At 29.5% G+C, this 68,713-nt stretch overlaps 2 protein-coding genes and 1 long non-coding RNA gene across 3 annotated transcripts; 1 reads left to right on the top strand and 2 right to left on the bottom strand.

Annotated features, from left to right (window-relative positions):
* Nucleotides 1-9,459: 9,459 nt before the first annotated feature.
* LOC119671744 lies at nucleotides 9,460-10,796 on the bottom strand. The gene is made up of 3 exons (XM_038082503.1): nucleotides 10,163-10,796; nucleotides 9,972-10,094; nucleotides 9,460-9,695 (listed from the first exon to the last, which is right to left on the bottom strand). Exons 1-3 carry the CDS (start codon nucleotides 10,714-10,716, stop codon nucleotides 9,563-9,565), a joined length of 810 nt encoding a protein of 269 aa, XP_037938431.1. The 5' UTR covers nucleotides 10,717-10,796; the 3' UTR covers nucleotides 9,460-9,562.
* A 2,897-nt stretch (nucleotides 10,797-13,693) lies between these two features.
* On the bottom strand, nucleotides 13,694-14,841 carry LOC119671151. Its single transcript, XR_005251769.1, has 3 exons — nucleotides 14,630-14,841; nucleotides 14,467-14,537; nucleotides 13,694-14,357 (listed from the first exon to the last, which is right to left on the bottom strand). It is a non-coding gene; the product is annotated as an uncharacterized LOC119671151 (long non-coding RNA).
* A 19,780-nt stretch (nucleotides 14,842-34,621) lies between these two features.
* On the top strand, nucleotides 34,622-36,236 carry LOC119673154 (general transcription factor IIE subunit 1-like). Its single transcript, XM_038084390.1, is given in 2 exon segments — nucleotides 34,622-35,586; nucleotides 35,641-36,236. Coding segments are annotated over 2 exon segments (1,224 nt in total). The 5' UTR covers nucleotides 34,622-34,933; the 3' UTR covers nucleotides 36,212-36,236.
* The last annotated feature ends 32,477 nt before the right edge of the window (nucleotides 36,237-68,713 follow it).

The raw sequence follows: 68,713 nt of genomic DNA, 5'->3' as shown, positions 1-68,713 counted from the left end.
TATATATATATAAATATATCCCATAATAAAGATGTAATATTTGAAGAATAATTATTTAAGAATTTGGACATAATTACCCTCAACATATTGTTGTAACACGAGTATAACATACCCAATGAATACATTTTCCTATTTTTTAACTAATTTACACGCCTAAGTTCTTTGTATTTTTTAAATAGCATTGAATACCAAATCTTATTGATATTCATGTAGATTTATTTTCGTTCAAATAAGCACCCCATTATGTCAAGCTTATCTATAAAGTTTTTATCACTTGAAAAAGAAACTTTTTGAAAAACAGAATAACAATTTGTCACACTTAAGATGTATCAATCACAGCTCCTCTCTTTTCGTTGACTTATGTTCAGCTTGTGATGCCTTAAATTTAAAAAAAATAATAATTCTTGATTATTTCTGTTGTTTAACAATTTTACTTTAAAATATATAGCGTAATTTCAATAGTTTATTAGTAAAAATTTCTGACAAAATAACTTAAATTCATGACAATATTTTTGAAATCGTGGTAAAAGTATTTAACGTTTTTGTTTTGTAGAAGTATCAATTTTGAAACACCAAAACCCGAAACTAAGCTATATTTTAATTATTATTATATGTTAAGTAGTAGATGAAGTAATCATTGGTAAATGTATATTTGGTACAAATAGTTTGAGTTAGAATTTATTTTATCATTAGTAATGGTATGGGCAGCTGTGACAGCCAATGGACACTCTCTAATCGTTTTCATCGAGACGGGTGTCAAAATTAATGCGACTTATTATCGGGAAAATGCTTTGAAAGTCCATGAGACCTTCAACGTTCTAACAGGACTCGGCATCGTATCATAAAGCTCGTGTGAACCAAAAATGGTTAAAAAATCATGTTCTAAACTTCGTGTCGTCCACACCATGAGTTTCGAATTCACCAGATGCAAATCTGATGGACTATTCTATCTGGTATATTGTAGTTTATTGTCTGTTTCGTTTTTTGTTTTGTTATTTAGACTTCTAACAGCTTCCAGACACAAACAGTGAAACGCATTTATTTAGAAATGTTTGCAAATATTTCGTTCTTTATTTGAGAACTTTATCAGTGCTATATAATAATATAAATTAATTTAAATACAAAATAACACATCGAAATATAAATACCTAATTCTTTAAAATGCATTAATTTGTTGTTCTTTCTGGACCATTTTGGAGAGCAAGGTGAGAACTAAAATATATGTCGGTATGGATGCGCTGAAGAATCCGGTGTTATTCAGGAATACCGGAAAAGACCTTAGTCAAGGCAAAAGGTGCCCACATATAGTTAGAGTAAATGTATTTTAAAATTTAGATTAATTTTTGTAATTTGAATCAATAAAAACTAATTTCACATAAAAAAATATGGTCGCGTGAATAGGTAACAATTCAATCGCCAAACCATGTATATTAAGCTATTAAGATAGACTATTCATAAGTTTCCTTCCTTTTGAAATTTAGATACACCATATTCATAATTTTGAGATAAGTTTTTGTTAAGAATAATTTTTATTTGTTACTAAATTAAACTTCTGATTTAAAACGTAATTTATTTAATGTTTTTACTAATTTTTTTGCAAATTTTCTTGTAAATAAAATAACAATATTAATGAAATGAAATATTAGTTTTTTAATAAGAGGCTAATCTACGACCGAACTTAAAATCTTCGTTTTTGCCAAGGAAGTGAAGTTACTGATTAAAATAAAAGTAAACATCTTTACATTTCTGCAAAGTGAAAAAATATTTACTTAATAAGTTTTATAGCATTTAACTATTTTTATACTGATTAGAGAACTTTATTTTAACAAGGAATTGCAATATCTTAAATTTATAAATTTAGCAAAGCTATTTAGAAAAATAGTGTAGACTGTAGATAAATTAATTGTTGGTGTGTAAGAATAGAACTGAGTAAAAAATTGATAAAGTGAAAATATTTTCTCATGCCTTCGTCCTAAATGAACCCCTTCATCCATGTATTTCTATGCCTATGTATTTACCTATATATATTTTCTAAACAGCTTGTTACTACTTTTTAAATCAATCATGATGGAAAGCATTACTTAATAATTTGGTGATCTCGCTTATATTCAATTTAAAAGCTTGAAGTTTGAATATAAAATTAATAATTGCAATTAAAATCAAAAACGTGAATGGTATTAATGAATTTATAACCGCCGTCATGCAAGTTTCTATTCATGCATAAATATGTATATCCAAGCAAAATAAAATACGCGCAAATGCATTGAATGAAGAATTTTAAAACATGCTGGAAATCATTATTGGATTCAATATTTAAAATGAATATAGAAACTAAAGAAGCTAATAAAAGTGATTCAAAAGTTAATAAATTAATAAACCGTTTCAAACTTCAAATGTTCTATAGACCTGATGAGCATATGAGTATACCTAATAAATGTTACTAATGGATAGAGAATGAGTTTTATAAAGAACAATTAAAATAAATTTATAAGCATTTTAGCTGTCATGTTTGTAATTTTAGCTGTCCTTTGTTGTTGCTTTCAATGCTAAATAACAATTTTTTATAGCTAAAATTACAAACAAAATTCTCGTGTTCTAGTATAAATTGATTGTTTTTCTTACACTGATGTGAAATATACCATATATAGTCCAATAAAGAGGGATAGTGTTAAGGTATTTAAGAAACAGCCATTGTCGACATTATACTCAAATGTTAATATATAAAGTCCCAGGATTTTTGGCAAAAGAAAGTCATATGACTTTAAATACTATAAAATTAAAAAATAAAAAATTAAAAACTATAAAATTAAAAAATATATTTATATTTGTGTATAAAGCCTTCAATAAATGTGCATTTAATTTTTTTTAAATTTTGTATGTATTTAAGAAAAAATAAAAATCCAAATTTATTGTAAAAAAGATATTTCTTTCTTAATATAAGTATAATAAAGCATTTTAAAGAGAAGTTTAAAAAAAATTTGCAAAATTGCAAAAATTGAAGGCGTTGCCGGGCACGTTCGTGCCATGTTTTAACAAATCCTTTTCATGTTTGCTGTTTTCACACTTTACCTGCATTTTTTTTATTGCAACTCCTTTCTTGTGTTGCCAATATTGTTACATGTTTATTAATAGGTTGGCAGGATATAAATACGACGCAACGTGTTCAACGTAACTGTTGCAGGAATATGTAGATGGATGCAAAAATATCGGTATTATTTCGGGATTTTTATTATTTTTGGTTTCTGGATTGAATTATAATTTTAAATAATTAATACTTTAAGTTCAGTTGAGTTTTTGGGAACTAAAAACCAACAAGAAATAAAAAAATATAAAACGACTTTACATGAAAGCCTTTACATTTTTTAAATTTTATTTATATTTCTAAATTAAGATTTTGAACATTTTGATTTGATTTGTTTCGAAATATATAATCCGGCCTTTTCTTTCCAAATAGATACAAAGCAAAAAAGTATGTAGTTGATAATTCATTAATTATTCATATAAATCATATAATTATATATACCTATAAACACATACTAAAAGGTGTATATAAATTAAGAGATATTTTATGATGCTATATAATATATAGGTATTAATATATTTTTAATTAAATAATTTGTAGGAGTTTACTATCGTAAGCCATATTTTTTTTACTATCACAAATCATATTTTGTTTATTATGCTTTTGTTTACTGCTTACTTACTTTGTTGGCCATTTCAGACGTGATTCGTCCTTGGCCGCAATGAGTAGCTTCCGTCAGTCAAGCCGATTAGTTGCTCACTGTTGCCAGTTGTACCGAGCGCCACTAAATCGTGGTTCACCTGGCCCTTCCATCGAAGATGCGGACGCCTTCTACCGCGTTTTCCACCTGCGGGTACCGAATCAAACACTTTTCTAACTGGAGCACTTACTTCCATACGCACAACATGACGAAGCCAGCGAAGGCGTTGGATTTTTATGCGCTTAACTATGTCAATGTCGCGGTATAACTCATGCAGTTCCATCTAATTCGATATTCATTACCAACGCCTAAGAGACCAAAGATCTTCCGTAGAATTTTTCTCTCGAATGCACCTAACGCCTTCTCAGCACTGTTGGTAATTATGCAAGCTTCTGTACCATACAGCAGATTAGACATGATAAGAGAATTGTAGAGCGTGATTTTCGTTTGTCGAGAGAGAGCTTTATTTCTCAATTGCTTACTTAGCCCGAAGTAATTTTTCTATAGAGCCAGTTTCATTAAAACTCTTACATTAACCTTTCTTATACCACATCTAATACTAGTATATAGTCATTATGTTCACTCATATTTCTCCTCGAAATGTTCTGATTGTTTTGAATTCAGAGTTTTGAGTTTAGGTATATAAATTATACAAAAATATAGTTAAATAGTTATTAAATTTCTGTTTCTGAATTAAGTGGAATTAAATGATAAATCTCAATTTTACTTTAATTTAATTTTACTTTAATTTTACTTTAGTTTAACAAATATATTGATTTAAATATTGTAATTTTCAAAATTAGCATTTACCCGTAATGAAGATTAAAAATTAAAATTTTTTTTTGTAATTTCATGTAAAATCATATCAAAGACCAGCAGTAAACAAATCGATCAAATAATTGGACTTGCAAATTAGGCTTATGGTGGTTTTAGTTTTGATTTTAAATTATTTGTGAAACAGATTGCAAAAATTGTGCTTTGCTTTATTTAACATATTCGCGGTTGATTAGCTGATTCAAAATAATTGCCTCAAACTTGGATGGTGTGATATGAATTTGAACTGAGGTACTGCAATCTATTCAAGTAAGTATTTATAAAATAAAGGCTAAAAACACAATAAATCTGTTCACACGAATTTATAACCGCATCCCCATCAAGGATTACAGCGTAAACCATTGACGTGAAAAAAGTCGAAGGATTTTAAAGGATTTTAAACTATCCACAAAATGTGCAATTACATAATTTAACAGAATAATTATTTGAAATAATAAAAAGTATATAATTAATATGCAAATTAAAGACAAATATTCGAATAGAAAATTTTTAATTTAATTAAAGTTTTTTTTTTATACATATGTAATACACTTTATTTGCATTTATTTATCTAAAGGATAAATAATAAAGTCAACTAAATAAATATATATTAAATATTTATATAAATAAATTGTTGAATTCAAATTAAATGAAATAGTTACAGTTTGCTAATATAGTATATTAGTTCAGCAATTATAAAACTTTCAATAAGACTTTCAACTTTCAATAAGACTTTCAATAAATTACGGTTGTCATATACGTGCATCTCAATATAATGGTGAAGTTATGAAACGTATGTTATATTTTTATTATATTTTTGTTTTGTTGCATTTTGAGTAGGTCCCATTAAGCACAAAATAATTACACAAGAATTTCTTCCAATCATGTTATATTTATCGTAGATTGATTTAGGTTATGATCTGCAACACCTACTTGGCTTTTTTTGTATGGCCGACATCAGCTCAGAGTATTCTTAAGAACACTTAGATAAAAAATCAATCGAGTTTTATAAGTTTCAGCTGTTAAATTAGAATAAGTGCTGACACTTATTTCCATTAATAACTTAACATTATCAAGACAATAAAAATCTGTATGTATAAATGTCTAATTAGGCCAGTCCAGACGTAGTGCTGCGAAGTATGTACACTCTAAGCAAACGAAACATGCCAACTACTATCCCATGAACGAAAAGTACTGAGAAAGATTTTGGGCACAATACGTCTAAATTATAGCACATATCGTATTTGCTACAACCACGAATTAGAGAACTCAATGTAACAAGCATTTGTAGGAAACCTAATTGGATCCCGAAGAAGAGCCAGACCTTGAAAAGAGATGGCTAGATAATGCTGAAAAGGATTTAATGATGTGTGTGAGATGGCAAAAATTGGTTGAGGAAGTACTGAACCACCTAGGACTAATATGCTAAGAAAGAAGAAGAACTTAACGTCCTACTAACGGTTTCATAAATGCTTACATATTCTAAATTCATTAAATTCATTATTCATTAAATTTATTACAATCAAGACTTAAATAATAATGATACTAATTTTCTAAAAACTAAACTTTTGAGTACGTGTCTGCCTATTAACAATTATTCAAATATGGTTGCAACTGTAATTAGCGGATTTGTCGCAATTACGTCAATCAAAAACCGTTCCGACATTATTCATCATGGAACGCAGTTGGCGGTTTCTGCTAAACAATTTGTGACTCATAATTCATTTGGTCCACAAAATTTCAAAAAACAAATTTGTAAATTTTAACAATTCGACAAATGTACTTAAATTTGATATTAGATAGTATAACCGAGTGTTCACATGGCAAATTTAATTTTGCTGAATCGTAATAAATCATTTACTGAATGTGCGGATACATGACAAATGTCAAATTTAAAGTTTTTGGTTTTAAATATGCAATCTATTTCAAATTTTCAAATGAGAATGTTTGGAAATAATTTTTTAAATTACATCCTTTTTTTTGAGATATTTGTGTATGTAAAATATGTTCTTTTAGACAATCATTATAAAAAAAATGCTAAGATTCTAGCAGAAACGTAATTTCAACCTGGAGTTTTGTAAAATCGATAAATTTAATGCGATTCTTTTCTCTGCATTAGTGAAGAAATTATATTCTTATTTTTTTTATTAAGGTTTTATGCGAGATAAAATATATGATAAGAAATAACTATTCTTTTTAATAGCTTTTTCGATGTTCTTTATTTTTTTTATTTGCATACTAGAGTATTTTTTTTTTTTGGCCAAATGTGTACCGTTTTGTCACCATTGAGGTTGGAATTGTTAACATTAGTGATTTTAGAACTGAAAGTATCGTTCAGATAAAGCTACATGTCTTAAGTTTAGTTGATGATGGAAACACCTTTCTCCATTATTTTTGTTAATATCGCGTTAATATAGCGAATAATTTATATCAAATGAATTCATTTAAATTGGATTTAATATATTTGAGTCTCCATTAATATCCATCAGTGTCAGGTAGTTTATAAATAAGTTATTTATTTAGTATCAATAAAGCTAGCTAGTCAGTTATTTATGAAATTTAGTTTATTATTTTCTTTTACCATATGATCTTTTCTGTTTTTTTCAGGGCTTCGAACCAGAAGCGAAGCGAAAATCGAAAAAATTCGATATTTTTGCATGAAGAGAAATCAAAACCGAACCGATATATATTTTTTCTTTTGAATGAAAACCGGCACGGAATAAATTCCAGTAGGATCAGGGCTTCGAACCGAAAACCGAAAAAACTGATATTTTTGCAGGAACAAAATCGGGAACTGAACCGATATAATTTTTTCTTTTGGAACGAATCGGAACGAAAACCGGAACGGAAAAAAATTCGTTTTGAAGCCCTGGTTTTTTCGACTTAAGAATCAAAAAGTAAAGTAGAGTAAACTTACTTGGGTATTTAATTTAACTTTTTAAATAAATTAGATTTGATTTCCTAATAAACTATTGTCTAAGGGCAGACGTAATGTTAAAAAATTATTGAAATTTAATGCAATCTACTATAACCTTATATATTTTTTTGGAATTTTTTTCTCGTTTGTTACTGTATGATTTTTTCAATTTAAGTTAAGAATTTTATATATGTATGTTAAGAGTTATTTTTATATTTAGGAGTACCCGGCTACTAAAAAACTAAAAGTTTTAAAATTGCAGTGAAAATTTTTTAAACAGTTTTCGTAAAACTGTAACGGAAGCAGTAATTTTAAGTAGAGTAAACTCCTTTGTGCTATAAGATACATATGATTACATAAACAATCTAAAAGTACACAACATACGAAATAGAGAATATAACACTGAGGAACACTTTTGACTTTTTGCTTTCAATCAAATATAAACAGAAAGTTTTTTAAAGTAATTTAGGTCATTGATGGCGAATTGGTTGGTCGTATTCATGTTGTTTCATGTCTATTCATGAAAATATAAAAATTTGTTGCGAAGCCCTTACATCCATTTGTTGATATTTTACTTTTAAAACTAGATATTTAAGATTTTTGTCAAAAATCTTTTATGGTGACTATGTAATTTTAAATTGGCAACGATGACATGAGAGTAAGTGCAAGAATTTGGTAAAAAGAAAAACTTTATTTAAATAAAACGTAATCCCTATCTTAACAAGTAACTGAACATAAGGTTGTTAAACTTTGGCATACTTAGCTTAATTTGGGTAAAAATTTGATTCGGTTGATAAATTTTTCATTAAACTGTTGATTTAAATACAGTGAAAATAAATTTTGTGGCCATATACATATGTATATGTAAGTGACATAGTCTTACCCCTAACTAATATACCTTAAATATATAATGTAGTGAATACACTTCAAGATTTCTTATTTAACGTAAATATATTATTTTATTGTAAACATAAGCTAAGAAGAACAAAGGCTGGAAATGAGGCCTGCAAATTGCAAGCCCAGCAGTAAAGTATGTTTTGTAAAACATTGCCTTTTATGGTAATGTTAAGAAGCGAAGCTGGAAGTGATGCTTAGATCTTAAGGTTTAGACATAAGTTATTATTCTCATCATAATTCATTCAATAACGAAGAATCAATCGAATCGGTTGTGTTTAGCTTTTTATTAAAAGAAAATACAATATACAAGTTATATTCATATACAGGGTTCTGCAATTTTAATTACATTACAATTTCAATTACGGGGTATTTGTAATGAGAAATTAAAACATTTAATTACAAATGTAATCGAAAATTAAATTTATGTAATGTATGTTTTTAAATCATACAACGGTAAATACAGTAAGTAAACTATTATGCATTTTCTAATTTTGATGTAATTAAAATCAAATAAATGTTTTTGTTATCCGTCACCTGACTTGATTCTATTCTAATACTGGGATCCCAATTTTGCTACTTTGAATAAGCAACCTTCACAAAGTGACATGCATGACTTCCGCTTATTCTAAATTTATGGCTTGCCACACTTGTCTGAGCATGGATATGTGACGTTCCGAAACAGAAATTTGTTAGTAAACAAAGTAAGTTACGGATGGCCAATAGGATTGTATAGAAATCAATTATTTTATATGTAGCTACATGTGTTGGTTTCTGTTATTTGCTTTAAAAATTAATTTAATAATATTCCAGAATAAATATATGTAAAAATTTTAATTTAAAATATTTATTTGTATTTCTTTATCACATATCAAAATTCGAAAGGTGTATGTAGATTTTATTGGCTATGTGTACATACATAAGATAAATAACTATTTTGTTTCATTTTGTATGAACATCTCATTCATACCTCAAAACTATTCACAATAGTACAAGCTTATAGTGCATATTACTGTACTACGGTGAACTGTCCCAGTTAAAATACACTTGATTTTATTCTTCAATATAGGAAAATGATGAAGCTATGCTTACATAAATAATATAAAACAAAAATTTTGATTTTTAAAAATTTATTTTCAAATGCTGAATAGGTTAACTAATGTATGGTTTATATTAATTAAATATATTCATTACTTTCGACAGAAGTCAGAATTAGTTATGTAATTTCATTGTTCATCAAGTAGTTTAAGCGTTTCTGCTCCGCTTTGGAGAGTTCAAACATCTGAGAAGTTTTTTCAATTTCCCTTCGATTATGCAATGGTGGCCACATAGTTGTGTAGGCCATGTGACTGTAAAACAATATTATAACTATTAATTAAATTAATAATATATATAACATTCACATTATAAATGTTATTTTATATTTTAGATGCATCATACACATATATATACATATATTATATATATTATATGTGAAATTTGGGGTTCTGACAAATAATGCATTTTATTTGATACGATCGTACGCTATAAATTAAATTAAATAAAATTAAAATAAAAATATGATACATATAAAAATTGCAGACAAAACGAATTCATGTTTATAGATTATAGAAACATGAACTTACCTGTGAAACATAGCAGTTTCTAAAGCACTTTGATTGTATCTCAGAAGTTGTTTAATTTCGTATTGAAATTGTCTCTCAAACTCACGTCTTTTTTTTGCAATACGCATTTGGCAAATCAATGAACTAGACATAAAAATAGTTTTGAAAACTTGTATTGTAATTATTTACTTGATATTTATTAGCATACTTACTAAGGCAAAACAAACTTAGTGAAACTTGGCTGCCGACTTACATCCCTGTCATCATCAAATATACGTTCGCATATTATAGGGTCCGCTTCTAAATCCCACAACTCTAATTCCTCTTCTGGTTTTTTTTGGACTATTGATGTGCGTTTTTGGTGATCATATTTTACAGAAAAACGGTTCCGAGCCAAAATATTTGTAGTCTTGATTTTTCGAAAATAACTTGATAGATTGCCTATTTTTAATAGTGGTTCCGGTTCTTTCTTGATTTCCTTCACTTCTTCTACGATTACGTCTTCGACTTTACATTCCGTATCAAATAACATCTGAAAAATCTCTTCAAGTTTGGCCTTGTCTTTCATTTCAGATGGTGTCTCATCTAGTAATGCCTGAACAACAATAGCAGTATAGCTGGGTGAGGTCTCAATATCATTGTCCACGCGTGGACATATTTCAAGTTTTTTTCTATACCATTTGAGTAATTTCTCTGTAGGATTGACTGGTGGTTCACTTGGTACCTCAATAGTAATGGTCTTGGGTGGTTCCTCTGTAGCGGCCATTTTGTATATAACTATAAATATTACTTATATGCATATAACACCAATTTATTTATGGAAGTTTTAAAAAATATATTTATAACATAAAATATAAGTCCTTTTTTTAATGTCTATAATATTTTATTTAAATATAATTTTTTTTATAACTTTTATTTTTATATTTGACACAAATTAATTGAACGTCTTAGTTTATATAAAAAATGTATTTAAGTTTTTAATTCACACACAAATAGGGGTATTACTGGGATTATAAGTAGGGATTATAACTTCTGCTCAAAAAGTATTCGGATTTTGTGAATAAAATACACAAATTTAAATTTTATTCCAAATTTATTTGATCTCCTTTAAAATATGCTCCTTTTGAAGCGATACACATATGTCAACGCTTAACCCAATCTTCCATACCATGAAGGTATGGCTTTTAGTTCCTTCAGTGAATTCTCTTTTACCGATCTAATCGACTCAACACGCTTACCACGAAGGGGCAATTTGAGTTTCGGGAACAGGAAAAAGGAGCGATGACAGTAGTGCCGTGTTTGGTCAAAAAATTGCGTCAACAAGAATTTTCCATTGTAAAAATCGCTAAATGCATGTGAGGTAGTTTCACATTAACAGCTGCTGTAAACAAACTAATTGAAAGATGGCGCTCAAATTTGTACCATATGCTCCACCATGAGATAATATTTCAATAATATTATAAAGATTATATTTTGATCAAAAGAGTTGATTGCTTCCCATTAGTTAGGCTGTTTTTTTTCAGTTCAAAATAAACAAGGACGTTTTGATAAAGTTTTTTGATTTTTTAATTCTCCAATAATCTCAATTGCCTTACAGTGTCAGTTTTCATATTTTTCTAATTTAGCTATGCTAAGGTCAACAAAGTTATGAGATGTCAGCAAAGTTTTATCTTCTATCGGATTTTGTGCAGCCCTAATGCACTTCGTAACGGGAGTTTAAGCCTCAAGTGCCTAAAAAATAATGCATTTAATTTTTACTATACAATATATAAAATTTTATTTAAACATTTTAATATATGTAGTTTAATACAGACCCAGTCTCATTAAAAGTGGGATATATCATTATTTTTCATTCAAACATAAATTATCTCCTTTGTTTTGGAATAATTATCTGAGTAATTCCCCACTTCACTGAAATTGGACACAGTGGTATGGCAATATTATCCATAATTGTTATATCAAAAGAATGATGATTTTAATAAGACATTTTTGATTGCTGAAATAAAGTTGTTAACTTAAGAAAAAGGTTATGGAGTTTTTTATGGATTTCTATGAAGTCCTTAAGCTGAGCATGTCATTTTAAGATGTTTTTGTTATTTAAAACGCGTTAGGCCTTTTATTAGTAATACTACTTTTTTCTACTTTACTTCCATTCGGCCAAAGTTTAATGCGCGACTAGTTTATAAAGAGATTCGATTCGATAAAGAATTGCTTCCAAATAATCAAAAGAGGACTCGATAGCAAATTGTCATTTAGTTTACCAACGACTGGATTTGTAATATATCGTCCAGGTAAATCGTAGTTTCATTCACTGTAATCCACATGTAGTGATCTTGCATTTCTATTCTTATGCTTCAATTTATAGGCCTTAAGTGTAGGTAGATTCTATAAAAAGTGGATTTATCTAACACGGCGAGTATATTTTTCTAATAATGTTTTCAATGTTGTAGTTTGTAACGTATACCAACCAACATTTGCAACAACTGGTGTTTGGTATAGCTTAAAATTGAAATCATGGAGAGTATCTCGTCTCTTGATAAAGTTAGTTGGGTAAATTATAAATTATCGCTTATAAATGTTGCACTAGCTGTGATATTCTTATTCATTCTGTTTGGTATATTTAAAATTTCTTTATACAGTGTTCATCATTTTGTGAAAATAACTAACAAATTGGTTGCATAATTCGCAGTTCATTCTATTTCTATAGATTTTTAGCAGGTTGTTTTTTTAATTTTTAAAGTCTTAAAATTAGTCTTTAAATTAGCTCAATTTAAATTAACTGTTGGAATTTTATTCTTAGCCGATTAATTCAATAATATGTTTTGTTTATTAAAAATTTATTTAATATATATATTTTTATATATAGTAATTATTTTAATTATACTATAACTTAAGGTTCATGAGTTCTTAAGTAATACAAAATAAAAAATTTAAATAATTTCACTGGCATGTCTTCAAAGTCAAGTACAACATAAACATTTTAGTAGAAAGTGTTGAGTTCCAAATATTGTCTTATACGCTGGAAAAAAATTGAAGAAAAGCAAAATTAATATTAACAACTTATCACATGTGACACTGAGTTTAGATTTTATATTCGAGTGATAAATAGAATACTCTTAAAAACATGCAACTCAAGTTGCAATAATATTGATACGTATTCATAATATATTCATAATATTCAAATATTTATAAAAAAATATCTGTACCTTAAATGTATGTTGAGTTATTATCACTAATACTAATTGAGAGATAATGCTTCAAAGTTTTTTTTCACTGTACAGTAAACTTCACTGTCACCAGTTGAAAACCGATTGTAGTATTTTACAGTTCAACATCAGCAAAGCATATGTCTTTCGTAAGGTATTTATTGACCGTCACCATTAAAAAGTACCAGCGATGATATGTTAAAAAAAGGTTCTTCCCGAATACATAAACATTCTATAGGCTCACAATATTCCATAGTGTGACTATGAACATCAAAATTTAAAAAAATTATAAAATTAAATGGAAAAATGGAATTATATACAATTCCATATTCTAGTTCAAAAAAATTTAATTCCGATTAAAAATTACATTGTTATGGCAAGCTTGCACTTGTAATCTGTAAATAAGTAAATTAGTTTGACACAACTATTATAACTAAATTAACTTACTGCTGTTCAAGTTTTCATATATATATAATAATAATAACCAATTTTAGTTCTGTATATTATATTAAAATTCATTATTAATTAATATTAGTAAATAGACATAGCCAAGTCACATTCTCTTTGAATTCAGCAATTGTTAAAAATTCGTATTGGGAGTTAAAAGTAAATCTTCAGTCTACTAGTTCAAATATTTTCTTACTGATAATTGACGCTTTTTCAAGATATTTAAATATATTCTGATGGTTTCTTATGGTTGCGGCGCTTCATATTAGTTGCATTTATAACTATATGCTACTTACAATACCAGATATATTAATTATAAACTTCATTTATTTCATCAGTTCCGTTGGCAATTTGTTCTCCATGCCCTTGTCTCTGCCTCATTGTTACAACAAACGTATGATCAGGGTAGTCCACTTGCACGTCGAAAGAATTGAGGTTAGATGCAGATGCGACAATTGTTACTCTAGATTGCACTTGTTGTAAACTCTTATACTGGCGTTTCCTTCGGAGTTGACGTTTATGATGAGCGGCGAGGGCTTTGTTTACATTGCCATCGGTGAAGTGTCTATATTTTGTTTCATGATCAGATTCCCTTTTAGTAACCTGAGGATCAGGTATCGGGGACTGAATTCCGATTGGAACATGCGCATGATTGTATTGCCTGCCGCTAATATCTTCCATAGAATTGAAAAACTCTCCAACATCAGATATAAAAGAGTCGGACATCTCGTTGGAAATATAATGTACACAATTTCTTTAAAAAAAAATTAATAAAAATGCAAACCTACTTAAAATTTGTTGACATTTAATGAAAAGCAATCTTAGTTTATGCAAAAAAAAAAATAAAATTTCAGATTTCTTACCGCGCTATATAATATAATAGAAGGACATAAAATACGGCGATGAAAATGTTTGCGTATGTTGAAAATACAGACTGGAAAAAATTGGTATCTTCAGACATAATAAAAATATTCTAATTATGTATTCTTTAAGAATAATAATAAAATGAGGTTTCTATTGTTTTACCGGAATGTCCAAAATTCTGCCTTAAATGTGATTAAATTTATAATCCTTATATTTATGTTACGCGATGAAATAGCCAAAGGCGGAAATCGCGAAACATGCAAAAGTGATTATATGGACGCCCTGTGATACAGATTTGTTGTGGAATTTGTACAAGTATGAATTATTTATTTGTCACTACAAAAATATATTGCTCAGTTAAAATACCGAAACAAAACCGAAAATGACATTTGATTAATATATTACAAAAACCAGCATTTAAAGTGTCAAATTATATATTTTTAAAGAAAATAAACGAATTTTCTTTTCTGAGCAATGAAATCAGCTGTTTTCTTATATGCACAATGCTCAATTGCAATGCAGCCAATTGCGCACCGAAACGGTTACTCATTTATGTCCAGGTTGAGTTTTTTTTTTTACAGTGGTTTTGCGACATTTACATTCATTTACTATTCCATGATAAATAACTGTTTTGTATAAAAATTTTATTAATTCCTTAAAACTATTCACAATAGCACAAGTTTGTACTGCTCAATCAATTTCAATTTGCAAAAATTACGTTCTATTTTCAGCTGTCAAAATTCTTATATAAATATTATCGATTAGAAATTGTTTTAATATCGAAATCAAAAATTATTTGAAATGGTAGCTAAAATTACAATCAAAACACTCGTGTGAGTCCAGTATAATACCCTATTCCACTTATCAAGGGAAGAACAGACATAAGAACACAGAAGGTTTAGTATTTATATATATAGACAAATAAATCTAAAACATATTTGTAAATAATTAAAGGGAGACAGACGGGATATTCTTGCTAGGTCGTAATTACTGCAAGGTAATTACTGTATGGAAGGGGTTGCTGTAAGCACGATTGTAGACACCTTTATCCCTTAAAGGTTTCACCAAAAAACTTTGCTTTGATATATCGTCAGAAGTGGTGAAATATGAAGTACAGTAAAATATCCCGGATGAATTTCTTAATATATATGTATATGTTGAGTCTTTTCTGAGTTAGTGCATCTGGGTAGTTTTACTCTATGATGGTTCGGCGGGTTTCTGCAGAGTCCCACCCATCTCACTGACTAATTTGAGTATTCCTCTAATAATCTTCGTGATTATTCAATGATTGATCTAAGATCTGCGTACCGCCCCGTGCGGTTAGTGATTACTCTAAGATTAAATAATGCTAAGTAGGGTACCTGTCGGTTTTCGCATATAGCTTTAGAGCTCTGTCCCTATGTATATTTTGACCGGATCTATTCTATGGTCTCTTAGCATGTCATTCGTGCGAATGTACCATGGCACTTTGAAGAGCCTTGGGAGAGCCTGACTTTGAGCAACTTGTAGGTTTTGTATAGTAGAGTCGGCAGTTTTGCCATACGCCACGTACTCATAAAGTAGTGCTGGTCTAATTATCTGGCTATACCTCAAAAAGTATCCGGATTTTGTTGTTTGTTAACTACTTCTTAAGTAATAGACCTTTTTTAAAATATTTTTTTTTTGTTATGTGGTACGCCCTTTCTTGACATATGGTACAAATTTGAGCGCCATCTGTCAATTAGTTTGTTTACAGCAGCGGTTAATGTGAGACTACCTCAAGGGCATTTAGCGATTTTTACTATGGAAAATTCTTGTTGTACGCGATTTTTTGACCAAACATGGCACTACTCAGGCACCATATTCGCCAGATCTGGATCCGTGCGACTTTTTCCTGTTCATTGCAGTGATTTTGTGCAACTACTTATTTTGACTTGTATGTGGTTGTGCCAAGTGAACCTTGTTCTTTAGTATTAATTCAAAAGTGGTGAATCTTAAGTAAATTAAAGTAATAAATATATTTTTAATAAACAAAATATGATTATTATTATGTTGAAGCTAGTTGAGTCAGTACACTTGATCACTTTTACTCTCTAGTAACTGCAAAGTTGCTTCATAACATCTCTCTACGCCTTGACTGAATTATTGTTTATCACTTCATCTGACTAAATAATAACTGACTTCAGATCTACATACCTCCCCGAGGAGTCTGTAACCATTCTGAGATTCGATAACGCGGTGTTGGTAAGCCTGCCGGTTTTCGTAAATAGTTTCAGATCGCTATCCTTTATGTATTTTTTGATCGGATAAATTTTGAGATTCCTGAGGATGTTATTCGTCTTAATGTACCATGGCACCGTGAAAAGTCTTCTCAGAGCCTGGTTTTGTGCAATTTCTAGCTGTCGAATAGTAGTGTTTTAGGCCTTATTGAAGGATACACACCCATATAGAAGTTACTGTCGAATTATTTGCTTATATTATATCTATATTAATTTATGTCTTTAGATTCATATCATAATTCTTAGTACACATTTGCAGTAACATATAATTATAAATGGCTTAAAACCATTAATGCAAGGAAAGTTGAGTCTGAAAAATTAAACTCAGCTTTATTAGACCTATGCTATTTACGGCTACATTACTTATGGCAATGATGCTACATCCACCATTAGAAACTTTCAAACTCATCACAATATTTTACTGAAACGTATGCTAAAGGCTCCATAGAATGTCGGAAATGAAGATATATACAAAGACTTGAAGGTTGAGAGTGTGCAAAAATATGTTAAAGACAAAGTGCTGAAATTGTTAGATTCTGTGGATCTGCACTTCTTTAAATCAAATGTAAATAGTTCACTGTTCACTGTAGTGAAAAGTGGATCACCCCAATAGTCACATACACTAATGAGTAAAAGTGCTTTAGACACTAAGTCGAATTTCATCAACCAAACAAGAAGAAAAATATTGTATTTGAATATATCAGTATTTTGTTTATGTTAAATTAATTTCATGATTTCGTCAACAGATATATATCTATTTTCAATTAGTTACATTCTATTGTACATTGTGTATAAATAAATTATTGTGATTACTTGTATATATTAGTATTATATTAGTATAATAATACTTGATTTCAATAAATAATTACTGTTAGAATTTAGACAGTTTTTGTTTCAGGTGTTGTTCTTGAAAATTCTTAAAATAGCTATTATTTTTGATCCCTTTAAATATAGCTTGGGTAAACAAAATTAAGTGGGAAAACTCTGCGAAAACATTTAGTTCTGACCAGACCAAACAACTTTAACTTTGACATTCATTTTACTTATACATTGTGACCGAAAAGTTTTCGGGAAATTTTAAATAAAACGCAAAATTCTTAACCTTCATCAATATTTATTTTATCTCCTTCAAAATATGCTCCATTAGAAGCGATACACAAATGCCAACGTTTCTTCCAATCATCAAAAACATTTTTTATAGGCGCTTTCCGGTATGGCTTTGAGTTCCCTCTGCGAATTCTGTTTTACGTCTTCTATGGATTCAAAACGCGTTCCTCTGAGTGGTAATTTGAGGTTGGGAAACAGGAAAAAGTCACACGGTGCAAGATCAGGTGAATACGGTGGCTGTTCGATGGTATTTATTGAATGTTTGGCCTTAAAATCGTTGATAATGTTGAACAAATTGAGGTGAATCGGAACAAGCCGGGCGTTGACACGTCGCATACACAAATTGTCCACCAAAATCAAACGAGCCATCTCACGACCGATGCCTAGCTCTCGTGCTATCTCTCTAACACTCACATGAGGATTTTGGAACACGATTTCCTTTGCCTTTTCAATGTTTTCGTCGGTGGTAGAGGCCGAAGGTCGTCCAGAACGCGGCATGTCTTCGACGGTCGTACGACCGTCCTGAAAGGCTTTGTACCACTCATAAACTTGAGTTTTCGATAAAACTGATTACCCATAAGCCTTTTGTAGCATTCGCAACGATTCTGCACACGAAATTTCGTTCGAAACACAAAATTTGATGCAAACTCTTTGTTCAATATTTTTTTCCATTGTTTTTTTCGCAACGCACTACTGAGGTGAACTGGTTTCAACAGCTGCCGTAAACGAACTGTCTGACAGATCGCGCTCATTTTTGGCATAGTAATTAAGGACAGTGCTGCCAAACTACATAAACTTAAAATATCGAAAAATATACAGCGCGCGAATTTTAAATGAGAATATCCGAAAACCTTTCGGTCTTAATGTATTGTTCCAATCCGCTGTTTTGATTAGGTATAGATCAGAAGAATTAAGTGAAAAGATGGTCCAAATGCATATTTTCAATTAATTTTTCCAGAAATTACTGCTTTTAAAATTATATTTATTATTCATAAAAAATTAAAAAATATGTTAATTGTTAGAATAATAAAATTTTAATTACTATTTTATTTAGCTTGGATATACATATTTATGCATCAATGAAAAATTGCATGGTTGCATAAAACTCATTAAACTCATTAATATCATTCACGTTTTCGATTTTAATTGCAGTTATTAATTTTATATTCTCTAACTTATTACTCATAAGCGAATTTACCAAATTATTAAATTATACTTTTCCATCATGAATAATTGATTTTCATTGGGAGTTCCATTTTGATAAGTTTAATTACACTTTGGGTGTTGAAAAGCACTTAATGGGTCATCAGCCATATGGAGAGGGATTAAAATTTCAAATGAATAAATTAAAAAAATAAAAATAAATATTTGTAAATATTTGTATTCCATTAGGTAAGTAAGTATGTTTAGCTATTGCTTTTGCTATGATATATGTTAAGGCTATATATATACATATATACATATATATAACTTAATTTATTTTCTTAATTTTTAGGTAAGAGTTGATCTTATGAATGTATTGCTAAACATAAATTTTTTGTCTAAATTTATTAATTAACATATATACAAATTTATAACATTTTTCTTAGTGAAACTACATGCTATTTTTAATTGAGCGGACAAAAGTAAATTTGAATCCAGTACACAATCCACGAAAATCATTTTAGTCCACATCAAATAGCACTATGCCTCCCAGAGCCTTGTATTTAGCATAATTCGTTTTAACGACAGTGAAGTCTGGGTCATCAAAACTTATCCACATACCGTGCTCACCTTGTTCATCGGCTGATCTTACTGCATAATTTCCATATCGCTGTTCTAGATTGACGACTTTCATTACTGGTGTGTTTGGTTTACGATAATCTTTATTAACTGCATTTGGCAACATTGAAAATTGATTGATTGTAAACCAGCATCAGCAGGTCCGACAGTTTCTGACACAATGGAAGCACCTGTTAAACCAGAATCGGGTAACAGTTTCATTGCACGATAATAGCTTGCAATACCAAAGTTAAGTTTCTCTGGTGGACAAAGATTGTCAAGCTAATAATTTTCTTGAAATTCAATATTTTAATGTGGTAAACGATTTGGTTCGAGTAGTGGATAGATTAGTGCTGTATAGTCGGCTTCTTCAGGATTACGTATGGGTGTTAAGAAGTCAAATGCTGCTGATTAGTTCAAAATTGTTTTGAATTTTTGGAACGTAAAATACCCTACATAAAAGAAATAAATTTAAGTGTTATTCGTAGTATTAAATTTATGTGGAAATTATAGTTAAAGAAATTTTATAAGCTTTTAAATGTTTTGTATATATATAGAGTTTTCTGCATCAAGACGAAAAGGTGATCAGTGAAGTGCAACTTTTTATTTTTATAATTATTTAATTACAATTTTTATTTCTTTTTGGATAAGAGGGAATAGAGAGAAAAAGGTGTCGAATGATAGTCAGAGACGAAGAAGAGTTGTTTGGTGTTGAGTGGACGTACAAACACACAACCAACACTATTCTTCATTCTTATTGCACACTTACTAAATAATTTCGTTTGCAAGGGTAAATAAAAACAAAACCTCAATAAAAGAAGGATAAGCGAGCTGGTCCTTAGTCCACCAAGACCAGGTACTTTGTATTAATATTGTCACAGTCCTTTACATATATACCCTTCAGCTATGTACCCTTTTTTTGTCTATTATATGGACGTTATCGAAATCTGGAGCATGCCTGTTGCTAATCATCTGGAAGGAAAGAGCACTCTCCAAATTTTATTTCAGTATATCCTTGTTCTTAGACTGGTTTTTTTGAAAATTTTTTATTTTGTGTAGAAGACCCTATTTTTTTTAAATTGTTATTATTTTTTGCTTGTTTTTCGTGTATAAAAATATATTGCAATATATTGCAAATATGTCTTCTAAAAAAAATTTGTTTCATACAGTTTCCAAAAAATTAACTTTGAATAAGCATAACCAATCTCCAAAAATACATTTGATATTAAAGAAAATTTAATAGACTAAAAATTATTATGCAAAGATACCTAAGCCGTCTCCTTTATTTTCTAGTTTAATATTAAAATGTGTGGCAGCTCTGTGTTAAAATATTTAACTGCTCTGTAAGTTTATCTTTTCCATTTTGTCATAAATTTTATTCCGCTGAGGATAATAAATTTTACTGTGTCTAAACAACTAACAATTCTAGGTTCATTTAAACTTGAATTGAGCAGCAGATGGGATACCCAATTTTTATATGGGAATGAAATTTAAGGATAGTTTTTAATGTGGAATCGATTTATAAATTTGAAATTGGTGAAAAATGTTTTTTAAAATAACCCATCTCAATTATTAAAGCAAAACTATATATCGCAGGTTAAGTTAGGTTGCCCTATTCTAGCTTTTATTTGCACATACTCGTAATGTAATTGTAGTTAGGGTTATAAAATATATTTTTAGTATTAAGAAGTAGAATTTTCTGTCTTTACTTATAGTCGAATTTAAATAAGTTTTCTTAATTATAGTAAAAAATAAACGTTAATTTCCAGCTTTGTTAGGTGAGTATCTTTAACATTTTTAAAAAATATTGAAAAATAAATCTGTGCCGCATATTTCGAGGGCATCAGAACTGTATTTAGCCTTTCTTTATTCAATGAATTGGCACCATAGCTGCTGTTTGATTGTCCAAACATCAAATGAATTATCTGCTAAAACAGAAACATATTCTTCAAATAATTTTGAGCAGGCAAACTCTTATAAATTTTGTGAGTGGTAAGGATTTAGTATTTTTAAGTTAGAATGTTAATGCTTTAGGAAGTTTTCGTTAGGATATATATTAAATAAATAGAAATAATGCATGATTTTCTATAGTACTAAACTCAAGACTAAACCGTGTTGATTGAGATGGCATGCTACTCTTGACATATCAATATTTTATATGGTATGTTATTGTATATTACAGTATTTTTCTAATTGAAATATTTCATTAAAACTAGTAATTGCACATTTTCTTCTTTATCGTATATGTAATGTTCTAGCCAAATTATGATTCACAATTGCAATAGTCAGTCTTATGATAATGTTAATGTATTTAAGTCGAAATAAATAAAACCAGAGCAGTTTGGATGAAAAACTCCCGAAATATGTTCCCCTGATACATGAAATTGTATTTAAAACACTAATGATAAGAATAGATACCTTCCATGATGTACCTATACCAAATGACTGCCTATTGTATAGTCATATGTATATTTCATAGTGTTGTATTTTTCTAATTTATTCTTGATCTCTAGTTACGTTTTTTTTTTTTTGATTATTGTAAAATTTTATTAATCTGGTTTGTCAATTATTGCTTTATTTATTTTGATAGTTTTGCACGCACTTTACGAAATTTACTTATTTACTTGTTTGGCTATAACAACCCATAACAACCGTAACGACATGACGAAGAATGTCTTTCTAGGCATCTGTGTTGCGTTATGGGTTAGGTTAGGTTAGGCTGGCAGACCAAAAAGGCCACGTGTAGACCATTAAGGTCCATTGCGATACCAGATCAGATTTTAGTGATAGTTATTATTAGTGAATTTGATTAGAATTTCCACAGAAACTTCAGGTATGTGCTCCAGTCCTGTAAAACTGACAGCCCCCAAGTATTTTTGTCGAGTACTCGAGAGAGCCGGGCAGTTACACAGCAGATGTTCCAGAATTTCCTTCGCATCCGAGTCGTTGCATTTCCTACAAGCATCGCTGCGAATTTGGTTTAGTTTGTACGCATGTAATGCGACCAGACATTGACCTGTCAATACACCAATCAATGTTCTATGGTTCCTTCGGCTAGACGATATAATATCCTCGGTGTAGTTTTCTTCGTTTATGTGTCTACACAAGATGTTCGCTATTCTACAAGTAATTAAGTCGCTCCACCTTTCCTTCTCTCTTCTTGTCATGTGCTTGTCCAGGAGTTTATGTATTTGTTTTAGAGGTCTGAGTTCTTCAATCGTTTTTTATAAATAATTTTCTAAAATATTTTTTTAGAATTTATCGTGAATTTGTCTATTTTTCTTGATTTTTACAATATCAAATAAAATCCAAGCGTTTGTGGCTACGTATTTTAATTTAAATTTGGTTCAGTCTTCATTAGTAATTTTTATTCTGTCGATATGCATTTCCTTACAATGTGAGTTTGAGGCAATTATTGTGTTTTAGATAATCAGCCACAATCTATCGCTGCAAACAATACATAATTCACAGAATGTATTCGTCATATAATTTGAATTCGTAATGAGATTGAAACTGACCACATTTGCGGTTTAAATTGATTCGCCCACTATTGTTGCATCTGCTGTCGAGCAGATTCTGCTATGAAATTGCAATATCTGCTTATATTTGTCGATTTTAATAAGTTTCTGGTAATTATAGTAAAACTGAATTCTGTTTAAATTTTTGAAACATACTTTAGATTTAAAATCAAATTTTATTGTGTGATATGGATGACATTGCATATATTTTCATTGTATTTCATTATTGTACAAATTTATTTTATTTTACCAATAGAAGTCACTCTCAGATGGGAGGACAGCAGAAACAATTACATACGACCATGTTTTTTTGGAGAAAAATAAATTCAGTTTTTGGGATACCATAAAAATGAAATAATTTGGTATTATCAAAATATATAAAAGGAAACATATATTATACCGCATATATTAACCGCATGTGACCCATGGCCTGTGCTTTGGACAGCCTAGCAACGTCAGGTAATACTATGTGAACGTGCTTCTAATTAACAAAACAATGCCTGGATTTAGAGCCGATTTTATAGTCACAAATTCAGTTTCAATTTTAACTTAAATTATACTTGCCATCAACTTTGCTAATTGAATACTTAGCTTTAAGACTCTTCTTACAACTGTGAAATCGTCCCTTCGTTTTTTTAAATTTGGGAAAATACATAATTTGGTAAGGTTTTGTCCGTTTTAGATTAGATAAATCATCGTAGAAATAGGTAAATACTCCTATCCCTATTAGTGGTATGCTTTTACCGAAATAATTGATGAACCCTAAACCTTTTGGGCTGTTATAGTTGTATGTACATACGCTTATAATGTTACACTTTATATACACATAAACTTGTACTGTCAATTTAACCCTCTCGTGATTTAAAAAAAAACATTATGCGTTGATTTATTTATTCCGCTCATACATAGTTCTTTAGATCTGGGTAGGGTGCGTTCCTCACACGATTCAATTAAACTTAATTTTCAGTTTTTACGCTTCATCAACAGTAAATACTTACAAAACAATGCATATTTCTACAGGTTTCTTAAATGGTATAAAGCAGCTCCACGTCAGACAGCTGGAAAGTTTGAGGTAAGTAATTCTACAAGAGAATGTATTCTTGATAGTTTCATTAATATTTGTTTGATAAAAAAACAATATACATGATTATATGATTAACAGTGTGTTTCTAACTGCAATTAAAAAACAAAAAGAAACTGTAACTTCTGCTGCCATGACACATGTGATCTGTGATGGCGAAATGCACTTTGTCGGTTGGAAAGGTTTAAGGGTGGTGCATACCACGAAAACAGTTATGAAACTTTTTGGTTTTTTTTTATAGCAGTAGGTGTAAGCATCTAAAGGCACCGAGTGAGACTCGAATCCACTAAACAACCTCTTAGGAATGAATGGAGAAGATTTTCACAGCATTGTGAAAACTTCATTCCAGTAATCAGGGGAGAGAGGAGAAAAAATAGACCTAGCGAGCTAGATTTATCTAAGCTAGAAAGCAAGGACGTATATTAGCGAAACTGGGTTATAGAGAAGGAGGTGGGGTTAAAGCAGATGCGCGGGGGTGAGGTTAGCGGTAAACTTTGTGACTGAGGTCACGAAAGCCGCGGTTATATAGGGGAATGGAGTTGAGGTTACGGTCCCACTCATCGAGGTAGTGGGACAGGAATTGGGGAAGTTTAAAGCACATGGTTAGAACAACAACTTCAGGGGGGTTAATTGGACTAGAGGCGTCAGGGAGGAGGTCATGGAGCCAGGTGAGGTATCTATGAGCGAGTGTCAAAAGGTACTCGTAAATGCGAGTGATCTTTATATTGTCGTAAAGAACAGAGATGGAGAAGTGCTTGTCGTCAGGCTTGCGCTTATCAGTTAAGAAACGGTGGTGTAGAATATACTATATAGTGTAGCTAAGGAGACTTGGGGGTGAACTTCGCCTAATTCATTTTTGCTGCGGTCAAAAATATGCTGCTGCATACTTAGAGCGATGTCCCAATCACTTTTCTGATTTATGTGAATAAAATTGTATGTTTAACCCAATTAGGTAGTAAAGTTGAAGTTTTGACAGTAATAAGTGTGTCATCAATAATGTAGCATTTCCGATTCTGTTTGAAGTATTGCTTCAGGTACTAAAACTGTAGACCATAGTATTATTTGCTCAGAGTAATACTATACTATTTGCTTCTCAAATAAGTGCCTAATTTATATTGTGCAATCTTTTTTTTTAGGAATGTAAGTATATAGATTAAGATGTATACAGATTCTGTAGTATCTCTACTTTATTATGTTGGTGTACCCCCTAGCGTCACTGATAGTATTAAATTAGTTTGATGTTTATGTCAGTAAAATGATTGATTAATTTCTTATTCAACAAAATGCCGCATATCTCTTTGGAGTTGCCGGGTTTGGTGGTACATTAAGTTGGTCTAATGGTGTATTAAGATGATTTTCTACTTTATGGAAGAGTTTCAATACTATCTGTTATAAATTGTTTAAGATTCAGAACCCTAAATAGAACTATGTTTATGAAGATCTGTGTTTCTAATACACCGCAAAGCTTTCCTTATTATTCTCATTACTGTATTTTGAAAGGCTTACAGCTTTTTGATATTCGTATTAGTTGCCTTTCCATATGACTATTCTGATTTTTGATTGTTTAACTTTTGAAACGAAATTCTTAAATTCTTTAAATTCTTTGTTTCCAACTAGATGTAAAATTACAATTTCCTTGTGATTATGGTTTTTTAATGCATTCATTACCATCAGCGTAAACTATCGTACAATTTGGGTTTAAAGCAATTATTGTAAATTAGGTAATCAGCCAATATTCATACAATGAAACAATGTGATTTGGGCAATCTGTTGTTCATATAATTAAAATTTAAATTAGAATAGAAAGTGACAGCAATTGAAATTCTAATTAGTTGATTGGTTTTTGTTAAATCCAATGGTTTAGGCATATTTTGAAATTAAATTCTAATTCGTTCTATATTTGTTCATTCTAAATTTTTCAAGATTTTTACTAAATGCAACGAATAACTTGCAACTTAAATTTTAGAATTTGGATTGGATTTTAGGAAGATGTTCTGATTTTAGGAAGGTACTCAGATTTCAGTACTATGTTACACGGGAATATTATTACACGTTTATTAGAATGTAATATAAGAAAAAATTAAAAACATGAAAAAAGAATTATGGAGAAAATATTCACGGCTATGCAAAGTATTGTAGTCACAACAAGTCCATTATAGATAAAAACATGAAAAAATATGAAGGGTTGGCGCTTGCTATTAGAATCATTACGATTGAAAAGGCTACTAAAAAAAGTGGGAATCATGCGAAGCAATTATTAAAATTTTTTAAATATAAAATAAAAATAATAATAATTTATAATAAAATTTGTTACGAAATGAATGCACTGGAGAATATACTGGAGAATTTCTCAATGATGTCATTAATGAAATAGATTTGCTCAAAGGCGTTATCGTCAAACTTATGAAATTTGCACCAGGATAATCTATTGGTACGTGCCAATTTATTTATCCAACAATTCGTGGAGAAATATAATGCCTCTTCTCTAGACCTGAGGTTCAGCGACATTTTTCTATTTTACAAACTCAAAGGACATTCCAAGAACAATTTTATTGAAGCAGTTTAAAGACATTACGCGTAAAATATATTTTACAATATTAGAAAAGCAATATGGAACACTTAGGCATGAACACAGATTTTAATGTTTATTTTAAAGCTATTAGAGCCAGTGCACTTGAGCACTTTTACTCTTTCTTAACTCGAGGTATTTTCAAAACCCCTTTTTACGACTTGACTGGATTATTGTTTATCACTTCAGCAGACTAAGTAATAATTAACCTCAGATCTGCATACCTTTCCGAGGAGCCTGTAACCATTCTGAGAGTCGATAACGCGGTGTTGGTAAGTCTGTCAGTTTTCGTAAATAGTTTCAGGGCTGAATCCTTTATGTATTTTTTGATCGGATCAATCTTGAGGTCCCTGAGGATGTCATTCATCCGGATGTACCATGTTACTTTGAAAAGTCTTCTCAGAACCTGACTTTGTTCTATTTCTAGCTGACGAATAGTGTTTGAAGCTTTGCTAAATACTACACATCCATATACAACTGTAACGACCTTTCCGGCCTCTACCGCGGCCGGGGTATACTCAGCGTATACCAGGGTTCAGTACAAAAAAAACTCAACAACCAAAAAATTTAATAGGCCATATTAAATTACAAATAATTATAAAAAAAAAATACATTACACGATTTAACATACTTCAAATAATTATATTTAATTATCATGGATATTCTTAGAAAATTAAATAATACTTCAAAAAAAACTAAGTAGGTAGATAATTAATGTACTAAGTAATTCATTTAGTTATTATTGCTATTCTGGCAATTGATGCTTTATTGTTGTTAACGTTCGCGCCACTGCTACTGTTGCCGTCGCCGTTGCTGTCCCAGGTGTCAGTTTGATTTTTTTACATTCAATGCATTCGATACTTGATTTATTGATATAAAAAAAAAAATGTTCATTGGATATATGTTATTGAAATATAAAAATTGTTAGATGTTAACTCTTTTCTATTGTTTAATTTCGTATTTATAATTTAGTTAGTAATATATTTGAATTTCTTTAAACACTTCATTTGGTTTCCTTTGTGGTTAATAATGTAACATAGTCTGCGGTAAAGCAAAGGCACTAGAGATAAACACACGTTTCTCAAAAAAAAATTGGGGTGTTTTATATAATTTTTTTTATATTTAAAATACTTGATAGTTATTATGGTATAAAACACTGTTCCAGAGTATAAATTTATATATTAAAATCTTCACGCCACTTCCGATAAGAGTTTCATATATATCTTTTTCTATTTCTCTTGTATTCTTTGCGGATCACTGAAGTTAAACTCTGTCATACGTTCTGCCCGTTCCGTTCAAAATAAACTCCACCAAGAAGCCAGAAAATACTCCGAATGCTCCTTTTATTTACTTTTTTATAACTGCTTAACTCATACTTTTTAATCCGCCATTTCTCGGTCAATGCACTTAATTAATGTTTTCTACTTCGAGACTCACGAAAGCTTTCCATTATTTTGTTATTGATTCTCTTACCTTGCAATGTTTACGCTGCATTCTCAGCTTCTCTTATTACTCATTGCAACTTTTGGCTATCAAACGAAAATTATAACAAAACAAATTAAAATGACATTTCTCATATTGCAGGTTTTTTTTTTTTGTTATAATTTTTATAAGCGTGTTTGAATGTCAGTGATTTTTTTTATTTATTTTTTTTTAAATTATTTTTAAAAAAAAGAATCATCACTGTAAGATCAATTTTATTTTTACTTCAAAAATTCATCATTACACAACTGACGGACGAATTATTTGGTTATATATTAGTTTCCTGTTCTTAGCATTGAGATTTTCATTTCAGAATAGCGTTTGGAGGTGATGAAGAATTTTGACACAGCTAATTCTTTTTAGTTGAATATGTTTAAGTTATGTGAATCATTTGTCAAACGTGAAGCCGAGATAGCGAGTATATTGCGTGAAGCCATTACAGCATTTAATCTGACAGAGTGTTGTTATTATCATCGTCATCATCTCTATATCCTTTATATCGCGTCGAGTATAATATCTATACAAAACATAGCTCTCACATTACTCTACCTTGTAGCCGTAATGTCATCATTTAAATACTCTTTTTTTACATTACGAATTTTACTGATGGAAGTCAACTTTAAGCTCAAAACCAGTTACCAAAGCTGTCTTTGTCATATAAAAAAAAAAAGCACAACAAAGTTGGAATTTTCACTGAAAGTTAGCTTCATTTAAAACCTTTTCCTGAATACAGTGCCGAAAATACTGTGTTATCGATAATTTTTGGTACAAAAATGGCAAAATGACATTTTTAAAATAATATATTAGGTCTATTCCACGAGTAACACTATGTATACACAAGTGCGTTCCACCAGCAAATTTTTGAGTAAATGACATCATCTCAGAAAGTGTAACATCCCTGTCTAAATTTGAAAATGTTACACAGACTTTACTCGTACGTTTTATTTGAATTAAAATTTGTGGGATTGTGAATCAGCTGTTTTAGTTTGAATTTAAATTTTTGTATTTTGTTATTTATGCGGCGCTGGTGTTCTCATCAGACTTTGCAAAAACCTGTTCCATGAAAATCTGTGTAAAAAGCGAAATTGGGTACTTTATTTGTGTTACACTCTCAGTTTGTATTTTACTTGTGTTTTACTTGAGTTTTACTACAAGTAGCTCGTGGAACAGACATGTTATTCATAAATTATTAATAAAAATTCAAGTTTCTTAGTAATCCAGATATTTCTGTAATTCGAACAATCCTGGGAAGACAATTACACGGAACAACCCTTGAAAATGCCATTTACACTTGTTATTAGTATGCAAAGTTCTTAGTAATGCTTTCTAAGCTATGGACTCAAATAAGATTGAATAAACTTACATATATGATTTTTTTACATCTTCCAATTTTGTATGTATTTTTCACGATAGATCTCTAAACACATTTTACACAATAGATGCATACTGCGTCGAGGGGAATGCAATATTTAATTAGACTTTCTCAAGTCGATCATATTTGGTGCCGATTTTTTTACCTTATGTTATTTTGCAAGGCTGTTCGAAATAGATTGCAAATGATTTTATAGCGTTTTTCTCGTTTCAGATTGGCTTTTGTTTTTAGAAAGAGAGCTCCATGCACAAATGTATATGCTTTTATTTTTTTATTTTTTATTTTTAAACCAACATAAGGAATGTTTACTCAATTGTTGTTCTATTTGAACTATAAAATTGTTGTCCTACTTAAATGAATTAGTTTTCATATCAACCCGTTATTATTTTAAATGTTTAAATTGAACAAAACGACATAGGTTCTCTTTGAAATTCGATATTTAAATGACAGTTTCCAGTTCAGTAAATCCTTGTTCATATCGATTCATACTTAATGTGATTGTTTGAAAATTATCAAAAATATATAACATAGCTGAAATACTTATGTTGGCTTAAATGCGCTACAATAGAATTAATAAATAATAAAAAAATTCCTACAAATATATAAATATTTTTCAGTAAAAGCATTACAAGGTGTGTACATGTCACACTGTAACAAATCCTTTTCAAGTTGTCTGGTTTCACTTTTTATAACATAATTTTTATTTTTGCACCAAATACCTTTCCACTGACAATCACTGGAATTATTTTAGTGAAAATACAAAAGCGATTAATCCGAACTATTATAGTAAACTTAGTATCTTCACAATACTGTTGAATTTACAACAATTCTCTAAATAATCGTAAAGCTGACAACAAAAGTATTACGCTTTTAATATCCTAAAGATTAAATACTCGATATTTTGAAATTTAAAAATTTATGAATAATAAGATTTATTTATTTATTTCAAAAACATTAAATCTGCACATTTGCAAAGCAGGTATAATTAGGTTTCAGCAATTAATTAAGTTTTTTGGTATTATATTTCAGTACTACGATAAATTTAGATATAATCAAAACTTTTAAGGTACTACTCGATTATATTTTATATCTAAATTACTATAAGTTTGTTTATAGTGGGGCGCATCGAAATTGATATTAATTTGAAACCAATTTTGCATTTCTAGTCATATCTTGAAACTAACTATTAAAGTACGTTTTTCTTTAAATTTTGTTTAAAAGTAAATTTCGATTAAGCAAATGCTTTTTTTCTTTTTGTAAAAAAAAACTTTAAACATCGATATTTATTTAGTTACATAAAATGATTCAGAATGATTGATTTAGATCAAAAGCTCTTATACACGATTTTTTGTAAATAAATAAACAAAATTATCTCCTCCTAAGCCACAGAATAAATCAAACTTATTTTATTTCTGCAACTTTGTTATAGGAAAATGCAACTTGAGCTAAAATCCATGAAACTTATACTTTATAAATTTGACCAAAGATATTCAGATGAATAAGATACTCAACAGCAGTTTTAAAATCACCTTATAGGTAGAAGTTAAGTGCATCGATTGCTGCCTAGATATAATTTAAGATAGTTACTCAGTGGCTTTAATAGATATCTACCTACATTCAATATTGCAATGAATATATTTATTTGTCGAATAAGTTCCTATTTCAAAAATGGAGTGTGTTAAGTGGCCCTTAGACATCAACGCGCGTTGACAAACACACGAAGTCTTCTCTCTCCATTACACATTAAATTTACCAACAATTTTTTAAACACGCCTCCAGCAAACAATGCAAACATTGTTCAGTGATCAGTATTAAAGCAATCGCTGAAGTGTCAACAGCGGCTGCTATGCGTCATTTCGTTACGAAAAATAATGTTTTACATTTAATTTATAATTTTGATTTATATATTTATATTCATTTTTATGATTTCAATTTATATATTTATTTTTATATATATTATATTTTATGTAATTTAATTTTTTTTTTTGGTACATTTTAATAACAAATTTTCCGTAGGTGCACAATGCAATTAATATTTAAAACAAAATTTTTATTATAATTTAATGTTTGGTTATTTTTTTTTAGCCCAAGGTTATTAATATTTTAATTCTTCTTAATAAAATGTTTTGGAAATTAAAAAATTTTACCTAGGTAGAAAATACAAATATTTAAAATAAAAGATACAATTCATTCATATTTGCAAAGGATCGCATGCTAACGACAAATCATGCGTGCATTTAAACAATGTTTACGCTTCTACTTTTCAAAATAAATTAAATTTTGCATGCCGACGAAATCCGACTGTATATGCAAAAACACGAGCGTGGTTGAAGAAATATCAAAATTTTTTGATTTTCGTCAACGCATTTCTTAAAATTTCAAATGTTACTATTACACAAACAAATTTCGCATTTCACAAAGTAGGAGAAAAGTAGGAGAAAAAATTCTCATGTGAGAGCAATTTTTTAGTATATTTGTTGTTTTATCTGGGGCGTGTTTAAAAAATTTTAAAAAAATTGTTTGTGTAATGGCAAGCGCGCGTTGACAACGAACGTTGCTGTCTAATGGGCCCTTTAGCCACAGTTCACCAACGGCAACACACCATGCTGTCATGTTTTGATTTATTTATTGCTAAGTTCAGTTTGGAATATTTCCATAAAACAGAATTTCGAATGCATGATATCGCGGGCACTGATATTTCAGGAAGTTGCTTTTGCAGAATATCATACTCTTGCGAACAAGACAACTGTGCTGTATATAGTCCATCTTAAACTGGGTCTTATCGCTTGAGATTGAATATGAATGTTAAAAAGTCTGAGTTTTAAAATGAACTCAACGACTACCATCGGACAAATTTGGATAATTCTCAAAATAATTACACATTCTTCCTTATATGTTCTCTTCATTTGACCGCAGCAAATATGATGACAAATCGTAACCCTTCAGTAGATAGATCTTCGTGTCATAAAAAAACCTTTTGTGCCAGTACCTAAATATGAGTTTTATACAATAATTTTTGGTCAAATTTTATTATTAACAGATTTGGTACTTTCTGTTATTCCAACTCCATCGTATTCAGAATGATAACTTTTAAATAGTCGAGTTTGTATTTCCTGGTGAATGGTACAATGACGTTGTTTACTAGTTAGAAATTAAATCTTATCTATTGATTCAATGGTAGTTTGTGTTGATTTTATAGTGAACCTTACTTCGATACCCCATTGTTTTCGTTAGCTTTAGTTCTAGCTCACTGTGTCATCAGAAAAACTATGCAGCGATAAAGCATTATTTTTAACTCTAGCAGTAGTTCATGTAGGTATAGTACTCCAATTAAAATTCATCATGTTGTATTAACTTTTATAGTTGTAAAGTTAATAAAACCTTTTAAGAATGTCTGTTTGAATTATTATTAGTATATTTAGAAAATCGAAATAATAATTAATGGAAACATTTTATTTGGATATATTATGCTTAACCTTTTTAAAACTTTTTTTGAACAGTGAAACACTTATATTAATTTATCTCTTTAATAACTTAGTATCTTGTAAAATAATAGAAATAAAATGCTAAGAACAGGAAACTGATATATAACCAATTAATTCGTCCGTCACTTCTATATGGATGTGTAGCGTTTAGCAAAGCCTCAAACACTACTATTTACCAGCTAGAAATTGCACAAAGCCATTCTCTGAGCAGACTTTTCAAGGTACTATGGTATATTAGAACAAATAACATCCTCAGGGACCTCAAGATTGATCCGATGAAAAAATACATAAAGGATAGAGCCCTGTAACTATTTACGAAAACTGACAGACTTACCAACACCGCGTTATCGACTCTCAGAGTGGTTACAGGTTCCACGGGGATGTATGCAGATCTGATGTCAATTATTGCTTAGTCAGATAAAGTGATAAACAATAATCCAGTAAAGGCGTAGAAAGATGTTATGAAGCAATCTCTTAGGTAATAGAGTAAAAGTGCTCAAGTGCACTGGCTCAAATAGCTTCAACAACATACAGTTAATTTATTTCAATTTGATGTATTTACCGCAAACGAAATTTAAAATGTAACCAAGAGATCCTACTAGACGTTATAATCTTTCCCCTGATATTCTTCAATTTCTCATCGACCAGCTTTCTAATATGAGATACAAGCCTCCTTAGTCGTATCCATTTATAGTTTACTTCTCTCTTATTCTATAATCGTGGTTACAATAACCCTTTGCACAGTTTACTCTACCTAGCAAGAACAGCCTCCTTTCTTCTATTCATTTCAATTTTGGTTTAGATATATTTATTGTCTAAATGCTAAGCATTCTATATTATATTGCCTACTATTCCTGAATTACTGGAATGAGTGTGCACCATTTGACTTATACGGATCAATACTGAAATATGTTTATTTTACATTTTTAAGATATGGTTTTAGTGAATTTAAAGCTCACAATGTTTTCGATGCTCTCCACCTTTTGAAAAAAAAGCAACAAAAAAAATACCTTTCCAAATCTTTCCAAATCCTTCGAATTTAGCTGGTGTATTCACCAGGTAAGTTTAACTTTAAACTTAATGGTGAAACTGCAAATATTATTTTGTGTCAAATTAGTTTTTATACTAAACTAATCGAAATGTTAAACTAAGGCTAAACAGTATCGAACGTAAAAAAAGTAGACAGCAGAACGTAGAAAAAATAATTAATTATGACAGAGTACTCAGAAGGCAAAACAGCATAATACCACAAACAATACATGTTCAATTGGATCACCAAATACTTCAAGTGATATAAGATTTCTCCTACGTTTATGTCAAGTAACCCAAATTCAGACGAATAACTACGTTTGGCCAAATATTAAAAATAACCTAAAGCATTGTTTTTTATTAAGAACGGGTCACTTAAGAATTAATATTAAGTTGTTTACGAATTGCTTGAAAGCGATGTAGTTTTTCAAAAATGATTATGAAATGGTTTTTAGCAAGCTAAACACCACACATATTAATGCCAACACTTTTAGAAAAATAGGACAAACGGAGAATAATTTTACAATATACCAACACTGGATAAAATATACGCCTTGCCAGCACCACTTGTCAAAGTTGATGCTTTGTTTCACTCAAAGACGTATGTCAGAGCGTCATGCTTGCTTAAGTTATAGCTTTTTATTTAAATAGCGCAATAAGATTATTAATAGACTAATAAGTGTAAATTAAATAAATTAAACGTTAACATAAATGATTTGTTGGATTTTATGGTGAACATAAATAGAAAGCCACAGTGTTAAAAGTTTTGGGTTAAGTCCGTATATAAAATAAAATATTAACAAAATGGCAACAACGGAAATAAAATATGAGACGGACGTGCCAAGCTCTTTAAAACAATTAGCACTGCTCGTTGTTCAAGGTTTTTATTCCAAAGAAGATACATTTATAATTGATATGTTACTTCGAAATCATTGCATGAAGGAAGACGATATAGCAGAGTTACTGCACTTTGACAAAAAGCAATTACTTTCTCGAATATATATCTTGCTAAATGACAAATTTATACAAAAACGCTTAAAGGTGGAAACCGGCCCAGATGGAAAAGCTCACAAAGTAAATTATTACTTCATAAATTATAAAAGTTTTGTCAATGTTGTAAAATATAAACTGTATATTATGCGTAAACGTATGGAAACACAGGAGCGTGATGCTACAGGTAGGGCTAGTTTCAAATGCTCATCTTGCGGTAAAACGTTCACCGATCTAGAAGCAGATCAACTATTTGATTTGGAATCTCAAGAATTTCGCTGTACATATTGTGGTGATCCTGTGGAAGAGGACAACTCAGCCATGCCAAAAAAGGATTCAAGACTAAAGTTGGCAAGGTTTAACGATCAACTAGAGCCATTGTACGAATTACTTCGAGCAGTAGAGAATATTAAATTAGCCCCGGAAATTTTGGAACCAGAACCTGTGGATATAAATACGATACGAGAGTAATTATTATAACATTATTTAAAGAGTTTATTTATAACAATAAATACTTTCAGCGTTACGAAATCTTCTCAGCAAATCGATAGCCAGCAATGGTTCGGTGAAGCTACTCGTAACCAAGGGTTTACTGTTAAAGAAACAGGAGTTAAAACAAATTTAAGAGAAGAGTTGATTGAAACTACTTCTGAATAGAAATCTCAATCTGTTTGGATGACAAAAAATACAATACAAAATGAGTCCAATGTTGATTTGATTTTTACAAATGATTCATCACAATCACCGGTGCTTCAAACAACAACAGCATCAAGTGCAACATCTTATAACAGAAATAAATAAGAAATAAAAAAGAAAGCATGAAAAACAGAAAAATTTGGTTCCTCAAATCATAATTCAAGTGATTCTAGTAATAATGATAAACAAAATGAAAATAAAGAAATTTGTAAATATGTTTCTTATTCTTGAGTTAAACTCTTTTAAATATATTTTGTTAGAACTGATATTAACCAAAACTTTATTGATTTTAATTCCGAAGATGTTGTGCCCAGTGTTTTAGCTAGTGGCAAGACGTATCCAATATTCCATAGATGTCTTTATGAATCGCAGTATACATTTTGCGTCATTAAGTAATAATGACCCAAATTGAAATTTGGTTGACCATACAACGCTGTTGCCTTACTTGGCGTTACTCCCAACAGCGTTGTATGGTTAGCCAAATTTAAATAAAATTAACTAAAAATTTGTTGTATTTTCATTTCTATTCGAATTCTTCTAATTTTTATATTAATTTTTATTTTGTATCTAATGTATACTGAGATTATTTATATAAAAGATTATATACATTATTTTATAGAAAAATAGTGCACATTAAGGCCAGTCACACAGTTCTTAAATCTAGGTACTTAGTCATTCTAGTTAACCTAGGTGGTCACTTTCGTACGCCAAGCAATACTTTTACAATTTTTAATAAACTGATCGGTCTTCAAAGAGTTGTTTTTTAAGAAAAACAAAAATGAAACTTAATGTGGATAAGGAGTTACTGCCTATAAAAGTGCATTATTTTCTTTTTTAATTTATGTAAGAGATTACGTTTATTTATAGTCAAAACAGATAAGACAAGCTTAATTTATCCTCTACAAATTGTCGCGGATAGTCATGAAATAGATGTTTTTATTTTAGATTTTATTCTTATCTCGTAGCTCCTTAAAATGCGTGGCAAATATTGAATAAATCTTATGTTTAAAATAAAACTTCAGTTAATTTAAGGATGGTTAACAAATTAATATCTTATAGGAACTACGCCAGTTGTATTTTATGCCGACTTTGGCTCGACAGTTAGAGCTTTCTGAGATAATTATAGGAACAGTGAAAGGAGATAGATAGATCCACTTACAATTTTCCACCAAGCAAGAAATTCATAGAAGTTGTAAAAATATTAATTTATTATAATATTTTCTTATAATAATTGTTATTACGAGTATTATTAATATGGGATATGGCACTGCGATCGTCAGGTCTATTGTGCCCGTTTCTGAGCTTAGAGTAAGTCTGTAAGCCCTGTTGCTTCGATGAAGTGTAGTGTAGAACCTATTTTACAGAGTTTCATTGCATCTTCAGTAAGGGTATACATTCCTATTCCCAATAATTGTTAACACTACTTATAAAATCATACGCTTTTCCTTAAAGCTGAAAAGTGTAAGAATTAGATTATAAGCTGTATATGAATTTAGCTGTTGTTGGCTTTATTACAACTATTTTGTTTCTAAATTTTAGGTGTGGAAACAGAAAACAGTAAAATTTAAGAAACTTTTTGTTTGAATTTTAGTACAATATAAGTTTTATAAATAAAAAATCGAGAGATTTAAATGCGAGCTATTTAACTTTAAGTTATATTAAACTGTCTTTATTAAGATAAAACTGTATTTAAGTAATATTAAGGGTGTTTATGTAAGTCTAAAACGCAAATTCTGTTTCGTTGTGAAGGCTTAATTCGTTCTGCCATTAGAAATCAGCTTATCAGCTTATATCTAATAGAAATAAAAATCAGCTTATATCTAAAGTGCTGGAATCATTTTCTTAGGCTATTCATTCCAATACAATATAAATTAAGAGAAACGTAAAGGTATGTTAAGCAGGCGAGAAAATGGTCGTAAATCCCCACATGTGTTGTAGACTTGAGGTATTTTTATGGCGTACAATCTTTTCGATTTTTAGATTAAATTTGTTTCTTTAGACCGAATTAGTTGTGCCGTAAGCACTCAGCTTAACTGTTCTATTTTATTATTGTGTGAAAAGGTGAAAAATAAGTAAAAACATTACGGATGTAAATAAAAAAATTATTAAATAAATGTTTTAGTTTATTGTGTGGCATATCTGAAAAATTAGTTTCGCGTGCTTTAATAATGAACGTTAGATCATTAAGTTAGTTGCTGTTTGTACTTTGGTTCTTACATCACGCCAGATGGCGTTGCGATGGTTAATGCTATAGTTACTGCTGTTTTATTATACTACATATATAATATCAAGTAAAATAATACAAAGCACTTTTATAAACAACAAGTGTTTTGGTTTAACTTCTTTATTTCTCAATTAACAGAACAATAATGATAATACAATTACAAAAACGTTAAGTTAGGTGTTTCTTTTTGCTGTTTGCCTTTTGGCAACAGATGTTCATGCGAACGCAACAATTTATAAATGACAGTTATAGCCCCAATGTGTTCGCTACAGCACTTCCCCCTCAATGAGCAACGAAGGCTGTGGTTAAGCTCGTCTTGATTTATTTTGATCGCTTGGAGATGAATATCATATATTATGCTGCCACATTTTTGTAGTGACAAATTAATAATTTGTACTTGTACAAATTCCACAACAAATCTGTTTCAGAGGGCGTCCATATAATCACTTACGCATGTTTTGCGATTTTCGCGTTTGGCTATTTCATCGCGTAATATAAATACATCTATTGTAAATTTGATTTGAGAATTTTGGACATTCCAGTAAAACAATATAAACAAAGTAAAACTTCATTTAAATATTATTCTTAAAGAAAATTTAATTTGATTATCCTTATTAAGTCTGAAGACACCAATTTTTTCCAGTCTGTATTTTCAACATACGCAAACATTTTCATCGCCGTATTTTATATCCTTATATTATATTAGATAGCGCGGTAAGAAATTTGAAATTTTGTTTTTTTTTCTACATAAACTAAGATTGCTTTGCATTAACTGTCAACAAATTTTAAGTAGGTTTACATTTTTATTAATTTTTTTTTAAAGAAATTGTGTACATCATATTTCCAACGAGATGTGCGACTCTTTTATATCTGATGTTGCAGAGTTTTTCAATTCTATGGAAGATATTAGCGGCAGGCAATACAATCATGCGCATGTTCCAATCGGAATTCAGTCCCCGATACCTGATCCTCAGGTTACTAAAAGGGAATCTGATCATGAAACAAAATATAGACACTTCACCGATGGCAATGTAAACAAAGCCCTCGCCGCTCATCATAAACGTCAACTCCGAAGGAAACGCCAGTATAAGAGTTTACAACAAGTGCAATCTAGAGTAACAATTGTCGCATCTGCATCTAACCTCAATTCTTTCGACGTGCAAGTGGACTACCCTGATCATACGTTTGTTGTAACAATGAGGCAGAGACAAGGTCATGGAGAACAAATTGTCAACGGAACTGATGAAATAAATGAAGTTTATAATTAAAATATCCGGTATTGTAAGTAGCATATAGTAATAAATGCAACTAATATGAAGCCCGCAACCATAAGAAATCATCAGAATATATTTAAATATCTTGAAAAAACATGAATTATCACTAAGAAATTATTTGTATTAGTAGATTGTATCTTTTAATCGGAATTAAATTTTATTGAACTAGAATATGGAATTGTAAATAATTCCATTTTTCCATTTAATTTTATAGTTTTTTAATTTTTGATATTCATGCTCGCACTATGCAATATTTTGAGCCTATAGAATGTTTATGTATTCAGGAAGTACCTCATTTTAACATATCAACGGTGGTACCTTTTAACGCTGACAATGAACTGTAATATAATTGTGTGGGTTTAAATCTACCGAGTGAAGTCTACTGGGAAGTCAAAAAGAATTTTAGAGCATTATTTCTGAATAACTATTAGTTGATGCATGTTTTGTATGACGTCATAGAGTTTTATTGGCCTCTTATTCAAAGCACCTTTTAAAAGCACCTTTTGCGAACTACATGTCCATTATCTTGGCGCTACGGTTATGATAAGTCTATTTAAGTCTAAGTTTAAGATGTTTTATTATAAATATTTGATATATTTGACAGAAATCGTGGAATTAAGTTAACACAAATAAGACATTAATATCTTGAAATACAATTTTGTTGTAGTAAAAACGTTTATAATTAATTGTTGATGCAAATAAATACTGAGGCTTATGACATTAAATTAAGGACAAACTAATGCACCTTCATCGTTATAAATTTTGTTTAAAAAAAAATATTTATTTAAAAAATTTTTTTATTTAGTAATTGTTTTAATTACATATAATACTTAAGTTTAATCAGTTCTAAAATAATATGAAAGAAAAATTAAATATTTTCAATGGAACTGCTTTAATCATTCATTTAACGTAACTGACTTGACTTTGTATTTGTTGCATATTTGACTTTAATATTAAAACTTTTAATATTTATATTTAAAATTAAATTGTTACTTTACATTTATAAGCTTAAGTTAATACAGATTATGTTAGACCTAAAATATATTTATAGTATATGATCGAAAAAATTAATTATTACTTCGTGCATGTATTTGCACAAAATATTTATTTTTAAAAACCACTTTTACTTATTACTCTACCTTATACATATTAATAAAAAATAGTAATTATTAAAGCTTTTCTTCCTTTTTGAATGCTTGTAACCTTCCCAAATTTCAAACTTAGTCCCATATTTTATCAGATGATATTGGTTTAAATTCAGGTGGAGGATGACCAAAAGTAGTTTCAGGCTCTTGATATCTATACGAATTAGTTGGCCTGTCATACCAGGTTTTAATATGGTACTAAATAAAATTTATATAATATATACATTAATAACCAACAAAAACCATATTTTATTTTTGGTTACTTCGCTCTCTGGGTCGTTTACTATATGATTACTATTAAATGGACATCTAACTTTCTCCAGACTGCAGACCCTTCTTTCTGCACCGAAATATATGGTTTAAATAAATCCGATTATTGATGACGTGGTTTTTATCATATCGACACACCATTATTTCGTAATAATCTGCAAATAATCATGCAAATAATTTGCCAGCTATGAAATAATAAAAATTGATTGAAATTGTAATTTATACGATAAAATATCATTAGCCGACCATTTTACTACACAACATGGGAATAAAAAATGTTGGTTTTACAAAATTTTTTTTTAAACGTGCAATTAATTTTTAGTCTGTGAAGAACTAAGTGATGAAAAAGAAAGTCAAAAGTCTTAAGTTCCCATCTTGTGTTAATTTAATAATTTGTACATTTTATTGTTAAGCCAGAGATGTTATGGAGTAGGTTTTCAATATAAAATGATTAATGTTATACCACTCTTATTAAACTTTGAGAAACAAACCTTAACACAGAGGAACATGATTACCAAAATTTAAAAGAACATGCAATTTGTTATTATGACTTATTTAATATATTAACCATTACATTAACCCTAATTTTGTGTCCACACTTTTAGTCACTAATTGAACTCAACATAGGGGGACATTATGGGTCCATAACAGTTTCTGTAGCTACAATCCTATGCCTTCACTACTGAAATTTATATTCAGAAATCAATATCTGAAGTAAGCACAGCGAATGCATACATCCACCTCCTGAATGTATTACCACTATAACTGGTATCTCGTCCACTTGTGCATATGTAAACGGATCAGCCACTGCTTCATGCATAAGGATAATACCTCCAGTAACACCGTGGATAGTCAACGCAGCATCGGCAATATCTTGACATGACTGTCGACGGACATGAAATCTTTATTAATATAAGTTTAAGACAAGACATAAAACTACTAAATAAATACATGATGGCAGATAATTGAATTAACTAAGCCCCTGCAATAGTTACATATATATTATTGTTAAAATTTGTCCATCTTTGTCTATTGTGAAAGTATAACAAAAGTCTACCAATATTAAAAGATGTTTGTAGATTAGTAAATATTAGCAAAATTAGTAGTGAATAAGATGTCAGAATGTACTGAAGGTACGGGCTAATAGATACAGAAATATTTGGCTCGTGTTGGTGACAAAGCTACAGTTTCAGAGTTTCAGATTTTTTTTTTGTTGAGCTCAATTAGTGAGTGGTGATCTGAGCACAAGATCAAGATTAATGGAATGCTATTACTTAAAATATCATTATACAAAAACAATGATATTGTACTCAAAAAATTGAAGTGAAGTAAAACACTTGATAATCGCTAGATAACAGCAATCGAATTATCAAGTTAATAAGAGATTAAAATGGTTTTATGACGGTGGATCCCGTTGAATCGTGATATTTATAGCATGATAGATTTTTATAGTCTGTGCGGTGTAGTGGTTATGAGTCGTACTATATCAAAATATTTACGATGTGCATATTATATATTGATTATTATTATTTATAAATTCCAGATAAAATTCAGTTTTAAGGTAAGAACGATTTTATTTTGGTTCAAACGGAGGCTGAAATTAAGGGAAATTTTAAATACAACTATGCGAAAGATAAATTTTAAGCGAAAGTTAAATTGAGATAACGAAAAAGTGACATTTGTTCTTAAAAATAGCTGACTTTAATGAAAGCTGTAAAATAATTTGAAAAAAATGCAAATATATCTAAATTTATTTAATGATTTATAAATATTGCTTTCTTGTAGTCGATAACGTAAACCATAAGTACACAGTGGGCATTAAATGTAATTTATGAAGTTATGATGATTCATCTGAACAAATCTTTAGAGCTGGTGACATATCACATAAAGATATTCTAAAAAAAAATATTTGTTTAATTTTTTGCCAACATTCCAAAAAAGTTTATTAAAAGAATAGAAAGAGTATTGGGATAAGTAAGGATAAATAAGTAAGTTTCTACTTATTCGAAAAAAAGAACAACATAAATTAAGCGCTACTTTTGATGGCAACTCTGGATAAAATGGAAATGTTGTTAGGTTTACATATGCAAAATACGTAATAATCATTAAAGTTAAAATTTAGAGAATGAATTTTTGCCATTATTGCTAAGAATATTTTTTTTTGATTGTGAATAAAATATGAATTTTCATATCTTTTAATAGTAAAATAATAATTAGAAAAAATAACATATTTGCTACGGACAATGCCGACGCGAAATACGAATAATTAACGAAATCATTCGTTGCTAGTTAACTGGACATTTTGTACGTACTTCAAAAAATCGTTCACAATAGACAAATTTTTAGTCTTGGCAACCATACCAATCGATTTCAAAAAGGTTGGACTAAAAAAGCCAGTAATGTTGTTGTTCCGTATGTTATTTATAAAATATGTAGTTGTTCTTTTGTGATATGCTTACAAAAGAAATGGCCTATTATTACATATAAATTACATTTGTATATAATAATTATATACAAATCATATACATGTAATTATATTTATATTAATATGTATAAATAAAATGTATTACTGAGTTAGATAATGTATCGCTTCGTAATGAAATGGTATGTTTGCTAATATCATTTATGTCAGTTGCAGAGATACTGTATTCATATTTGAAATTCATGTTTATAACTAATTTGTATTTATGCCAATCGACTAGCATTTTCTCTACAAATTGGGTTTGAGGTAATTATTTAAATTAGGTAATCAACAGCAGTCAATTGCTTCAAGCAATCCATAACTTATAAGATACTTCGAATTTGAAATAAGATGGAAACTAATCGTATATGTGATTCCAAATATTTGGTTAATTAATTTTGTGCGCTGTCATTGGCAGATTTAAATAATATATTGCTATTTTCTATTCTTACATTTATTATAGCAAAATTATTACTTAGTTTCTGTTAATTACCTTAAGAAATGTCGATCATAAATCTTAGAAATTATATTTTGTATTCTTGGTTGAATTTTCGATTGTATAAAGTTTACTGAAATGATTTTATACTCATTTGAAATACTGACATAAATCGAAATAATTTTTTAATTACATGGTATTTAAAGTCGTCGTTAAAAATTAAAATAATTAACTTATTTTGTATAAATGGAGTGAAATGCATTTCTCTAATCATTACAATGCACTGTTAGAATTAAAAACCAAAATCGTTTTTCCTTTTGATTAATTAACTCTTACAGATTGGTACAAAATATTGGGATTCGAGGTATATTGATACTTTCCAATATCTTTATTAATAATTACATATTTTTAAAGTTAATAATACATGATTTGTACTTTTTGTAAAATTGTTAATATGTAGTTGTTTGATAATATTTATATAAATATAAATGATAATATATATAAATATCTGTTTATATATAGATAACTTTGACATGATTTTGTAGTTTTTTGAAAAAATATTTATCATCAATTTGGATAAAAATTAACTCTGACACAGCAGGCTTCTTTACAAATTTAAATTGAGCACGGCAGGCTTTTTCGTTGCTTATGAGTTTTCCGACATAAAAGCAAAGTATCTGCATTAATAAAACAGAAAAGGGGAAAATTTTTTGAAAAAGTAATTTAAATTTAATACCACACAATTCATATATTTAAAGGTTTTTCATTGATATTGAATTTCCCTTTAAATACCATTCCTTTCATCTTTACCTTAACGGCGGTATTGTTCTCTTTCAGAATAAAGTGTAGAATGCTGGTGCATTCTTTTATGTTGTAAAGTGAAATATTTCATATAATATATAATAATTATATATAGGCTGCAATGGAAATAATTTTTAAGTGACTATTAATAATAAATTATAAAATAACAATATCAATTATATCATAACAGTTATCTAGTGCTTTATTATTATTATTATTAATAAATAATAAATGAATTAAAGGAATGTAGCCTGACCTGAAAGATCTATTGTGCGCCTAAAGGTCCAACTAAAACAATTCTAGACTATTTATAAATCTCGTAATTGCTGTGGGCTCAATTTTATCTACTTGATTTCGGATGAAGATCCTGCTTCCAAGGTAGTCGAGTCTTGACGCCGTTGGGCAGTTGCATAGAAGATGTTCTGATGTTTCGTTCTCCTCATGACAGAGTCGACAGGAATCACTTTCTACCTATAATCTTCACATGGTAATTAAGTCTACAGTGTCCTGTATAGATAGCTCAGTATAGATTTTGATATCCTTTCTGATCAGGTTAAGGATAGCATCAACTTTGATGCGTTCAGGATCAATAAATCTTCTTGACTGCCGCATGCCTGTTTGAACTCTCCAGTGTTCAAGTAGATTTTATTTCTCTCGTTCACATAATTAGTTATTTGTGAAGCTATTTGTTACTCCGCAGATGGGCTCTGGACCAATAAAAGTGGTACATGCACCCTTCTTTGCTAAGGTTTCTCTAGTTCATTGCCCTCATTCTCTTCATGTCCCTGTACTCACATTAGAGTAACATAATTCCTCGATGCTAGGGTATTGAGAATTTAAAAGCATTCTTAGATCAACTTTGATTGGAATAAAGAGTTTGCTAAGGATTTTGGAATTGCTTGGCTGTCCGAAGGAGTGCATAATTTGGTACCTCGGGTGCCCCTGTGTGGGCATTCTCTCGCACATAGCTCTAAGGCATGGACTTATGCCTGAAAAATGGATGTCGTTTTTTTCATTGCGATTACTTTGCGAAATTTCGGTCCCATAATTCTATTTACATTCTGTTGAACCAAAAAGTTAATTACTTGGAAAAATGCGGGTCATCAAACGAAACTTTAGTGAAATTGAGAGATTTTGTTTGAAAAAGTTGAAAAAGGTTTTGTCTAAATATCGGAATCAAACTGCGCAAATTGTTTGCCGATTGTCCAGTCAATATTAGCGTTACCATATATTCACTCAACTCAAATCAATAATATTCCAGATGACTTTTTGGCAGACAACAGACTGTTGATTTATTTATGAACGTACGCAGTTCTTTCCTTAGCTGCAGAATTAACCTTTTACACCTGGCACATTTCTTAATTTTCCACGCACTAGATGGTGCTGCGCCAATGTTTTGTGCGTACTTAAAAATAATAATTAGGTTAATATTTAATTTTGCAAAATTTTGTTTTGAAGTAGTTTCGATACAAATTATTGGCAAGATAGGCGCTCAAATTAATGCCTACCAAAGCATTGGTGTTATTACCGCAACTTCTAGTAGAGATCACACATATATATTTGTACATATAATATGTGTTTTAATTTCGCAATGTTGAAATGCATTAACTTGAAGATTATTAATATTAAATGATTTTTCCTCCAGAAAACAAAAACAAAAAAAAAAAATCAAAAAAAAAGGATTGATAAAATGAAGTGAAAGAAGAGATGTCAAACGGATTGTTGATTTTCTTTTAAGTTAAATGAGAATAACATAGTAATCGAATTAATAAAATAAAAATGAAATGAATGATGAATAAAATGCTAGGTATCATTAAAATTAGGTATCATTAAGAAAGATTGTTTGAAAAAATAATTGCATTAAAATTTTAATATACATTAAATTAAAAAACCATTGCAATAAATTGAATTAAAATATCTTTTAACACAAGTGAGTTGTATTTTCTGTTCAAAAGTCATTAAAATTTTCCTATTAAATAATTGACGTCAATTAACAACAGAATTGCCATAAAAATGTTTAAATGAAGACTTTATTGCAAATATTAAATTATTAACTATTAAATGGCGAACATTATTCGCAGTATTGTCATTAATTACTGAATAAGTCCAGTGTTAAGTGCATGCCAATGTTGAATTTCAAATGAATTAAAACACATGCTCGTTAACGATTTTGTAATGTTCTCACCAGTGCCACCAGACTATAAAATAATAATTTTCAAAGGAAAGCAGTTTAGTGTTAATTAAACCGAAATTTACACGAAGTCTTGGTGTGTCAAAGAACTTCTTTCATAACTAATAATCAAGCACCAAACAGTAAGCTCAACACTTATCGGGTGACATCATGACTGCTGTTGAAATCGCGTGATATCAGATATGGACCCTATGTGTTTTAAAGTGCATTAAATTGTCGATTTCAAATTATCCGACAAACTTTCGAAGTAAAGTTACATATACATGAACCCTCGAACTACATGTGAACTTTTTAACTAGTTCATTGATAGAAATAAATAGATACAGAAAAATAGGTAAAGTAATTTTTTTCTTTTTTATAATGAACTGATTCTAGATTTCTGACATTTTTTCACCTTTTGTAATAAAGCACAAAATAAGGATGGTATTGGGAAGACTTTACAATAGTGCAAAGACATTAGGATGACAATCAATCAGCTCGAATAAAAGGTAAATGCGCTACTTTCCATAGAATTAGAGTCTATTAATTACGTGCCTAACTGGTATTGCTACTGACCTGAGGTCTTATCTGATGCATATTAGTACTAATAATTTTAGCATTCGGGTAAGAGGATTTGAACACCTTTAGTTTTCTTTTCGTCATAAGACGCGTTACATTTCACAAAAAAAGCAACCTTAATTTTTTTACATTAAAAGGGTATGATAATGAATCCAATAAATATGTTTTAAAATGTTTCATATAGATAATCTCTACCTATCTGATTTAAGTATTTTCTAAGTTCATCCAGAATACAATAAAAAGACTGCAAAATATTGGCTGCATTCGTACCACAATCGAAAAATAAGACTAGATGCTTACTATTATATAGCTTTAAAAAGTTTAAAAAAATTTGAACTTTATAAATATAATACAATCCAACAGAAAGAAGTAGGTAAGTAACATATTAGTTATAAGTCCGTCGGATAACCAATAAATCAAATTTTTTCGCAAAAATCTATTTAATCATCAGTATAATAATTAAGATTAATATCATCATTCCTTGAGCCATTTTTTAAAGTCTGCGAACAGGAAAACCAAGCGAATACGGAGAATGCGAAAGCAATTCGATATATAATTCGTATAATTAAACAATGGTAACCAACGAGTTATGACACGGCATATTGTCTTGGTTGAAGAGCAGTTTTTTTCTTTATATGGGGTCTTTTTTACGATTTCTTACGCAGCATGTACCAATCGCTATTGATAGTTTAGCTTTTTTCAAGGTAGTTGCTAAAAAATTTTCTAAGCGTATCCAAAAATACGGGCGTCATAATGTTGCCAGCCGTCTATTGCGTTTTTGGCTATTTAGGACCAGGTTTGCTAGCTGCTGTCCACTCGTCTGACTACCGATTATTATCTAGTTTTACCAGTTTTCATTATTAACGACACGCTGTTGTTTTTGTTCAACTGTCAACAAACGAAGCGTGTACTTTAAAAAGAGCTTTCTTATCGACAAGTGTTCTTGCAAAATGAAGTCGGCATGTTTCTTTGAAAGTTTTGAGGTTTTAACTATATATATAACTTCACTTTTTTAATAATATTCGGTGTCACAACTTATTTTAGACGACCATTGAATTCGACATCATCGGTGTTTGTGTATAAATTCAGCGAATCACTTCTCTACCATTTATCTCGTTGGAGCAGAGTTCAGGTAGCACTTTTTAAATATTTTTTTTATATTAAAAACCAGAGACAAATCAAGACACGAATCCATTGCTTTGAGCCCACTGGTGACAAAAAATAAAAAATAGTTTAACTAGAATAGCTATAGCTACGTGAGTGATCATTAAAATATATTAAAATTTTGACGTGTACCATTTAAGGTTTTTAAAGATTTTTGAAATGTACAATAATTTTCCATTAGCGGCGCTGCCTGTATATCATTGTACGGACTCATCAGTCTATGTGTTATGTAGAAATTTTAATCTTCTTCTTTTTATTTGGTACTACAGTCTAGTGTGAACCTTGGCCTCCCTTAAGGCTGTGTAGCGGTAAAATTTTTTGCAATGCATGGTTGCTGGCCTTGCAATCAACCGCAAACCTGAAGGAACAGATCTCCTTGTTTGCTAACCTGAAGGATAGTATTATTGTTTAGTAGTTAGAGAATTTCCACTCAACTATATGTTTTTAGGTTATACCGCTTGTACTCGGTCGTCAGAGCCTCGTACGCGAAAAACAAAATGCGACACGGGTAGGTGAAGTTAACAGTTGAGAAGGTTAGGCTATATACTCGTATCACTCCACCATTAGGGCACATACTTCCACCCCTTACATCCTAGAAATTTTAATCACTACTCATAAAATTTGTGAGCACATTGCTTCCGAAAGTGTTTGCAACTTGCAATTGCTTAATGTGCTTGCAAACATGTATAGTAGAAGTCGCTGATTGAATAAGTTTGCCGCATTCAACTAATTTACTACATATCACAGGTATATTTAAAGTGAACAGTGCACAAACAAAATAGTTGTGGTTGTGGTAACCTACGTTTTGGTTTATTGTTTTATTTTATTTCTTTATTAATTAAAAAAAAAATATTGAATATGTATAAATCGTAAATATTAAGTACTATTATTTAAAGTGATAATGTTCTTTACATTAAATGATACATCATAAATTTAAGTAATTGTGGAAGCAGTTCAATACTGCATCAATCATAAAATATTTTACTGAATAATAAAATGCAGCCTTTTTAATGTGCTTGACACGTAACTCAATACTCGTCAGTAAAATTTGTGATAAAATTATACTTCACATTGACTATTAGAATGAATTTAATATCTCAAATTAGGGGTTTAAATTGTTTGAACTCATAGATTATTAATAAATCACATAAATACGGAAATGAAATATACAAGCATTTCATATATACTGTTCACAATGTTAAATTGTTGTTGTTGGCGTATGAGTGATATCTCCCAGTATTTTGAATACATTAATTAATAAAAAAATCCATTCAATTTATTTAATTAAGTGAAACATATAAATATTTTTTTTTAAAAAGTTAAAATCAATATATCAAATATAATCAAATATAATTTTTTTTAGTGATTAGAGCAGCGGAGTAGCTATCAATGCTCAAAACTCAGTTTTTTATTTCAGTAAAATATTTGTCTGTGTTAATTTTTTATTTATTTAAATTTCTTTTGTAATTTTTACTATATATCCTGTATGTACTTAAATATTTACGCATATTTAGGGCGACCAAAAAGATTTAATGCCACATACATGGTATGCGTATTCCTCGGCAGCCCATTCTAAATCTCTTGCGTTGAGCTTTAATATGTGTATAAGCGTAAGTCTGAAAAATGTTTATATTTCTTTGGTTAGCTAAAACAAACTCAATGTAAAACTTGTCAAATATATCTCAAAAGTGTTATTTTACTTAAAGTTTTTATATATCAACCACAAAGAAAACATCCACAAAGCACATATGGCTTAAGTATGTCATCAAAGTTTATAATGCTCAGTGAAACTCAATGGAAACACTTAGTGATTTCCGCCAGAGTGAGCATACCATACTATGAAAGATACAAAATAAAAAAATCAAATAATTGCTTAAGTAAACTTAAAATGAATACTTGTGTAATTAAGTAAAGAATTTTTTATCATAATTGAAAATTTGTTAATTATAATAATTAGATATTTATTTATTTATAGTGTTGTCATCTATTAGCATTTATATGCACCGATAAGGTAGCATCGATAGATTCATCATTCATCATAGCATCTCGACGAACTCAAACAGGGTTGTTATGGGGTAGGTTATTGTTATAATATGGGCACTAATACTATGTTCAGACAGCCAAATTTCCTTAATTTCGTAAAAATGAAATTAAGTTAATTTTGAAAGTATTCATACTGCCCCAAATTAAGGAAATCATGTGTTTTTTGTTTACAAATCGAATGTTAAAAATTACATGCTCCGAACACCATTTGTATTCGGGAAATTTTAAAAGTTGTTCATTATAACTATAAAGTATGGCATTCATTAGTTTTGTTAGATTTAGTGGATTCCAGGTATTTGATTTATTACTTTTCACTCTGTTTAAAATTAATAACAGTTACAGTTTTTTCTCTATATTCAAATTTAAAAATTTGCATTACTTTCAAAATATTTTCCCGATTTTATTAAAATCAATTATCACTGACACATATTTAAAAAGGCCATTTTTCTTAATTTCGTTTTAACCTTAAAACTAAATTTTGTATGGAAAAAACAACTTAATTTCGCTGAAACGAAGATGAAATTAAAATTTTTGTGAAATTAAGATGTATCCGAACATAGTATAACAAAATAGGTCTTATCTTAAGTTCAGTAAAAGTTTCATTAAAACGTTTATTAATGAAGCACTGCGTGAATTTATCAAAAATCAATCAAAATCTTCTGTGAAATTCATGAAATTATTCATCTTAAAAATATCGATTTATTGGGTTTGTTTTGCATAAGTTGAATTAACAAAATTACTCAGAATTCAATATTCCAAGGACATCGACAAACAGGTTAAAAAGGATATAACTTCTTTTATAACACTATGTATCGTGATTAAACGAGCTGTTTTCAATATGACAGAAAAATCAATCAGTTGCTTAGTGGCTTAACACTGAACACCGATAGATGAGCTAAAATACAAACAAATCCTTGCGATATATGATATTTAAGTATATGGAAATAATGTTAAAATGATTTTTGAATTTGTTAAAATGGTTTCAAAGCCAACAAATTAGATATATTTAATTCCATAAATATGACAATCCTTTTGATAAAGTTGTAACTACTAAAGTCACAACATAAGCATAAACAAATGTATGGAATATTATTGCAGGGAATAAATTAAAGGAACGACTGACTATTTAGCTACTTTTGGTATAGTCAACTATATTAAATATAGTTATAGTTATATATATAAAATTTTATTACACAAATTGTTTTAAAACAAAGTTTATTTAAACTTTTTAACTTCTAAAACTAAAATAAAATGTTTGGTTTGTCGTTATTTGTTTGTCAAAAATAGCTTTTATTGTTCTGAAGCTAGTCACATATAATAAGTAATAATGCCAACTAATTAAAACATCAGGTTAAGCCACATTCCCTCATAATGAACTCGTTGGCAAACTTTCACAAAGAACACTTCCACAGACATATAAAATTAATAATATACAGGGTATTTCATGTTGAGGAGTTTTAAATTTGAAATATGATTTTATGGTCTAAGAAATGACCATAGTCGTGAATAGTCTATTTTCGAAATTTAATAAAATACAGGGTTTCAATTCCTATCCATAGTCTATCCAAAAAAAAAAAAATGTGCAGTCAATAACCCCTTTTTATCTTAAAAACGATTAATCTAAAAAAACTTCAATCATGTATTGGTTTTCAGTGCATGCCATTTTTGGGTAATATTTCCTTTGACACACTATATATCTGTAAATACTGAATATACCTATACCCACCCCCTAATTGTGAATTTTTTTAACTCTTGGACTAAGCAAGTGCAACCCAAAGTTAAAGTAATTCATTATGCAACACCCTGTATACATCGACATGAAAACAGTTTAAACGTTGCTGTTACGCATTAATTTCATATTCGGGATGTATTTAACTATTCTGTGCTCCTAAATTTTACGAGACGACAGGCAAGCCACAAAGTCAAGCAAATATTTGCGTCTGTGGATTCTCTGTGTCATCGACATCCGAAAAAGACCACATGCAAATAGCTGCAAATATTAGAGGTATTAAATTTGTTGTACCCATAATCAATATATTAAGAAATTATTTAAGTATCTCAATTAGATTGAATGACAAAATCAAATTCTATAAACCAAATTAACAGAATTAAAGTTTTAATATATATTTTAATTCTATATATTTTATATTTTAAATATATATTTTAGTTTTAAAATATATTCTATTAATATATTTTATTTTGTTAGGGAAGTACAATAATTTTCAGCTTTACATAACTAATATTCAAAAAAGTATATCAAGACTATATATTAATAAATTTCTTAAAGCAGTCTTTTAAACAATTTGATATACCACGTAGGGTATGGTAAAAGTCTTTAGATATTTTTTAGTGAAATAACGAAACATTTATACAGTGAGCTTAAGCTTAGATAGAAACTGTGTAACATAATAGTCAATCTCGCTGAAATTCCTTTCCGTTCACTATTTTGCATTCGGTATGAGCTTTGCCGTCCATCTTCCTTAAAAATCAGAGTTCTATCGTTGTTACTAGATCTGGAAAGTTTGTTTTCTTATATTTTGAAGACCTGTTGAGTTGTTTGTCGATCTCTGTTCCCAGCATTTTCTTTGTGCATGTGTTTGGAGGTCGATAGAGATGACTAATCACTGGAACTTCTGCCTTGGATACTGCTCGGTACACAGAAGCCATAAGTAATTTTCGTTTATTTTGGGTAGAACATCTCACGTTAGTCAACAGTCTTCATAAGTCGCTACTTGTTTTATTTTTTTTGGAGTCTAGTTAAATCCCCAAGTATTTCATCGCCCTTTGCGATGTCTTTTCAATAGCGACTTTTAGACTGTGTACATTTAGCCAAGTTTGCACTTGTATCATCACTATGTTCAAAAAATGTACTATGATCACAAACTCGATTATTCAAATTCTTCGCGAAAATTTAGAGAATTATTTTAAAATATGTATAATGAAATAAAGAAGGAGAAATTTTTATTATTAATGCAAAGCTATTAATTAAAAACAATTAATTTTTTGAAATTTCATTTGGACCCTCAACAATAATTAACTTAGATAAATGAGATTCATTTCTGAAGAAAATTTGAAAACAGACCTAACAAGATATTTTTTTTTAGGTCAATAATGTACTTTTGATTAACAATTATATTTAAGACACAACCGATCTTTTTATTTTCTAACTATAATATTTGTTAGAAGTGTTCATTTAACTTGCAATATAAACTTTTTTTCATACCTTAGAAAGGTTAGTATTCGTTGACAAGTACGTAGTAGTTAAAGCTTTCGATTTCTTACCATTAAATCACATCTAGACAAAAAATCTCAAAAAGTATCCGGATTTTGTTGTTTGTTAACTACTCCTTAAGTAATAGATCTTTTTCAAAAATTTTTTTTTGTTATGTTGGTACACTCTTTCTTGACATATGGTACAAATATGAGCGCCATCTGTCAGTTAGTTTGTTTACAGCAGCTTTTAATGTGAGACTACCTCAAGTGCATTTAGCGATTTTTACTATGGAAAATTCCTGTTGTACGCGATTTTTTGACCAAACACGGCACTGCTGTTATCGCTCAGGCACCATATTCGCCAGATCTGGATTCGTGCGACTTTTTCCTGTTCCCGAAACTCAAATTGCCCCTTAGTGGTAAGCGTTTTGAGTCGATTGAATCGGTAAAAGAGAATTAGCTGAAGGAACTAAAAGCCATACCTTCACGGGCCTACGAAAAATGTATGGAAGATTGGGAAGACTGGCAACACAGTTTTCGTGTTCTTTGGAGGGGTTTCGTCTTATCAAACTAGGAACTTTGAATCTTCGGTTTTTAAAGTGTGATGGAAAATCCACGTTTAAATTATAGTTACAAATCTTTCCGATTTGTAAACAGTTTAGCCTGTTTTATGTTAACCATTTTAGTAAATGTTGAATATAATAAGCAGTATAGAAATTAAGTTTTGGTTCTATATAAATGGCACATCTATGTGTTTAGTAAAGAAAAACAAATCGATCTATAAATCTATAGATCGATATAGATGTTGTCAATTTACAAAATTCATGAAATGTGACGTTTGAAGTTATATAAATATTATTAGAGTATATCAATAAGTTATTGAAATATTCTTTTCAACTTGATATTACTAAAACTTTCCTCACTCTTTAAATCTTTACGAGTTATATGATATAATTTATATATATTATATGATTTGAAAGAAATATGTAACATCGATTATCTATTTTTGGATAGGGTCGTCTTTGCTTACAAGTTTGTTATTTAAAATATGAGATAATTAAGATTGAAATATAATATAATTAAGATAAAATTGCACAAGTTCTACTTAGCCAAATTTAAAATGTTATTGCAATTCTCTTTAGAATATGTTTTGGTGCACTTATTGATTTTGTCTCTCAGCGGAAAGAAATCGATATGAGTTCTACAGTGTGCTTTCCAGAAAACGGTAATTGATTTTCCGTCATTGTAATTCCCTGCTGGTAATTTGTCAGCGTTAAACCGACAAATTTTGATATATAATTTAGATGTTGATGTTTGGCGACTATACTGGACGTACATTTTTTTATTTTCCAAAATAAACAAAAATTTTGCACTCTAATTATTCATATAAAAAACACATTTACACATGTATCTCTAAATAAACAAATGGATTCTAATAATAGAGAACAAGATATATACCTACAATAATCATATAAAATCATTGTTTAATTATGAAATTATAAGCATCAAAACACCTAGCTATGGTGGGGTAAGTGAAAATATATTAAAAGAAATACTTTCTTAATAATGAAAAAACTCTTATATGATATTTGTTAATATTATGATTATGATGCCATATGAAACCATCGAGCCTGAATAATTATGGTGAATAAGGTCAATAAAATTAAATATGTTTGTGCTGTATATAACAGTGCAAGTTATATATTTGTAATATTTTTTGCCAAGCCCACTATTCCATTAGGGAATTTTTATCTGAAAAATATAAATATTTTTTTTTGAAAAAACTGACAGTAGATTATGGAGTACATAATCTACTGCTTTAAAAATACAAACAACATATAAAGATACATATACATATAAAGATACATATAACATAAGGTAACATATCTTGTAAATCTTGTAATATCTTGAGTTGTATTTTACTCAAAAAAAACACGAACAAAAATTTTGAATATATTTTCCGCTTTGTATTTGAAAACTTCAAGGGTGGACTTTATTGTGTATAAATTTGGCAAAATGATTTATTGCGTAATTCAAAATAAAAAATATAATTAAGTTCGACAACTTTTTCATATTTTTTTTTAAACTAAATAATGCATTTAATTGTACGTAGAGATTTTAAACAGAACAACTACGTCAATTAATAGGTAAACTTTCAATTGTTTTATTATTCTGCTCCAATAAAACTTCCGAAACATTAATTAAAAACTTCGTGGCATTGTACAAATAAAAAAAATTTTTAATCATGTTTACAAATTTAATGCATTTATCTAATAATATTACGCAATTATGAAAATTTGCCAATTAATGAAAACTGTGGGTACGATTAGGTTGATTTTAATTGCAGTTAAGCTCCTGAAAAGTATTTAATGATTGAAGGGTAAATTGCCAAAAGCGGTATTCAACCTTTATTTAAAAAAAATATGATTGGTTTAGGTAAATAAGGAAAAAAATATTATGGATCATAATAGCAATTAGTTGTATTGGGTGATTCAATAATGGTAAGTACATTGCATAAATAGAGAACTAAAAAATGGTGAGGGAAAGTTTTATATCCTAAGTGTTCTCTTTCAGTATTTCGTATTTTATGCATAGAGGAGGGATAGTGTATTAGCTTTTTAATTAAATTAAATAAGTTTTTGTTTGTACTCAAGTAATTACACGGTTATATTTTGTTTGTAGATGTCAACCACATTCTCAGTACTTGTTGTCATATTAGTTGCATTCACTTCAAAATAAATTTACGAAGGCGGTTTGATAAGTCAGTGACTTTTTGAATAAAACAAATTTTTTTCGGCAAATAAACATTTTATTTTTCTACAAATTCACCTTTCAGCTCGATACATTTAGTCTAGCGTTTTTCTAATTTTCTTATTCCCTTCAAATAATAGTTTTTCTCAAAACTCTCAAAATAAGCGTTTGTTTCGGTAATGACTTCTTCATTCGACTGAAATCTCTTACCGCCCAGCCATTTATTTAGGTTTGGAAACAGAAAATAGTCGCAGGGCGTTAAATCTGGAGAATATGCTGGATGGGGTAGCAGTTCGTATCCCAATTCGTGGATTTTGGCCAGTAATGCTTAATCAGCACACGAAATTCACTTTTTTCCATTTTCGTAAAAATTCACGAGGTTGTCTACTTTGAACGGCTATCAAACACCAACTGAACGAGGTAGCTTGCTCAAAATTAAAAAGTTGTCCACTGGTAGATTACAGTTGACGGCAGCACTGTTGCATTTGGAGTAACTGCGCGGGAAATTTAAAATTTCACTGACTTATCAAACCACCCTTGTATATTATATATAACATGTATATTGAATTCTTTAATATAGGAGGAGCATAAGGCAAAAATTTATATTACACTACTGATAATAACCACAACAAAATAGTAGATATTAGCAAATTTTCAGCAAATATTATTAATATGGTTATATTCTGTACATAGAGTCGGTTAAAAAAATCTCAGCTGACAAGTAAATAGTTGAAAATCGTGTTTCTAAAGTGAATAATTGTTAAAGTAAAACGTACATTTCAAATTTTTTATAAATTGATTAACTAATAATATTATATATATGGGTCGTTCTTTCGAATTTTAGCAAATAATAACCTCATTATCTCCGATTTTGCTGAAATTTTCTTTATGAGCTTCTTTTATAAAATAAGAAGACCCATATCTCGGAAAAAAATTTTATGATTTTTTTCCTAGAAGATATGGACCCATAGAGTTTTGAGAATTGGCATTGTTGACACTTTTTTAAATGACCATATCTATAAACATAAATGAAATCGAACTACTTCTACCTTTACGGGACAGTTAGAAATCGATTAAGAAGATGTATCTTACACGGTAGAGTTAACATTGAAGTGTTAAAATCCAATGCGGCATTGATAAAACGAAAAAAACGCAGTTGAATACTATCTGTGTAAAAGCCGGTGTTGGTAAGTCTGTCAGTTTTCGTAAATAATTCCAGGGCTCTATTCTTTATGTATTTTTTGATCGGATCAATCTTGAGGTTCCTGAGGATGTCATTTGTCCTAATGTACCATGGTACCTTTTACAGTCTTCTCAGAGCCTGACTTTGTGCAATTTCTAGCTGGCGAATAGTAGTTCTTAAGTGTTCGGCAAACAGCAGTTTTGCCTTGTTTAGACAAACCAGGAAACTCTGTCATTAACAAACTTAACGAACTAATTTCATTTCAGATGCTGTGAATATGGTTTTTAATTCTAATTTATTCAGCCAAATAGTTACTATAGGCATATAATGCCAGAACAATTAGAATAAACTAAAAGTATGAACGTTTTGTAATGCTGCCCAGGTTCAGTAGCATATAATTTTTTAATAAGTTTAATAAGAAATAATTAATTAATTCAATTATTCTACAGCTGGTTTATAATTTCGTTCTAATATAAACGCAGTAAGTGAATTTTCTAGCAAATTAACAAAACTTCAGAAAAAAGTACGAACATAAAAGTCAAGTACGGCTTGGGTCAGTTGGTTAAGGTGGGATGAGTGTGAGCTTCAAATTTGGCAGGGCACGAGTTCAATTTCTAATACTTGCATTCTCAAAAACTTATTTACGATTTATTAAGTACAAGAATTATTTCAAAGACCACTGATGATGGTTATTTAGCAATACTCGAAACAGCTGTACGGCTAGTCAAAAATTCAATTAATTAAAATAATACAAAATGAATTTTTATATATAATATAATAATATAAAATGAATCTCTTTATAAATTCCTTTGGCAATTTTTATTTCAATCATGAAATACAAATATGGAATGATAAAGATATGAATTCCAATTATTCATGACAATATTTTTGCGTTTATTGCTTATTTAAATATGCGCTCTTCAAATTTCATGATTTCGTAGAAATTTTTGAGCAGAAATACAATATATTTGTGATGTACATTGAAATTATTATATGTGGGTTTATACAAATATTTATATTATCTTTCTGTATAAAGTAAATAAAGTAAATTAAAAAATAAACAAAGCAACAACACAAAGAAAATAAGCCAACAATCAGTGTAGCGAAATATATGAAGATTCCTCATTGTATAAATTTACTCTTCCGAAATCTTTAATCCACTGCCAGCATCGCATATGCAAATCAACTTCCGCGGCACTTCAATTCACATGAAGACTTTAAATTTGCATATCAATTACCAAACTTTTAAGTAATCTCAGATTATATGTCTTTTTGAATTTCTAAGCAGCAAATTAATACTAAAACTTTTATTACAGAATAATTAAGGTACTTTAAATAACGTATGGATATATCTTTATTCCTTTGGGCATTTTCTCACAATTTCGATGCGTGACGTATTATTATTCTTAAATAATTTTTTAACTTAATTAAAAATTCTCAAAAGACACTTCATGCTCACAAGTATAAGAAGTGAATATAAAGTTTTGATAGCTCTCACATTTATGTTTCTGTATTCTTTACGAAACCCTTTTAACATACATAATTATAATTTATTTATAAATTATATGCTTCAATTTTGGGAAATATATTTTTTTAAGTAAACGAAGCGTAACTTAATTCTTTGAAGAATTATTTTAATAAAAAAAATTATATTGCAAAAATAAAATATGAAAATAACATTGCCTTCGATATTTCAATAGTAATAATAATTATAACAATAATAAATTAGAAACTGATGAAAAAGTTATCTCTTAAAAGTTCAATTATTTTTTTAATTGAAAGGTGCTTTAGCAACGACAATCTTGGCTTTAAATTTTGTTTATAACATTGGTTACACATTACTTTAATACCCAATAATACCCAAACACGATCCATCAGCTACAACTGTTCGTTGAAAACCATATTGTTTCGTGCAGTTTAAAAAGTGGTGCCATAATTGGGCCGTACTTGAATAATATATAAAAAATTGAAATGTCACTGTCAATTGTGTTAAATATCACTAACGGCAGCATATTCTTCCTTGTACTGTTGAATATACCTTGAGAAGTTTTAGTTTCGATGACACTATGGTGAATGTTATATTTTCAGACAAATAAAGAAGCCATCAAAGTAAATATTCGATGACTATATAACGAAATACAGACTGAGCTACAGTAAGTCTTTTAGATCGTGTGATTTTTCAGTGGTGTAACACTTTTTCCGGAAGCATTTAAATTTATTAGTCTAGTCAATTAGAAAGCAAACATCAAGTGCTACTTTTCTTAGATATAGCCTTTAATATTTGTAAATGATGTAAAAAATTACAACTCCAAAATATTATCTTGGTTGTTGTAACGGTTTTCATTCATTTTTCGTTATAAGTGTTATAAAATAACCTGTTGAAAAAAAATATTTTAACCATTTGTTCAAATTATCTTAATTTCTAGTCAGAAGTCATGCCTGAAACTTTAGTTTTTGCTGTTTGCCACTGTGAAACGCTGGTAGAATAATTTTAATTGTGTCCACAATTCGCTCACTGAAGAAATTCGTATTCGTGAAAGAAACTTTGATGCTATGCAAAAACTGATAATGCAAGATCATCATGCGACATACTCATACATTGAGATTGAGTGAATCCTAAGCATTAATACCACCAGCATATTCGAGTATCAAATATTGCACGATCATTTAGCCGTGAGAAAGGTTTGTTCTAGTTTGATTCCATTCTCCATCTATCCATCACCAAAATCTCAAAAAGATTATCATACTATTCATCCAAGCAATAATGCTAGAGGCGGAAGTGCCGTTATAATTAAATCCAACATTAAGCATTATCAAGATAATAAACTCTCTAATGAAGAGTTTCAGGCAACAACCGTTGCAGTCGAAGAGAGTGGTTCCAAAATACAAATAACGTCCATCTATAGTCCACCAAGACATAACGTAAAATATGAACAATACATAGATCTATTAAAATTACACAAACATAAAGCAATAATTGGTGGTGATTTTAACGAAAAAAATGTTCAATGGGGGTCAAGACTAAATACCACAAAGGGTAAGGAATTACTTAAAGCATGTCAGGCCACAGGTTTTGAAGTTCTCTCCACTGGCTCTCCAACATACTGGCCAACTGATAGAAATAAATTACCAGATGTCATTGATTTCTTTATTGTAAATAAAATTCAAAAAAGAGACATTGAAGTTAAAACAGGACTTGACTTAAATTCTGACCATTCTTCAATATTGCTTACTTATGGATGTAATATTCTATCTACGCTACCTAAACCGACACTAACAAACCGTCTAACAGACTGGAATTATTTTAAGGCCCAGATAAATGAAAATATTGACCTATCCTGCAAAATACGAAGTATAAATGACCTAGAGAGTGAAACGCATTGCTTTACAAACTTGATTCAAAAATCGGCATGGCGCAGTTCTCCACTGCAGAATAGTAAGCAATTTGATAAAAACTATCCGGTCGAAATTTTAAATCTAGTCTATAATAAAAGAAAATTACGTAAAAAATGGCAACAATCACGATTAATACAAGATAAAAGAAACCTTAATAATGCCACTCAAAAATTAAGAAGAGAAATCAGTAATTTTAAAAATGAAAATGTTAAGAAATATCTTACAAACTTGACATATGTATGATAGCAAAACTAACTATTCTCTTTGGAAAGCTATGAAAAAATATAAAAGACCGATCACTCATAATCCTCCATTAAAAAAAGATAATAATGAATGGGCGAAAAGCAATATTGAAAAGGCACAAGTTTTGGCTGAATACTTAAGTAATACCTTCAATCAAGAAGAAACCCATCATATAGAGCCAAATGACAACATAGATGATGAAGCTATTATGCGGATAAAAAATAAAGAAGTAACTGGGGAAATCAAAAAATTGAAATTAAACAAATCACCAGGATATGACCTCATAACTAGTGAAGTGTTGAAAAAGCTACCTCCAAAAGGAGTAGCCAAACTTGCACAGATATTTAATGCGAGTATAAAATTAAATCATGTCTCTAGCTATTGGAAAGTCGCTGAAGTGGTGATGGTACTAAAACCAGATAAGGACCAACATTCTCCAACTTCATATAGACCAATCTCTCTCCTGCCAACCATAGGAAAACTGTTCGAAAAGCTTATCTGTAAAAGACTTGAAAAAGTAGTTTGTCAAAGAAATCTTATCCCAAATCATCAGTTTGGATTTCGGAAAAAACACTCAACAATCGAACAAGTACACAGAGTTACGCACGAAATAGAAAAGGCTTTAGAAAACAAAGAAACTTGTTCAGCTGTGTTTCTGGATATATCAAAGGCTTTTGACGGGGTTTGGCACTCTGGCCTGATATATAAGTTAAACACTATCCTGCCACAGCAATATTGTAAACTACTGGAATCGTATATTGGCGAAAGGTACTATCGAGTTAAACTACTTGACGCGTATTCGAAATTATATCCTATAAATCGCGGGGTCCCTCAGGGGAGTATACTAGGCCCATTGCTGTACCTGCTGTACACATATGATTTGCCAGTGAACCCAAGATGTATTGTTGGAACTTTTGCAGATGACACGGTATTAATGGCCACAGGTCCAAACAACAAGGTGTCTACCACTAAGCTTCAAATCGCTCTTCAAGAAATTGAACAGTGGACAAATAAATGGAAGCTGATAGTAAACAGTTCAAAATCTAATCATGTAGACTTTACTAACAAAAGAGAAAATCAAATTTCATTATTTCTAAATAGCGTAAAAATTCCAGTTGCAAATTCTGCGAAATATCTGGGTATGAGTCTACATGCCAAACTGAGATGGAAAGTACACGTCAAGAAAAAATTAAATGAGCTAAAAATAAGATACAAAAAGTTAACTTGGCTTATTGGAAGGAATTCTAAATTATCTCAGCAAAACAAGCTTATGATCTATAAACAAGTCTTCAAGCCGGTCTGGCTCTATGGTGTCCAAATCTGGGGCTGTGCGAAAAAACATATAATCGATATGATGCAAAGATTTCAAAACAAAGCAATCAGGGATGCAGTTAACGCTCCGTGGTATGTGCGAAATTCTGATCTACATCGTGACCTTGAAATACCTACTGTCAAACAAGAAATTCAGAAGGCTGCTAAAAAACATTATGACAGGTTGAGACAACACTTAAACAGCACCATTCCAGCGCTACTTTGTGATGTCACTCACAGACGCTTATGCCGCTTCAAACCTAATGACCTTTTGAGGCGTTTCAACCAGCAAGGAGATGACTAGTTCGTATCTATATGCTCACCCTAGATAGACTTAGATAAACCTACTTGTAATAAAAAAAAAACCTCTTGTTAGTCAATATGACTAGTTGTTGTAAATTTAAACTCTTCATTTTGTTTAAATATAAATAAAAAAAAAAAAAAAAAAAAAAAAAAAAGACAATGCGAGTGCTCACACATTTCGTCTAACAACAGTCCTGATTTGGCAACGATTTTTGTCGACGGAAGAAGCAAAAGCCGTTGTTGCATTTAAAAACCATGTTTTGGAGTTGTCTGAAGAAGATTAGGAAAAATGCTTTGACAAATGGTTCGAACGCATGCAAAAGTGTATTAAGTATAAACGAGAATACTTTGAACAACATTAAGCAATTTTCAACCATAAGTTAGTCTTTTTTCACTGTTTGGCTTAAAATATATATAGTGACCCTCGTATTATAAGTACTATCTCACTTATCACAATGGGAGTCTGTTTCCAACTGCTGTACTACAATAACGTTTACAAGACTCTATGAGCGTTCCTCTGGCTACGCCCAAGCAAATATATAATAAATATAATGTAAATGTGTTTCTCTATTACTTAGCAAATGAAAAAGTCAAATACAAATGTCAACATTTTGACAAATTAAAATGTCAAATATGTTTTACGAAGCACAGAATTTCATAGCCATTTGCTTCAAAACCACACTTGATTGTTCACAATGAGAAAAATTGCAGATGGTGAAGTTGAAATTCATATAAGAAAAACTTACTGTTACTTACTGTTATTCGCATTCCAATGACTTTTCTTGTTGTTTAAAGAAAATATTATTTATGTCTCATATTTCAATGCAATGCAAACCAAAATAGCAAAATCATAAAACGTAGTCAAATAATTTCTTAAAATTTATTTTCATAAGGTAAGCGTACTCGCATCCTTAGAATTCTCATAAAAAGACACATTTATGTTCAATTTTGCAACATTGAATATTATTGTTATTATAACTAAAATATATGCTCCCACTGCTCATGATCAAGTCTTTTTGATTCACCTTTCTTGTAAATGGTGAAACTCAGATACAATACTTCTTATTGTATTTGCGAAAATTTTTTAAATCATTTTAAAAACTTCTAACACACATGTTGTGTTTAAAATTCTCTTAACTTATATCAATTTTTAATTAATATATTTTTATTCGAATATTTAAATATTTTAGTCCTTAAAAATGCAATAAACTCAAAAAGAATTGCCTTATTTACTTATATTACTCTTTTTGCATTAAAAATTGTCCAAAATATATGGAGTATTTAAATTTTATACAACCCTTGAATAATATACATATATATGTATATATATATTTGCATAAATTTCAGAGAAAGTTCACATTTTCTGTTCATAAATATGGCTTATGATTATATGTCTATATGTATATGTTACAATAACAATGTATGACATAGTATGCTATATTAATATTTGAATAAAAAATAATTGAAAATAAATTATACTTCAAATTTGTTTGTAATATTAGTTTATATTGTTCGGTACATGTCAGCAAAAGCTTTTGATGTTGAATCACTCTATAGTAGAGAGAGAGTTTGATAGTTGTTTTACTTTACATTAAATTCCACAGTACCTTATTTGACAATAATGCATCTTCACAAAATTTTTGTGGTGATTTTGGTGACTATACTTCATGGTAACAACATCCTTCTATCCTCCGGTGAACCACTGCGACAAACTTGTGATGTCTTGAAAACAACTAAACTGAAATTGCTTTGTCAATCATATTATCCGCGACGTTTTATAATATTATATAAAGATTCCCTTGTTAAAGCTGGAGACATATATAGTGTATTTAGTTTTGAAAACGCCCCAAATCGTTTTTTTATTTCTATGAAAAGGAGTCCAATTCATGAATGCAGTACTTTGACAGTTATAAATACCGATCGTTACAAATGTATTCGTAAAGGAAATCAAGAGGTAACAATAGACGTCCGTCCAGGTGGAGTAAGATGTATTAGAGTCAGTTTTCTATTAGGCGACAAATTATTAGGATATTGTTACCAGCAAAACAGAAAACCAGATACGTTTATTCCGAACGTATTTGTTGCTTTCCATTATGCCAATACAAATATGTATCCTCCTGACTAGAGCAAAATTTAACAGTTTTCTTTTAGGAGGAGTAGATTGTGTTTATAAAGCTGGAGTTTTGGCGGAAATTGTGAATCAATATGAAAACCAACTTTCTTAGAAATATAGTCATCTAATAACACATAAAAAGTAATTTACAAAGAAGAAGCTGACATGTCACTATAAAGAAAGATCTGAAAAGAATTTTATTGAAATTTAAGTTTGTGCATTTTTTTTATACATAAATATATTTTAAATGAGCAATAATTGTTATATTATTTTTTCGTAATATATTTTCCCATCACATTCTGTATGATGACCTGACATTAATCTGGATCGAAACGATTTATGGTCAGTATTTTTCAACCCGACTTAAAAAATGATTTAAGAATTTATATAAAATATAATAATATAATATTTATATAATAAAATATAATATATTTATATACTATAATAAAATAATAGTATATATTTATATATATATATAAGTATACATACATATATATTTATATGTGTATGTTTTATTAGCTGAATTGTTGTTTGGCAAATACACAAAATGTTTACAAAGCCGCTTTTGAATGAATTTTTTATATACAAAATTTAAGCATTTCAGTAACTTTAATACTATTGATACGCGATGTTAACACTGTAACAAAATATTAAAGGACATCAAAGATTTCATCCTATACACAAAAAAAAAAGGAAATTCGTAATTTTTGCAAAATATTTACTTTTACTTTCAATTTCAAATCATTTTATTACTTTCGGCTTATAAAAAGTGTTCCTCTGTGCATTTTACAATGGAAGTATCGTGAATTTTACAATAATCTTTTTGTTGTTGTTTATGTTGTTTCTTCTTTGCGCAGGAGCTTCTACTCATAAATTTCTTCTTTAGTATAAACTCATAAAAACTTAATCATATATGTTTTTATATCAAACAAAATATATATATGAGCTTTGCAAGAATTTTTTCATATACCATATTTACGTGTACGTTTATTATAATTTACATTTAAAATTCTGAAATATCTGAAATAAGACATTTAACTACAACAATCTTGATAAGAATTCAAGATAATAATGCTTTGAAAACACATTTTTTTCTGTTATATGTGCTATATTCTGGGATGAAAAATTAAGTAGAACTACAGATTATAATATGAATCCATATGAATCCATCCATAATATGAATCCAATATGAATCCATAATATTCCAGAAAAACGTTTCCTTAAATTTAAATTATTTTCAATTAAAATAACAAGGTCAGTAAGGACTCACTAAGGTCTTATTCGTAGATCACACGATATATTTATATAGTAAACAGAGGGCCTTAAATGCTATTGTTTTAAATTTGAATTATGATTTATTGCGTCTTAGTCAATGAACAATCACCAATAATAACGTTGTCTTATAATATTAAGACTATAATTCCACCTAAATTAATGTACATATTATTGTTAAAAAATTTTGATGGATCTTTTCGGGCTGTGACTTAAAGATTTATTGTGTTCACTTCATGGCTTTAAACTGTTCAAAGCTCTTTTAAGATGAATATTAGTGTGAATAATATATTTTTGATATATTTTAATAATTCAGTGATAAGCTCTTTTATCTCAGTTCCATACGTCGTATTAGATTTGAACTCTTATATTTGTACTACTGAATGAACATTTGAGTGTTGTGATATAATATGAAAGTTATATGCTTGCCTAAGGTGCTTATTATTTTTTATAGGGCTTACTTCTGTTTGAATTTATTAAACTCTTGTAAAAGAGTTAGTGACTCCTGTTATTATATGTGCTTCATTTGAACTATTTTATGCTGTATCTCTTCTTAAACTAATGATATGGAAATATCATTATGGATGATATATTGAACAATACGTAAAAAGTGTCCTATATGTATTTTAACAAATAAAGCGATAACGAAGTGGGGATAAGTTTTATAAAGCTGTAGAGCTTTCATTATGTCTAAGTTCTAAGTTATTTATTTGGTTTTTTTGAATTAGTAGAAGTTAAGCTTTTTTGTACTTTTAGGTTTAATTAGAGAAGATTTAATAAAAAATGACTTTGACTTTATAACTGTAATTATAACTGATATTAGTTAGTTAGTTAGTTGTGGTGGAGAGAGGACGAATCCTCCTCAAATAGCTAAGGATGAAAGCCGTTTTGAATCCACAAAAACCTCGTAATAGTGGGTAGTAGATAGAGGGTCAAACTGATATTAATATTGTAAAAAGATAAATAGATTGAACAAGTTTTTATAAAGTTATAGAGATAGAGATTTATGCAAATGATCTCAATTCTTTTATCTCTTTATAAGTTACAATATTTGACAATATTCTGATATGATAATTTTATACATTTATGTATTTTATCTCACCTTTATTTTGCATATAAAACTTTCATTTTCTTTATATTTATTCAAAAAGTTTTATATATTTAATGTTTTAAAGTTAATTGGATTTTTTGTTTATTGTTGTTAAATATATAAGTAATTGAATAAATTACTTGCTTATTTTGAAGCTGTTTTGAACTAGTTAAGCACTTAAGCACTTATACTCTTTTTTAACTCGAGGTATTTTCAAAGCCCTTCTTTAAACCTTGACTAGATTATTGTTTATTACTTCATCAGACTAACCAATAATTGTCCTCAGATCTGCATACCTCCCGAGGAGCCTGTAACCATTTTGAGATTTGATAACGCGGTGTTGGTAAGCCTGTCAGTTTTCACAAATGTTTCAGGGCTCTATTCTTTATGTATTTTTTTATGGGATCAATCTTGATGTCCTTGAGAATGGCATTCGTATTACATATATAAATAAATCAGTTCTTCATTTTATTATTTTTTTATTTTATTATTTTGAAATAGCACGACTCTATTGTGTTATATAGTTGATCAGGTTTTAAATTAAGATCTAGAAATATTTCAAAGCTTAGCTTAAAAATTGTAGGTTTTAAGGTAAGAAAACAATATTTTTAATCTGTTTAAAAAACAAATAATTGTTTTTTAATTTATTTCTTTTGCTATTCTGTTTATTTTAATTAAATAATATTACAAAATAAAACAAATAAAAAATTATTTAAAAATATTTAAATATATCAGAATTTAAGCTTTTAAAACTTATTGAATCACTTAGTGCCATTGTTTATGAATACTTCATTGAGGGATACTGAAAGTATAAGAAATATTTTCTTTAAAATTCGATGGCAATATTCACTTCCTTAAGTGTACGAAAGGAAAATAAAACCAATAAAAATAATAGCTTGAAATACGTCAAATATGTTCAATATTTTACCAATTGTACTACGTAGTGCTCTACCTTTACAGAATTCTCGAATATTTCAATGTTGTACGTGCTGCGGTGCGGAATGCAACACTCTATTCTCTGAAGTTTAATGTGGGTCTTATGATTCAGGAAATATTTCTAATGTACTTAACGTTATTGAATTCAATTCGAACTTAATACTCGTATGCCATTATGTTAAAGTAGATTTTTTACACATATTTCTTCAATGATAATAAAAAATTATTTTATAAATTGTGCTTGATATAACATACATGGAGGCTATCAAAAAATATGTTTTTACTTATCGAAAGTTATTTGCAAATCATTGTCCATTTTTCAACTAAATTATTGTCTCAAAAGAAAACATATTAGTATACCCTCCTAAATCTATCGCACTCAATAAAAACATGAACATTTTAGTTAAAGATTTTGATGTTAAATCTTTTTTATATTCAAATCACTATTGCTATTAGAGCCCTAGGGACCCTAATGCACACAAATGGTTTGCCATAGTCGCAGTGCTTCGACTCAGTGCGA

This window comes from Teleopsis dalmanni, chromosome 1 (genome assembly GCF_002237135.1).
Source record: "Teleopsis dalmanni isolate 2A chromosome 1, ASM223713v2, whole genome shotgun sequence".
In the NCBI taxonomy this organism is placed as follows: Eukaryota; Metazoa; Arthropoda; class Insecta; order Diptera; family Diopsidae; genus Teleopsis; species Teleopsis dalmanni.
The sequence above is the reverse complement of the archived record's forward strand: the minus strand, read 5'-3'. Positions and strand labels throughout refer to the sequence as shown.

Excerpts from the sequence above, each read along its gene's own strand:
- LOC119671744 (XM_038082503.1), bottom strand. The coding sequence starts at position 10,716 with ATGGCCGCTACAGAGGAACCACCCAAGACCATTACTATTGAGGTACCA. Across the intron at positions 10,095-10,162 it reads ACTAAGTTTGTTTTGCCTTA|TTCATTGATTTGCCAAATGC; the intron begins GTAAGTATGCTA and ends TTTTATGTCTAG. Across the intron at positions 9,696-9,971 it reads GAAACTGCTATGTTTCACAG|TCACATGGCCTACACAACTA; the intron begins GTAAGTTCATGT and ends ATTGTTTTACAG.